This window comes from Dromaius novaehollandiae, chromosome 8, assembly GCF_036370855.1.
Source record: "Dromaius novaehollandiae isolate bDroNov1 chromosome 8, bDroNov1.hap1, whole genome shotgun sequence".
Classification (NCBI taxonomy): Eukaryota; Metazoa; Chordata; class Aves; order Casuariiformes; family Dromaiidae; genus Dromaius; species Dromaius novaehollandiae.
In genome coordinates this window covers 12,512,120-12,583,182 of record NC_088105.1, presented here as the reverse complement: position 1 = coordinate 12,583,182, position 71,063 = coordinate 12,512,120, and the positions used below count along the sequence as shown (strand labels likewise).

At 50.2% G+C, this 71,063-nt stretch overlaps 1 protein-coding gene across 2 annotated transcripts; it reads right to left on the bottom strand.

Moving 5' to 3' along the window:
• Positions 1-14,155: 14,155 nt before the first annotated feature.
• PRRX1 (paired related homeobox 1) lies at positions 14,156-58,432 on the bottom strand. Of its 2 annotated transcripts, XM_064515675.1 has the most exons (5): positions 57,826-58,432; positions 21,182-21,357; positions 20,357-20,538; positions 18,729-18,797; positions 15,082-15,214 (listed from the first exon to the last, which is right to left on the bottom strand). In XM_064515675.1, exons 1-4 carry the CDS (start codon positions 58,064-58,066, stop codon positions 18,746-18,748), a joined length of 651 nt encoding a protein of 216 aa, XP_064371745.1. In that variant the 5' UTR covers positions 58,067-58,432; the 3' UTR covers positions 15,082-15,214; positions 18,729-18,745. The 2 variants fall into 2 exon arrangements, with proteins under 2 accessions (XP_064371744.1, XP_064371745.1); XM_064515674.1 differs by lacking the exon at positions 18,729-18,797 and having other exon boundaries at positions 14,156-15,214; positions 57,826-58,429.
• Positions 58,433-71,063: the final 12,631 nt, after the last annotated feature.

Below are 71,063 nucleotides of genomic sequence, written 5' to 3'. Positions count from 1 at the left end.
CAGTGTTTGTTCAATGACACGTACCTTGAAGACATCCCAGAAAAAACAAGCACAAGCAGAGTCTCTCTGTGTCAAATGAACCGTGACTATTAGAATTCATTAGAATAGTAATTTTTAATTACATAAAATTATATAAAATTGGGGGGATGGGAGGGAGGCTTCAGATTTCCAGCCCTTTTTTGAAAGATTTCAGATCTTTTTTCTGTTTTTTTTTTTTTTTTTGGGGGGGGGGGGGGTAGGCCAGGAAGACAGTGAGGGTTTGTTTTTAATTTTTTAAGACAGTCCCTTCCAACCTCCCCTCTGGAAAGCAAGGAAAAGGTGAATGAAAAACCAGTGGAGAGAGGGTGGCTTTTCAACCATGCTATCACAAACTCTCACCTCCTCCCTTGCAGGACATGAATGTTTGGGGCAAAAGCCGTCCTTGCACCACCAAGGTGTCCCCATTGACCAGAGGGCTTGTCCCAGCTCTTTCCGAGGGGCTCTCCCATCCCTGCTTGGCTCAGGCTCTGTGCTGCCCCTCACATGCAGTGAGTCCCCGCTCTGCTCATGCTCACCCCATCTCTTAGCCAGCACCTACCTGCTCTCCAGCCCTTTCTTTTTCTCCCCACTTTGTCACCCTGCTGGCATTTGACCACCCCAGTAGGATGCTGTTCCAGGTTATAGCGTGAATCCTGGGCCATAATGTGAAGACACACACCTGTGCCCTGCTGCAAGCGCGCCGCCAAGGGACACTGACACCACTGATGGCCTCAGCTCACAGTGGCTCGGCCGCTGTCCTTGGCTGAGGTCCCACTAAGACTTCTCTGGGTGGGATGAGAGCAGGCAGGAGAAAAGACATGCAAAACAAAATTGAGTTTCATTCTTGTGGTCCTGACTCTCATACCTACAGCTGAAAATATCTGAATCTGACTCAAAAAAAATCTCTGAATTGGTGCATTAGTCCAGGCAGCACATGCAACACATGTTTCTCCAACACATGTGTTTGGACATGGATGCCTTCCTGCTACCGTGCAGCACATGCTTCTCCCGGTTGGTTTCAATAAGCTTGCAACAAAATCAGCTTGAGGTTACACATGTGCAGCAATGCTATCTCCTTAAAGCAACAGCTATGGACTCAGGGCCCAACTTTGCAAGCACAGCATGTGTGTGTGTGTGTGTGTGTGTGTGTGTGTGTGTGTGTGTGTGTGTGTGTGTCTCTGCACGCAGATGTGTGCATGGTGCTGGGTGGACACATCCGTGCTCACACCCCTCTTGCTGTGCTGCTCAGCCTCCCGCGCTCAGAGAGGGCAAGGGCCCACGGGACCGAGCATGGCAGGACGGCCCTGCCAGGGCTCCGCTCCAGCAGGAGTGAACATCCTGGCACCACGAGTGGTCCCTGATGTGTTTTTTTAATTAAGAGCATAATAACTTTGCTGACTTCTCCATTCTAATCCTGTTCCACTCTTGGTAACAGCTCTTATTGTAATAAACAGCATCATAGCCCAGACTCAAATGCTAATGACTGTTGATGGGAAATATTTTGTTTCATAACAGTGGCTGCAGCCAGCAGAGCACATGAGAACATTTTTTCAGGAACATGGAAGATGCTATTTTTAACTGTTCCCCCCCATATTTGTGGTGCTTGGAGAAAAGACACACCAGTTTAAACACATTGCAGCAATATGTGCCGTTTAACTCCATCGGCGCCGGGGAGAGTAGGGGTGCAAAAGCCCTGACTCGTTGGCGAGGCAATAGGCTGGCTGTACACATTGTAGGCAGGTGCAGAGAGGCAGAAGTGCTGGTTTCCTTGCTGTCCACCTGTCTACGATGTTATGGAGACCGACACCGTGACTACCACCATCGGGATGCAATATGGAGCACCATGCACCAACGCTCAGGCCAAAATACATCTTCCTTCCCTGGCTTTAGGGCAGTGCCACAACAAGGACCCCAGTGGGACCCAGTCACATCTTCCCAGCACAGCACAGATCCACCAAAAAACCAGATCCATTGAGGCTGGAGTGGGTCCTACGCAAGGCCCCGGGCAGGTCTGAGAGCACCCGGAGGGACCCTGGGCTGCCCCCAGCTACATTGCGAACCCAACAGCACAAGTACAGGCAACAGCGATGCTCAAGCAAATAGGCAGTTGAAATCAGGTTCCTCCATGTCCAACAAAAATACTTTCTTAATAAGCATGGAGCTAAGTGGAGTCACCCAGAGTTATGCTTTCCTTTCAGCAGACATTTCATCTCCGAGCTGTCACTTTCACTGAGGCCATGATTAAAACAATAAACCCTGGAGAAGCCACCCTGCTCCCCGTCAACAGCTGCTCCTCCTCCACTCACCACCATGGCAGCAACTCATTGCAGAGAAGAGGGAGGGAAAATTGAAGACAGATTATTATTATTATTATTTATTATTATTTGAAGTCACCATATTTGGAGAGGGAATGCTCCTGGGTAAAGCAAGGCAGTGGTAACGGTGCCGGCTACCTGCTTGCAGATGGTGGCTGAGGAGAGAGAAGCCGCCCTGTGACTGAAGGGTGCATCACCACCGTGTGTGTGCCAGACGCCTCCAGGACCACTGTCCCCATGTCAGTATGAGGGAACACTTTGCTGAGACAGGGCTGCTCCGAGCTTCTCCGTGGCCTTGCTGGGGAAACATCTCCTGGGTCCGTGGAGATCTCGGTGCCACGTGGCCAAGGAGAGCCCATGTGAGAGGGGGACCAAGCTCCCCATCTTCCCCCAGAAGCAGGGCGAGACCTTCAAAGGACCCATCAGAAATGACTTCCAGCATCAGACCCTTTCCACCTGGCTTCAGAGCGAGACCCAAAGCCCGGGCTTGAGGCTGTTAGGTTCAGACAAACAAGCTGTTGAAACAGTGGCTGCTGGTTGTCAAAGTAGACCAGGAATTTTTACCCTAATCTTCCAGAAATTAAACACACAGTATTCTTAGCAGACTCCAAAGCTTTCATCCATAGCATGTACAAAAGTGATTCACTAACCACGGTTTATAAGGGCAGCATGAAAGGCGAAGAGAAAAAGAGAGCAGGCAGGGAATGCGAGAATCATCTGTAAGCGCACTGGTTTATTGGTGCCCCTGAAGGAGGAGATCACCGGTCATCCCTGGTTCTCCATCATTTTGCTTATAGCTTTGTTGGAACGGGTGGGAGGACACAAAGACGGTAGCTTCATCTCCATGAGCTGTTAACAAAAAATACTGCAAATGCCACTATGCGGGAAGCTAGCACCCGTAAAAAATCCTCATTTCACCAAATAGGGTCAAAATAAGCACAGAATCAGTCTCGCGTGACAGGCAAGTCATTGCACTGGAAGGATTCCCACTGTTTTCTCCTCAAAACCTTGGATGTTTAGATTACATGAGGGGAACCCCACACGAACAGATAGCTTGCAAAGAGAAAGTTTCAGATACCAGGAATTGCCAAAATAACCAGTAAGTGCGTAGCCTTAACTCCCATCCCCGCTCCCTGCAATGCTGAGTGGCCTGTTCTCACAAGTTTCTCCCCCTCCTGCCCTATGCCTCAAAGCCTTAAAGAAGCCAGGTGATGGGTTGCGAGCAGGCACACAGGTTGTCCTCTGAATTTGCAGTGCAGTTTTTGTCTGTATATGCAATTATTGCAAAGAGGAGGGGCAAGATCCAGCTGCCTGGACTGACTGCACATCTGGAAGAGACACCTAGAACTAGCCTGTGAGCAATATGCTAGAGAAAGTAGTCTATGCCCTGCCAAGATCAGGCTACAGAGTGTCCTGCTCAGACATTCTACAATGCCTGTCTCTGTGGCCACTGTAAAAATGCAACAGTTTTCTTGGGATTTTGTTTTTCAAAAGCTCAACATGTTCCCTTTCAATAAGGCTGGAAAATCTACTGTGTCAGCGCTCCTGCCATGCCTTTGCATATTTGCATTTCCATTGCAGTGTTTTTAGAGATTTCTACTCCTCAGCTTTGGGATGAAGTCAAAAATGTGAACTCTTGGAAACTACCACAGGAAAAGATACTCCGTTTTTCAACTAGTTTTAGATAGGGCCTTTGGCCATGGCAATAAGGCTTCTGCCAGCCAGGAGAGCTGCATCCCTGCCTTCCAGACAAGGTCCTAACATGGCCCACATCTTCCTCCTCCACCCTGCCCAGGGAGATACTAGAGCCCCATCTCCCTAAGGATGGGCCAAAGCTTTCCACAGGCAGCTGCTTCGGGAGGTAATGGGAAAGGTGATGGCAGGCAACAGCAAGTGAGGGACACAGCAAAGCCCTCTGGCTCCTCGTTCCTTTTCCATCAAGCCCTGCAGAGCTGGAGGAGCGGTGAGCTTGGCTATCTCCCCTTGCCTTGGCAGCTGTCCTCCAAGATAGCTGCACTCCCCAGGGGTCCCGTATCTGCCCAGCCTTGCACTATGTTGCTAAAGAAAGGGAGGAAATGATGTGGCTGTCTTGGAAGAAGCTCAGTTTCTAACACATAGGGAAAGACCAGCCTCAGCTCCGCCACGTTTAACCCACATGTCAGCTGAAGACTCCCGAGGACACCTCCTCCAGAAACTGCTCCTGCCTGCAGCCACTGGTGCTGTTTCGTGTGGGGTGCAGTCTCGCTGTTGAGCACCTGGGGTTGGGGTCCCCTCCTTGGTGCCTCCTTGCAACTCTTTTTGCTGCGGTGTAGACCCATGCTGTCCCTTACAGGCTCTGCCCCATGCCCTTGCTACAGCTCAGCACGAGGTAACTGCAGCCCAAAATCTTAAGTTACAACCTTTACAGATCACCATCATAAATCCCAGGCAACTGCCAGAGCCTCAGGCTTGTAACAGGCTGAAGATAGCAACATTTAATGCACACAGCAAAATGTCAGTGGTATGAACTCAGCGCCCAGTGTTTGAATAGCTGTGGAGAAAGAATTATTAAACAACAGATCTATATTTGCTTATATGGTTTCAACATGTGATTGAACACGCATATGTGACCACATGCCTTTCCGGTCTGCGCTGAGCAACACTTCCTGGCTGGAACCCCTCTCACCTGCCTCGAGCTTGTTTGCAAGCCTCGTCTGAGCCCCTGCTCCTTAGGAAAGCAACAGCTCAGCCCATCTGTCTTCACGCCTCTCCCAGGACAGGAGGAAGCACACTCCCAAAGTGACTTTTCTTTCCCCATTGGCTACAGAGGGGCTTTTATCCAGCTACATTACACCAGATTAATCTCACTTAATCACTTTAGCGTGGGCATGGCATACATGTGTACCAGGACTCTGCCATGGAGCTGCTCCTCAGGCCCTACAAACAGGTAATAACGTCAGCACAGTGGGACAGGGGAACTGGTACCTTCTCTCTGGGCTTTTTTTAATCCTAGTTCTGGAGGGACCAGGCTTGATGGTGGTACAAGGTTTGCAGCCTGTGCATTCATCCCCTGCAGCCTCAGCCCCAGTGGAGAGGCATGGGCACCTTGAGCAAGGAGATGCTGGGCAGCTGCATCCCCCCGCGCAGCACGCAGCCCTGGCCCTGCCGGAGGGAAAGCCACAGCGCTAGCCCAGCTGCAGTGTTAGGTCCCAGAGGACCCACTCGTGGCAGTGTCTGCCCTGGGCTTTACCGGGAGCACCCACCTTCCCAGTCCCACCATGATCCCAGGGAGACGAAGCCATGGGAAACTCAGGCTTCCCATGCTCATCTCCAGCAAAGCTCTCCGTCTCTGACGCTAATTAGGGCTGGCCAGGGATAAAAGCTGCTCTCCTCCGCGTGCGGTGGCTCCGGGCTGTCCGGACCGAGCTGGCTGCCGGCCCGCGGTACAACGCGGGAGCGTGGTGCTTTGTGGCGTCCCGACATGTGTTTATAGCGTGCCTAATTTTAGCACCTCCCATTCACAGGGCCGGCTCCACCCGGCCCTGAGCTGAAACCACCTCTGGGCTGGAAAACAGCAGCTGTGAGACAACATCTGGCATCACTCTGACGGCAAAGGCAGGAAGCGGAGGAAAACAGTGTCTGTTCAAAGCTGCTGAGGGACTTGAGCTAGACAGAGAGCAGAATTTGGCCAAGACACTGGAAAGAGTAACTCTAATCTTAAAAAAATTATTAAAAAAAGAAGGATGAGACATAAGATGCTGGTTGTCATTTGTCATCCTTCAGCCTGTTGTTAACTCCCCCTGTGCCTCTCCCTGCCATGATGTGGGGATGTTGGTGCCCCCAGCAACATGGCAGAGGGCACAGGCACAGCATACAGCCCTGGCCAGCCCCAAAACGTGCCTGCTGACCTTCCCTCCGTCCTGGAGACCTTGCCTATAGACCTGACAGCTTCTGAAAGGCCTCAGGTGTGCATTGCAAGCCCTACCTGCCTGGTCATATGAAACACAGATGTCCCAGACTTGGGAGAAGAGCTGGGATTTCCGCCCTCCCCCCCCCCCCCCCCCCCAGTTCTTCTGGATTTTGTTGTTTCATGTGATTTTAATCACATTTGCTGAACACAAAAATCTCACACACAGAATAAACCAGTTGAGTCCCACCTGGCTGAAAAGCAGAAAAAAAATGAGTATAAAAAAAGTGAGGTGTACTTGGCCACTGAGGGGCTAACACATGCCTGAGGGCAGAAGAAGACCATCTATAATGAAGAAAGGATCTCAGCAAACCAAAGGGATTCCCCCACTGGGGCCAGTGTGCAGCTAACCTAAGCCTCAGAGTGCCCTGATGGAGCCAGGAGAGCGGGGTCTGGTGAGGGGTCCCAAAGCAGGCCACCAGCAAGTGGCTTTCTGGGGGTGCTGAAGGAAGCAGTAAAGATTTTGGTGCTTGCTGCAGGCTGAAAAGGAGGGGACCCCCACGTGCTGTGGGACGCCCACAGGCTCGCTGCACTGGTTCAGCACCTCTCTTGCATCTCTAACGTTAGACCTCTGGCTTCACTTCGTGCATGTTGGGATTCACGTGTACGGTGCTTCATTTCACCGCGGCCCTTGGTGCCCGGCTCCCGCATGTGGCACAGGGGAGGCTCTTGACCTCTGTTTCTATAGGGAACACCTAGAATCTGCCATTTGGACATCTTGCATCCAAAACATCCCCCTTTTATACAGAGTCACTTTCTGAAAAGAAACTAGCAGTAAAAGCCAGCTCCCAAAAAGCCAAGTGCTGCGAGAACTAGGCTGCACAGAGACATAACCAAACACCTGGGCACCAGCTCCCTGCTCACCGGCTCTCTCATTAAGGCGACAGGAGCAGGGAAAGGCCAAGGTGGGAAGGATTCAGGACAGGGAAGTACCAGCTGGCAAATCTACAGGCATGGAAAGACCCAGGGGGCTTTCTGCAAGCAGGTTGACATGGGCGAGTGGCAACACTTCACTGATGATCTGTGATGACTTCAGAACCAAAGCTATGATTTAAGAGCAATGTAGATATTACCATGGATGAGTGCTGGACTACAGGGGTTAAGTCACTCAAGCCCCTTTGAAAACCATTGCCCAAAAGCCAAAGATCTTCTATGGAGTCTGCAAAATAAGAAAGTGTATTTGGGATTATTGAGGATAATACATGCCCTTTTTGTGAAAAAACTGCTAGCAAGAGAAAGCAAAAATCCAAGGAAGCAGAAACATGCTGCCTCCAGTGCCAGTGTGCCCCAGGTATACAGATCTGGCTGATATGGCCACATGCTCCTAACTTCTCCTTTTCCTCCCCAGAGCTGTGATCACTCAACCACACGAGGGCTGAGCAGCCTCCTGGACAGCACGCCTGCCTGGCATACTCGGCAAGTGCTTTCCAACAACAGGAGAGCTCTACGGCTACATGGCTTCCCTTCATCTCTGATGTTTGAAGCATCTTCAACTTTCCCACCAGCATGGAGCAAAAGGAGGGCAGGGCTTCAGGCCAGCCTGCAGGTTCGATGAAACCACAGCCTCAGCGCCAGCTCCAACCCTCTGCTAGGGCCAGAAAGGTTGCGTTCCCACTTCTCACAGCTTTTTCTGCCTCTCCCCCCTCCCAGCCCCCAGCTGGGGCCAAGAGCTGCAGTGCCAGGGCTGCTCGTTTCACACTCCAGCCCACTCTGCACATGTGCCAAAATGCTACGCCCATCCTGCACACCCAGACCCAGCTTCAGCCAGGCCTGCTGCCCACCTCACACATGCAAGCAGGGGTTTGGGCGGTGCAGATTTTCCAGTGGGTCAGGAAACCCTCACCTTGAGTTTAAGGGTGTCTTGGGGCAGAGGCTTCTCCCCACATAAAATAAAGGTGACTCCCAGCACCTCCCTACACTGAGAAACACCTGGCCACCTCAGATGGGGTTTGGTGGGGAATTTTTGTAAGCACCTATAGCAGCTGGGCACAGTCTCTTCTGCTTTTGCAAGCCCTGGCCTCATCTCTCAGCCATGAGCAACTTCTCTCCACCTCACCTTCTCTACCAGGGTGAAGAAAACCCTCCCCAGGAGCAGCCAGAAAGTCGCTCCAGGACAGGGATCCTGGCAGACAGCTGCAGGGATTAGCTGCACCACTTCGAAATGTTCTTGGAAGCAGCAAGCAGTGCAGCAGAGAAACCCGAGAGGGTGAAAGGCTCCTCACAGTACATCTGGTGGGCCCTGAGAGCCACGGACCCCTCCAGCAGGCTGCAAAGTGCAAGCTCCAAGCCATGCCAAAGCACCAGGAAAGATGAGATCCAGGCACATGTGTTGCTGAGACAGGCTGTGCTGGGCATGGTTAACACAGTGCTAGCATGAGTTCAGCTTCCTGCTTTCTAGTAAAGCCTGCCCAGATGAGCACAGGTGCTGGTTCTGGCTCTAGGTCCTGGTCAGAGCTAGACTCTGTGAGGGACCTGGCCAGGCTCTGGAGATGGGGGGCTCCCAGGGTGCACCCAGCACAGCACCCTTCAGGGCTGGCTGACTGCCCCTCTCCTTCAGCATTATCACTGCTGTTGGGTTCACACACAGAAAAGGAAACCAGCCCTGGGACAGTGTCAAGGACCATTGCCCTAACAGCAAGTTGCTTTTTCAGTATTTCCATGACTGGTGGATTCTCACTGGATGGTGCTTTCATAATCAAGAAGCCTCATGTTATAGCTCCCATGTCCACATGTTTGTTATTAAGCCTTTCCAGCTGAAAAGTAATCCCATGCCTGTTACAGTCAGAGCAAGAGAGCTGGATCTGTTCCTCACGATCCTGAGGAGAGGTTATGCTGAGAGATAAGGAGCATATTCACGGTCAGTTAGTGGTAAGCAGGAGATATGCCTTTCCTATAGTGACAAAGCCCAAGTGAATTAGGTACCCCATTCCCACAAAGCAAAGAAAGAAAGAATTAACTATAGTTGCATAAAGTGAGATATCCAGCAGCAAAACCTAGCAGCAGTGTGTGGGGATGGTACCATGTGACACAGCTTTTTGGCCGTGACAACAGTAGGAAACACACATTTGCCAGGCAGCTTGTGACAGTGAAAAGCAGTCCTGCATCTCCTCTTCCAGAGGACATCTCCACATCCAAATGCCAAGGCTGTTTCCAGTCAAAGTAGGGTCCCACCTGCAGAACTGCCTTTCCCTACTCCCTGGTGACATTTCTACAGTCTCAACCATTTGGTCCTGCTGGTCAATCCAAGCCAAACTGGGAACTAGAGCTCAAAGTGGCAGTGACTCCTGGTGTAAGCCACAGTATCGTGGGCTGGCAGACATCAGGCGAGGTGCAGTGAAGAGATGGAGCACCGCGATGACAGACACCTGCCCAGAGGCTTCCCGTGCTCAGACAAGCACGATGAGAGTTTGGGTGTATTTCTGAGACTTCTTTCAACTCAGTCCAAACCACTCTGGTCTCAACATCAACTTGCAAATTGTAGGATTTGCAATTCTACTTCTTTTGGCAACCAGGAAATAATAAGCAAGAGCTGACTGTTATTATTTCAGCTTCAGAGGAGTGGATAACCAGCTCTCACAAGGAATGCGGGCTTGGCTCACAGCAGGACACTACTGAGTGCCTTGCGGAGGCATCTACCATTGCTTAACAGGTCTCTCCAGGGGTCAGGCAGCTGAACTTTAATGGCCCCTTGCAGTCAGTCCAGTTAATCCCAATACATACTGCTTACAGACAGCCAAGAGCTAGCAAAGAAACAGGAGACCAATGCAGACACACTCAGGATTCCCAACATTTGGCTCAAACCTGAAAGAATCACTTCAAGGTCACTAAGGAAAGTCACCAAAGCCATCCAGACCCACAGCCACACAGCTGGGCCCCAGCACTGCCTCTCACTCACCCACACCATTCACTCCTGTCCAGATCAGGCTCTTCATATATCCACTCACCCACGTAACAGGGCACACCACAGGGCTCAGCCCTCCCCTGGTTCAGTGAGCAGAGCTGGTAAAACTGCAAAACACCAGGGGCATAAGACTCCCTAAATTTCTCCACTGGACAGTAACTTGCAGCAGACACCTGGTCTCCAAAGCATAACTCACCATCTCCAGCCCAGTCTGCTCCAGCTTGGTTTCCCCCTTGGAGAAAACCCTTTCTCCCAGGCTCTCTCCACCCATTTCTGCTTTTATAGGCTGCTGCACTAATTCATCATCATTAGCCTTTCAGCCCCTTCAGGTGATCTCTGGTGATCTCCCTTGCTTTGCTGTGGAACCTCTTCCCTCCTGAGCCCATGCCTTTTGCCCCCACCTAGGTGATGGGACCCAACGCTTTTCTGTTCCTAATTTGTGGCTTTCCTTCCCTCTGGCAAACCCCTGCTGTTCAGCCCTCTCCCACAGCCCACGTCACGATCCCCAACCTCATTTCTCCCTCTTCTCTCTGCAGGGAAAGTCCCCGCACTCCTCCTGCCTCCATGGTCTCTCACCAGTCCTGTGCAGCGGAGGAACTAGAGGCAAAGCCACAGGAGGTCCTGTCCCTTCCTGAAAAACACCTCTTTTAGGAGAAATCTTTGTTGATACTTCCCACCTTGCGCTCTTTTTGAACCTGTTTCCAGTAGCCCTCAACCTGTCTGTGCCAGCCCCGGTTCCCACATGCCACCCAGCGCTCTGGGATCCTCCCAGCCCCAGCCAGTGTCGTAGGGGCAACGTCAGGGCAGCAACACATGACGCATATGTGGCAGCTTATAGAAAGGATTGGGGACACTTTTCCCCCTTTTATTGAAAATGATCATCTCTATTCTAGTGCAAACACTGTACATTTTACATCACAAAGCAAGAGATAATTTACAGGATACACTTCCATCTGGGAATCCCTCCCATGGCTTCACGCCTCGAGCTCCCCCAGCCTCATTACTCATCCATCTTTGTCATGCTCAAAAATCCCACTTAGAGTGATTCAGCCACCTTCTTTCTGCGTCAAGGAAGAGGGGCTGACAAATCAGTGTTCGTGCAGAGCGGGCGAGAGAAATATGCCTCAGGACTATTTTCTCCCCTGAACGGTACCCAAACTTTGTGATAACTACAGTTACCATGGCAACTTCCTAGGAGCTGTGATTTAAAATCTATTAAAACCCTGGAGAACTCTATGCTTTCAGGATAAGGCCCTTAATTCCCACATATATTTACACGGTTCAATAAAATACAGATTAAACATACATGATCATAATATTTTGCTTTGGCTTGATAGACAACTAGACATTGCCTGTTGGCTGAGGTCATGAGCAGTTAAGAAACAAACAACAAAACCCATCCATTGATTGATCTGGACTCTGTTTAGCAAATACATGCAAACAAGGCCATATTGACTGGGATGCTCTGGTTTACATCTGGATGTCATTGGGTTAGCCACCTCAAAGGTGATGGAAAAGTCTCATCTGGACTGGCGAAAGCCCAATCAGCTGTGACAGCACCCCCAAAATCAAGCAGCCCAACCCAAGGACCACACAAGACCTGACCACAACTGGAAGCGCAAAAGCTTACACAGCCTTCCCATGGGAGTTGCTCCATGCAAGTCAGTGCAGTTCCTCACACAAGTAAACTGAGGTGGGTGAACAAGTGTTTTGCGCTGACATTTATGTGAGCCCCTCCATGTAAACATCATAGCATGGGGCTAGAGATGGATATGTCCATCCACAGATGGATAGGGGGTACCAGGAGTTTCTAATTTCATGCTCTCTGAACAATCTCCCTGCCAACTTTAGAAATGGGTGCCCTTACACAGACATCCAAGAAGGCGGCTCAAGGTGATTTTTCTGCCTGAGGAAAAGGTGAGCAAAGACTAGGGAAATGCCACAAGCCACCAAAATGCCGAAAGAGTCAGCTGAAACTTCAGAGGTGGACATTCATGTAGCTTTAGGCCAGCGATACTCCCACTTCCACCATGGGCCCCACCTTTCTGCGAAAGGGCAGAGGTATGGAAATCTGCAGGACCTTTGGGAAGTTGTCTGGGCCATCTCCCTGTCCCAAAACCATCCTAACTCGCCCAAGTGACAAAAAAACACTTGTGCAAGAGAGTGGTCTACAGAGACACCTTCCCCTGGGCCATAAGGACAACTCCCACCCAGGCTGGGCTGCTAGTCCTCTGCACCCAGCAGCCAGGGCAGTGCAGCCTGGCACAGGGCGGCACGTGCAGGCTGCTGTTGCTGCTTGAGGTTGGCAAATCACAGATGAGGGTAGCAAGGCACAGAGAGGAGAGACTGTCAGGCCAAGGCACTGAATGAGCCAGAGGCAAGACAACCTCTGAGTCCCAACACCCAACGCTCCACTCACCAACCCAACAAAATACATGCCCACACTGGCAGTGTCTGTACCGGCCCTTTTCCCTACATTTCTCTGCACGGAAAATTTGGTCCTGTGCGTTTGATAAAACACAAGTTAGGATCCTGCAGAAGTCATGCACTTGATTAAACATTACATTGCACTGGATTCTTTTTCTTTCTGATCTTGCAGGACACATTCTTCAATAGTTTCTCTTTTTGTGTAGGCACAGAAACCAAGGGTGAATTTCTAAGTGAAGGCTGAGATTTCCAATGTCATCACTTAGCTTCATGAGCTGGAGACGCACTAATCAAGACAGAAACATTTTGGTTTAGAAATGCTAATGCCTTTGGACTACAGAAGGAAAGGCAAAAAAAGGGGGAGGTGTCAAAACAGAACATTACAGACTTCTCAACATGCAATTCTTGTTCACTCCCAGCTGTTTTTTTGTTTGCAAACGTAATTTGCAAGTTTCAGCTTTTTGCCCTGATCACAATCCTTTTTTTCTTCAAAAATATCCATGGCACAGAGGAAAAAGAATCCACCAGCAACATGTGCAATCACCAGCACTAGCGCAACTTACACCAGTTTGGGATTTGGGGCTTTTTTTCAAGTGCTAGCACAAATTCTTTGGCTGGATTTCCAGTCATATTTTGCAAGTTTAATTTTTGCCTTCACTTTAAAGAGATTTATTTCTCATTTCCTGCGACATGCTATTTTAGACCATCAAAGCCCACTGTCAGACTTCTCCTACATATGCCTAATATGTCTGCGGCAAACACCAAGACAGAGACCTGTCAGACACTGTGCAGAAATGTTCCTAATGACTGAGCTTCATTCCCCTTCCCTTACCACCCAGCCTGGGCCATGGAGTAGCAGTATTATCTTCAGTGGGACTATTCTAGGCCAAAGTCCTGCTATATTTGGGCAGATCTCTTGTACGAGCACTACTTGGCATAAATATGCCCCCAAACCGAAAGAGTCAGGCACCACCAGCAACATGAAAAATCATAATTTCCTCAGGATGCTTGCACGGAAGAAACCCTTTTGGGTTGCATCTCACCTACTCTTCATAGAGAGAAGGATACTAGGTCCATGGGGTCCAGTTCTTCAGACCCCAGAGGGGGAGTGCGAAACAACTAGGGAAAGCAAAGGAGGGAAGTTAAGGCGACGAGACAAGTCTCACTAGGCATTATAATGGGAGCCAGGCAGGAGAGAAGGTCTTTGCGTGGGATGCGCCATACTAAGAAATACCCTTTCTCAGAGGGGGTAGCAGAGACTTTCCACGGGGACATCCTTGTGTGTTCCCAAGAGGTACATGGATCTAGCTGGCTGGCAGGTGAGACCCTTGCCTTATTCCATGAAGATGCAAATGCCCAGGGGGAAAATCTGCAAAGGAGCGTGGCTCCCTCCACCTCCACTTTAGGGTTTTCCCATGGGAAGACAAGAGCTGGCCATTTCAAGTACTGTCCAAAGGTGCTGGGAACAGCTCTGGTAAGAGTAAGAGGGCCTGAAGGTGGCATTTCAATGCATGGCTCCAGAAACCTGGATGCAGCACAAACATCCCAAACATTTTCAATGGATTTTATTTTGTTTAATAAAAAACATCAACCAAGCTTGCATGTATATCTTATATATATAAATATATACAGTATATATAAAACAAATGCATCTGGACAACACCTTTCCCTGTGGCACAAACTGTAAGGCATAGAAAGGAGTGTCCTAACAGTCCTATTCTTGGCACTACAGAGCAAACCCCCCACTGCACCCCCCCACGCACACTCACACACGCACGTTAGCTTTTCTCTCTTCTTTGGCTTTTCAAGGTGGCAAGGCCGGGAATACTCAAGAAAGCAATGAAGCGCTGCGAAGCCCATGGAGGTCTTCCTCACATATCAGACTGGTCCAGGCAACCTGGAAAGGACTATCCCTTCATGCTGCCCTGATGGGCTTATCGGAGTCTGACAATAACAACTCTGCCTCCATGGCACAAGGGACGCGGGGGGGATGATGGGTCGTGTGGATACATCGGAAAGCGGTGATGGAAGAGTTTCTTCTTCGAGGGTGAGCTGGGGCAGGGGGAGGAAGGAGCAAGCTTTGCATCTCAGCATGATGTAGGGAGGGAGGTGACCGCGGGCTGAAATTGGCAGCGGTTTCTTTTTGCAGTCCCATACAAAAACGGAAAACAACAAGGGTGAGACTGTCCTTAACTGAAGAAGCTCGTAGTATATTGAGCAGAAGCAATAAACCTGACAATAACAAGAAAAAAAATGGTGGCATTATCCCAAAAGGAAGGAGGAACCTTGTCACTCACGAGCGGTTCGGTTTGCTCCCGCTTTGGTCCCAATGTTCAGTTCTGGGTTGGGGGTTGGCTTTTTTCTTCTTTTTTTGTTTTTTTTTTCTTTTTCTTTCAGCACAAACAAATTGCGAAGCAGGACGGGTGCTGTTGTATTTTCTCCTTCTGCGAGGCAGCTGCCTCCAGTCATTAATTGACTGTGGGCACTTGATTCCTCTGTAAACTATATTCCTTTGCCTTCAGTCTCAGGTTGGCAATACTGTTGGCCATGTTCATGCCCTGCGCAGGGCTGGCGTTGGTACACGTGGCGGAGTAGGTGGCCATGGCGCTGCAGGGCAGAGAAAAAGAGAGAAACATCACGTCAGAGGTCAGTGCTTGCGCCGTGGCAGAGAGCAGACTCGCGCCACCGCGGGGCTGGGCAGCCCTCGTGCTTCGGAGCCTGCCTGACGTGTTTCTCACACGAGCAGGGCATTACCGCAACTTTTTATTTAACATCCCAGTACATCTCTCTGCTTCAGCTCACTTACCCGGGTATAGGCAACCTCTAAGTTGGTTTAAATCAATAGGAAAATTTCCATTTCCGATTTTCTAATCCAAAGGGTTTACAATGAGGTCACAGTGCCCAGCCTGCCAAATACAGCATTGTCCTTAAAAGTATTTCTATTGGAAGAAATGTCTTTTTGATGAGGACAGTTTTTATTTTCACTGTTTGTGAAATCATGTCACTTCTGAAACACGTTATTTTAGAGAAACACTCTGGGAAAAAAACACTTTAACAATTGTGAGGCTTCATTGTTTCAGCATTTTGGAATGAAAAGTTCCATGTTCTTCCCTCAAAACTTCAGCTGATCATGTAGAACATGCCTTAAAGGCTGAAGGGAAAAACAAAACATTTTTCCTGCCTTCAAAACATGTCTTTATTTGTGAAAAACATTACTTTTGGCAGTGTAGGATGAGTGAAGATGTCAGAATCCTTTCTTATCCTAACAAAAATTTGCAAATCTGCTTTCCAGCCAGCTAGAACACTTGTTCAACCTGTGTGTCTCAGGCTTCGGTGACAAGTATCCCCTTGCCCACCCAAAAAGCAAAATCTCTCCTATCTTGCCTTTCTTATATGTGGGCCCACAGATCAAAAACAATTTTAAAACACTGAGTGAACTAGAGACATCAGCCAGTGTGTTTAGGAGGAAACCACAAATGGCCTGGACGAAAGCTCAGGTGTGGTGCTAAACTCTTCAAACTGCCTTTCTGGGTGGCTCATGTCTGGGACTCTGGGAAAGGCTCTAGAGAGCTCTCCTCCACCCACAGCACAAGAAATGAGAGAGCTTGCTTCCCCCTGCTCCCCCCGACAGTGCTGACCTCTATGACTGGAAGAGTCTTCACAACAGCAAATCTTCCTTGAGGGATGTGGGCGTTTGCTGCACGCAAAGCTCCAGGCAGTGGGTGTGTTCGCTCGTTCCAAAACGCTAGTGATATCGCTGACTTCATAGGGCTGAACTGCCCTGCCAGCATTTCAAATGCAGTTCGTCACTGCCTGAAGCCTCAGTCTTTCAGGAGATCCAGAGACCGCTATTACTAGCCCCTGTCTTAGGCCATAGGACTCCTATTTTCTCATTTTAAAATCAAGGAAAAGAATTTCTTGAGGCAGAAACTGCCATGTCTCCATCAGCGCTGGTGGAAATACGACAGCCTACACCGATGGAAATGATGGCCTACAGCCTAGCATCAGGAGCTCCCCCAGGAGAGCAAACGTTCAGGACACAGAGACAAGAGTCTCAGACAGGTATTGGAAGGGCATGGAGGATAGGCATTAAAATGCATACATTAAGATACAGATATATCCTTTAAAATACATATTTATCCTTTTCTTCTTCATTCCTTCAGATGAACCCAAGAAATTTCATTCTCTCAGAAAGAAGAAGCCAGCACGCAGCTACAGCAGCCCCCGAGTAGAGACTGCTGCCTGGAAAATGTGGTGCTAAGTGTGCTGCAATGTGTTTCACGATGTGTATTGCTGGTGGCCACCGAGCACCCCTTCCTACCTGCTTCCATAGGGTGCATCTCCCCCACGTTTTGTGGAGGAAGAAGGGAGAAGAGCCTGAAGGATGCTCCAGTCTAGGTAAAATAGGAACTTTTGGCCATGGGTGTACATTGTCCCCATCCCTTTGCTGACGTTCATAAGTGTTGGCTATATTTACAACTACTCCGATATCTCCCTTACTGAGGTTCAGGTTTCCTCCTCATTCTCCCCTTCCCAGAAGGTTTTTTTTTTTTTTTCTTTCTTCCAAAACCCAGGCATTACCACTGCCCAAGTCTGGTATAAAACTACAGGGAGCCTGCTGCTCTTAGCCAGGAAAAGCTGGGGGGAAAATTACTGGTAGACAATGAAAACTCTACTGAACAAAAAATCTACAGAAATGCTGTGTTTTAGCAAGTTATTCCACAAGGAGCAGCGCCCATGCAGGCTGTCTCCAAGCATTGTTATGGCTTGAGGGATTGGCCCAGAGATTCTCCAGTGTCTAATAAGGGTTGAGATTGCCCTGCAGCCCTCTCCACTCTGTTCAGGCACAAAGAGTCTCTTTCTTCTACTCAGCTGCCTATTTTCATGAAACACAGAGGAACATCATGTTTTTGAGACCTAAAATCCTTCTTGCAAATATGGTTTTCAATGGCCCATGGAGTCAGAGGTTGTTAGAGTGGGAAGTGCAGGCTGACAGCATGACTGCGAGCTTTGTTTTCTTAGGAACCTTTACTAAAAAACGTCTAACCAAAACATTTCAACTTCAAAAAAATAATAGTATCTACTTGGCTATCTATGTGGCACAGATCTGCAAATAGCTTTGGTTGACCTGCGGCTGAATGTATTTGGAGAATAAACACACTGATTGAAAACTTTCCCCCCAATCTAACAATAACAGCAATAGCCACGCAGATGTCAGACGTGCCCTCAACCCTATCACAGAGTAACCGTTAATCAGAGGGTTGTGAGGCAGGTCTGAGGAGATGGGGAGGGAGCAGGGGCCCTGCAAACGGTCTGCAGAGTTATTTATCACCAAGTGTCCAACAACCCTACTCAATTCAAAGCCTAAATGACTCAGTGGAAACCTGGCCCGAGTGCCCATTAACATAAATATGATTGCTAGTTTTATTTCTGACCTTGCTACTGAGCTTATCTGCAGCCATGATCAAGCCACTTAAGCACCTGCCTCAGTTTACCTGTGTTTTTAACCTCTTGGCTAGAGCAGTAATACAAGACTAGACCATCATTCCTGCAACTCGGGCTGAAGCCTGGAGAGGCATAATGTGTCCAAGGGTCCTAACCACCCCACGTTGCTGAAACCAGCTGCTCTGCTCCTCTGCCAGTGCCTCTCAACCCCATCGCATGGGCAGTGGGAAGAAGACAGTCCACCCTGGCATATCAGCCAGTGGCAATGGCTTTAAGCTGCGGCAATGGCTTTAAGCTGCAAATGTCTTTGCTGAAAGGTCTTGGCTTAAACCCATTTCCATTAAAGTGCACTTGTGCACATGTGCTGGGCCTTGGGGCACTAGACATACTTGGGTAAAGGGGTGCGTTCCCCCTCGAGAGCCAAGGCTGTGTGTGCCCCTGTGCTCCCTGTTGCTGTCAGCTGTACTGCTCTGAACAGCATGCCAGGACAGGGAAGCCTCTCCACACCAGCAGACAGGCAGAGCCAGGCCTGGCCCCCCACCTCCAGGGGAAAAAATTGTCCCTAAGGCTTTCCCTTCTCTCCTTCTCTCCTCGTTCGCATGTTCCAGCCGCCTTGGGCTTCTTGTTGCCCAGAGCAGCCCCAGACAGCCCTTCCCAGTGTGCCCCTGGAAGTTACCTTTGCAGGGTCTTCTCCTAGAAGCCGTTATGAAGCCCCTCGTGTAAACAACATCTTGGGAGGGACGATCTATTTTTAAAAGTGTGAGAGGTAGAAATAAGCCACAAGCGTTCAGCAGGGATCTGGTACTGTGACCAGAGCAGTCTTAGCGGGGTGGGGAAGGAGTTAGTAGCTGCACTTGTCTCCCCTGAACTCCTCATCACCCCTGCTCCTGCCTAGGACACAACACCAAGGAGCACTTCACAGGGAGAAAGCCTTAGCCCTAAAAGGGGGGCTTTGCTAGACAGCAGTTCTCAGATAAAATCCAAAGGACAAATCTAAGACCAAACTGGTAGTCATCAAAAGCATCCTTTGTAGTATGTGGAGTGGGTGAACTTAGGACTCTCTTTCTTCTGGAGTTACATGTGGAAGAGGATGATCCCACGGAGCTAAAGCAACCAACTACAAGGGAGGCCACATCTTTGCAGACCTCACTGCACAAACAAAGTTTGGAGTGAGAGAAGGGGGCCAAAGTGACTGAGGGAGAGAGGCCCCTGGCCTGGTGCAGCTCCTGGTAGACAGTGGGAAGTTGCCTGTGACTGAGACAGCTGAACAGGAAGAAACCCAGCCAGGGTCTCTGAGGTCCTGACCAACAATGAGGCCACTGTGCTAAAAAATACCCACCAACCTCACTTTTAACTGCCCACAAGTCAGCTGGCTCCCCACAAACCAACACATCCTGTGGATCTGCATCCACACCCAGTGCCTGCTGGTTGTGGATGGGGCAGCTCCTTTGAGCAGACTGAGGTTGCAGTATCTGCATTTCTTACCAAGCAGTCCTTTACCACCACCCCTCAAGCAATGGTGGCCACAGAAGATGGATGTTGAACCCCAGTTTGCCACCCAGGCACACCTGGTCCTCACTGCTGGCCAACCACAGCACAATGGCACAACTTGGTCACACACGTACCTGTGCTCTAGCAAACAGCACAGAGCTGCCTCTCCAGGCCCTCTTCCAGTCACTGCCTGGTGGCCGAGTCTCTCAAGGTACTCTGCCATCACTCCCCCCTCGGATATGTATCTATGAAAATGTTTATTTCTAACTTTAAACTGGATTCATTAGGGAAGAAAGTGCCCTTCTGCTTTCATGTACTTCTACCTAGTCCTAGTCCTCTTTCAATACTTCCTGAACTGCAGAGAGATACCACCACAAAAGCAGCCACAACCTCCTATGGATCCAAGGCCGGGGGAGCCACAATGATGCTGTACCAACCCCACCTTGCAAGCTTGGCAGTGAGCTCGGGTGGGATAGCATGGGAATAAGGTAAGGAAAGACCAGTGGAGTAATCAGATCACTGTACCCTCCAGTTATCCCATGCGAATATAAGCAGCCCATTAGAGCAGTTACAAGCAGATGCATCTCAGAGCCATTCTCAGGCTGCTATATCTTATGCCGGAAAGTCTCCCCTGCCCCAAGCTGGAATGAGGAAGGCACAGACATATCTGAAAGCCTGGGCACAGGGGAGGAACTACAGGTAACCTAGATTGTCGGAGGCATTCCCACAGAGGGTACTGTCAGGTCATCCTGAAAGCAGCAGCCAGACAAGGCCCGGGGAAGCTGGCCAGCCCAAGAGGGGTTATTCACTCACCTGTAAGGCGAGGCAGTACCCCAGGAGAGATAGTCGGTGGGTCTCGGAGCTGGGCGAGGTACTATGGGCTGCTCCACAGCGGTCACGTCCCCTGAGTAGGATTTGAGCAGAGAGGCGTTCTTGCTGGCCAGCATGGCCCTCTCGTTCCGGCGAAACTTTGCTCTCCGGTTCTGGAACCACACCTGGGATGGGGAGCACACAGACCCACCAGCCGTCACAACAGCTCTGCTGTGACACTTGCCCTTTCACCATATCACTTCAGCCCCTCTTGGCAAGATGGGACTCTGCAAAAGCAGGTTGCTATGGCACGTCTGTCATTGAAAACTGTAATGACAAGACAACACATATCTCTGTCCTAACAAAGCCCTTGCACAAGGAACAGACTCAGTGAGGTCCCTGTAGGACTTACGTTAGTGCTCGCTATAAGTAGCAAGGTCTGGGAGTGCTGTACAACTCAGCATGTTCCCCCATCTGCTTTTATACTGTGCCACACCAGGAAGTGCAGGCTTGCAAGCTAAGAGCTGTGAAGCTCGAGACAGTGTACGCAGCCTCAGCCCAGGACACCCAGGCCACAGACAACATCTTGGCCTCCAGGGGACCCCATGAACACATCTGAAAGGGCAGATGTAATGCATGGTGGCAGACCAGGCCAGGCAGCCCTCCTTCTCAAGGCATGTCATGCTTGGGACTGCAGTACAGGGTGGCCCAGAAGCTTGGTCACCCCAGTGTGTCATGCAGACCATGACGACCTCTCTTACCATACTGAAATGGCCTGATGACAGCACCAAGGTGAGGTGTGCTTGGACATAAGCTATGGGGAATTACCTGAACCCTTGCTTCAGTGAGGTTGACTCTGCGTGCAAGGTCTTCCCGTACAAAGGCATCAGGGTAATGTGTCCTCTCAAAAACCCTCTCTAATGCCTGGAGCTGGCTGCTGTTGAAGGTAGTCCTGTTCCTTCTCTGCTTTCTTTTCTTCTTCTCTTCTGAGTTCAGCTGATCATCTAGAAGAGACAATTGCAGAGGTGAAAGGCTGGAAAATTAAAGAGCTCACGACAAGGGGGTGAATGACCTCAATGGTTTTAGGATGGAGCTCGTTGAGTATAGGAAAGGGCTTGCACAATGTCAACACCACACCTTAACCACAAACTACCTCATGCTTTTAGCCAGAGATGCATGAACTGGACACAAGGTCCAACAAGGACCCTGACAGAGCTACAGACAAGGGCTAGCATGCATCTTTTAGCCCCGCTCATCTCTGCAGCTCTTTGATCTATAGATGAAATATAACACCAAAATCCTGGAGCAAGACTTTAAAGCCAACTTTCTTCCTATCAGTGCATACATGTATAAGAATGTACAGCTTTTCTTGACCAGACCTTCCTTCCCTGTCCTCTGTGCTCTGCAGAGTCCATGGTCAAATGGGCCTGCAGAGAAAAATGGTGTGAACATCAAGAAGTACTGGGGCAGACGAACAAAGCTTCCAGTATGCCACTGTCCTCTCTGTTTTCCCATCTCCAGAAGATCCCTGATATGGCTCCCTGGTGTCTCCTCACTTCTGCTCATTCATCCTCTGAGAGTCTCAGGCCTGGCTGACCTTGGCGTGCTCAGTACTTGCTTTTCCCGAGGATTTATGCTGGAATGGATGGGCTGACCCCAGGATAGCACATTTAATTTGATCCACTTGAAATTCACACCTTACCCAAATCTAGGTTCATTTCAGCTGGACTCAGCTACCCATGCATTCATACAGACACCTCATGGTGATCCTCCCTTGTTCAGATCTCCACTTTCTCACCAGATCCCTGTTATCAGCAAAGCTATAGCTTACTCATGCTGCATCTGCACCTTTGATTTGCAAACTAAACATGCCCAGAAGTTGCCCCTACGGGTTTAGCTACCTCAGGGAGGTTTTAAATCTTTTCTGGACCACTTTTTGGGAAGAGCCTTCTGCTACTTCCTTGCCCCCGTTCCTCATTCTACATATACACATCTTTTACACACGCAACAAGCGTATGGGCTTAACATGCTGGGTCTTCAGCCCAGGTTCACTGACAGCACTATTTGCAAGGGATGCTTGACACAAATGAAGAATCACACTCACTGCACATGCCCACAGACCCAATCAACCTCCCCATGCCACCCTTCAGTCAGAGACCTGTCACAGTCTTCACTACACTGCTGTCTGCTCTCTCCAGTCTTCATCAGGAAGTATGGACTGGAGGAACTGGTTTGCCCTTTAACCGCATAATGTTAGTCCCCATGTAACAAGGAGGTAGGAAGTGTGTTGACCCAAGCATTCACTTCCCAGTTCAACAACTTAAGACTTGGGCCAACTCTATCAATGTCTCAGTTTCTTTATCTCTAAAAACAAATGAAAAAGTCCAAAACATATCTCCCATTTCCTACAATGCTAGAAATCTTTCCTGACCGTGAAGAATCATGAACTCTTGTTCTTTGGGCTTTACATTTCCAAGGACTGCACTTACAGGGACACAATACAGCTTTCAGGGGTGACCACGACTCCTGCGCCAGCTCTTACTGACTGCATCAAGGTATGCCGGCCTGTCTGCAGATAGTCAGTGTAAGGAAACAGCTATTACACTAGGCTTGATTATAGCCAAGGTAATGCCATTCTCTGTACGTAACTCCATTTGGCTCAAATGAGAACTGTATTCTCTTATCCTCCCCACATCCACACCAAAAGACATCAGTTCAGGCAGAGGTGAGGAGCCACGAACAAAGAGGAGTCAGACTGGAAATGAAGTGTGAGTGATACTGAGGCAAACAAGAGGCAAGCACAAAAGCCACTTTCACTCGTATGCTCCCAAGCCAAGGACACCGAAATACAGTCAGCTGCATATGAATAGCATTGCCTTTGGGAAGAAAAAGCCCTGTAAGGGAGAGACTGAGCACAAGCACGGTGGGGATTGCAGACTGGAGAACCATCGCGTACACTACAGGAACCCCTTGCCTTGCCTGGCCAGCAAGGTGGTGAACAACAAGCTGTGCATCCCATGAGGGCATGCCTTGGTTTGTGCCTGGCTTGTACTTGGTCTGGCGATAAATCAGTATGTCTGCATGCTTGTAGTCATCATTACTGCCTGAGCCTGAAGTCACTGGAGTAACATCAGTGCCGAGATAACTCTGAAGTGGCTTTCCTGGCTGTGGCGCATACCCGCTCTGCACCATCTCTCCTTTTCTCACTGCTGTTGCACATTCCAGTATAGCAGCAGCGATGGAGCTATTAATGCATGGCATCAGCAGATGCTGACAAGCAGTGAGTGATGGCTCTAGGGGTTTGATCATCTACATGGATCAGCACAGCAAACACTTAAATTACGGTGTAAGACCACGTCCAAAGAAAGCAGAGAGCAAGGCACCGTCCTGTAAGAGCCTTTGCAATGCCATAGCTGCATTAGTAAAACAGTCCTGTTCAGGCTGCAGGACTGGTACGCCGTTGGCTTGAATTCATCCCTTTTTACATGCTCCACTCTCCAGATTTTAGGAAAAATCAGCCACCTTTACACATGTGAAGGAGCAGGAAATTTTCCAGCACAATACTGAAATGGAAAAAAGTTGGTTTCATCGTCATTCCCTTCAGGGCATTTTCTGTCTGAACAGACTAAACACAAACCAACTCTTTAAAGCTATGAGAAGGAAGGCCCCTTGCATGGAAGAAGCTGGGGATGGAAAGAGTTTCCCAGGGGTCCGCGAGCCAGCCTGAGACGCTGCCCCTTCCAGCCCTCTCGGGAGCCTCCTGTCTCCTGCCATTCCCCTGGGAACGGGAATGGGCTTGAGCAAAGCAAGCACCAACATCAGGGCCATGCGCAGGTGCCTGACAACACACACCTACAACAGCCTGTTCGACTGGGGCAGAGAGAAAGGGGGTTGCCAGTTGTCTGAGCCATAATCATTCACTTAGCTGTACATGTATGCAGAGTGTCACCAAAACCATCAAGGCTTTGAATGCTCTTGTAAACCCCAGCCTTCAAAGCGCCTACATATGCCCGGCACAGCCCCAGGCTGGGGGGTCAGTGCGGTCCTGCTGCCTTATGTGCAGGAACAGGAGTTATACCTGGGAGGATCTGAAACGATATACAGATCAATACACATTCAAATATATTATATCTCTCTATACATATTATTTATCTCTATAAAATGTACATGCTAGTGATCATGTATTCATGCTACCTAGTATGCATATTAGACCAGATGACAGTCTCACCACTTAAGAGTCTAACAGCTTCACGCACTATCTACAGTTACAGAATGACCCCTCGACAGTCATTGCTTTTGTCATATAGAAATATGACAGTTCCCCTTATCCTCATGCTCTCGAGAGGCGACATAAGCCACAGAGAAGCTGACAAGGAAATTAAAGTCTACAGTTGTTGTCCTGACCACCTGTTTGCGTTGCTTTTCATAGCCCATCTGGTAATGGTTACTGCACCTGAATGCCTTTGGATCTAGGCCCACCCATTTGGGAACAAAAGGACATTCCTCTTAAATTAAAGTAGGTTTTTCAAATTCCTGCAGTTTACAGTTCCTCCATCCCCTCTCCTTCTCAAACAGCCTGACAATCCCCAACAGATTTCTTTCCAGCCTGGGAATTCCTGGACACAAAAATATGCCCTCAGTTTTCTTGTATGTGAGAGGAAGTGTTTGGGGATTAGTTTTAAAGAGGCACTTTGAATCGTAAAGCTGAAATGGGAAGGGACTTGCAGAGGCAGGATGTGCAAGAAAAACAAACGCGCGAAGGAATTCTGGTGCATTAAAATCAGGCTGCAGGTGAATCTCTCAAGTCATCTTGCTCAGGTTGTACAAAGAGAAGCTGTAAAACAGAGGGATGGGATTTAACTGCTATTTGCGCAGAACTTTTCCACCTGCTGGAGAGTCTGGCGTCACGACAGGGTCCATCTCACGTAAAAGCATAAAACTCCTCTGTGTGCCACTCTTGACTCATCATGAAGACCTTTACGAAAAGGTGATTTTTTGGGCCAGTGATTCCCCCCTAGCTCTGCTGGAGAGTTCTGATGTAGTTGTGCTGCTGTGCACCACACAGCAAAGCAAACAGCGAGGAATAAGCCTCAGGGCATGATCAGTCCTTTGAATAGCAGAAATGTCGCAAGATCAGCTCCCATAAATGTCAATGTCAACATAGGTCTTTGTCCTCCTTCGAGTTATCCATTTGATGTTATTTTCTGATCTAAATCCTGCCACGTGGACCAAGCTCTTCTCAAGGACAAACAAATAAATAAAAGCCTTCGGGATCTCTTGGGAATCCCCTCCAGGCCTCTGAAGCATCAGTTCCCATCTGCAGCAAGACACAGGGCTGGAAGGAGCATGAGCCTGAGGCCGTCTGGCCACTGCTCAGTTCCTGTGCGATGGTTAAACATGAGGAACTGCAAACACAGAGCTTTGGGGAGCGAGAAGAAAGGCCAAGACCTGTAAAACGCTAGAGAACAAGAGTCCTTCTTGCCAAGCACGTTAACACAAGTTGCTTGGTTTCCTCCCAGAGTAAAGTGAGACACCAGTGATTCACAGCTCACCTCATAATTGCCGGACCCAAAAATAGAAGGGCCAAGAAGCGGAAAGTTGCAGGCAATCGCTGCATTCCAGTGACTCATGTTCAGGTCACCGTTGGCTAAATCACCTCCGCCATCGGCTGGCATGGAGCAAGGACGTGAGTCACCCCCTTTACAGGACGTAGCTGGCTGGAGACAGCCCGAGAAAGGGGGGCAGGGATTTTGAGATCTCTTTTCATGGCACATCTGGGACAGCACAACACAGTTCGGTCCAAATGTCTACAGGAGTCACTTGGGTAGCAAAAGCAAAATAGCTGTATTAGCCCAGAGCTCAGCTGGGTTGATCAGCCCTACTGAAAGTCTTGCATTTTGCCAAGAATACATGCCATGTGTTGATTAAAAATAACTACTAACAAGGGAATGTAACCACCTAAATCCTGCGTGCCTGCAAATGTCACCTTGGCCACAGCAGTCATGGGCAGCCTTCAGTATGTCAGCATGGTATTTTTTCTGCCATTATTTCTTTATCAGGAAACAGCACTGAACACTGAAAAATGGTATTTCTAAATAAGGTTGACAGCACTAGTGACTGGAGTCAGCAGAAATCGAGAGAAAAGGAAAATATCTCTAAAACATTTAGATGGTTCAGAAGTCTTTCATTGACACTGTTTTTAATCAGAAATATTTTATTATAAACACTATTCTTAAAAGCTGTGCTGCTTGCAAACACTTTCCCCCAAGAGAGATCTTAACGCATGTCCTCCTTCCAGGAATCCTGCACTGGAAAATCTGGGAATTTCATTTCAAAATCTCAACATTGCATGCTTGATTTGAGGATCGTGTTTCCTGTTTCCACATTGGTGTGTTTCCCGCATTATTTCTATATTCACTCATGACATGCAAGTTCTGGTGTCATACCCAAAAGCGCTTCTAGGACACACCAGAGCCTTTTTAATTGTTCCTGGATGATACAGCTTGAAGTGTCCTGCCTTTTGTTTTTCTTGCTCGTCATGTCTCCTCTCGCAGTGGGGCAGATCAGCACTTGTGGACAAGCTGATCCAGGTTCCTTATTATATAGCAGCTGTCCCAGGGTCCGTGACTAGTACGGGGATATCACTGGATGGCTCCCGTTGGGATGCCGCATTGAAAACATAATGCGTTATAAAACAAAACAGACTTCAGAGCTTAAAAGCTTTAAATGCCTGCATATAAGTTACAAGATCAATATTTTTTCCACCAAAATCTGTAACCACAACATATTTTGGATTTCCAGTTTGCAGGAATGTTTGTACATAGTTGCTTTCATTCCAAATCAGAACAAAAACAGATTTCCAGATGGAATTTACATTGTGTGGGCAGTTTTGAAAAGTTTTGACCAGTTCTATTAAACATGGGTCCAAAACCAGCTATTGTAGCACATTAATCAGATCTGAATTGAAAGTAAGCAATTGAATTTAATTAAGTGAGGGAAAGAGATATTCAACCACAATATCACATACGGTTACGGCAGGAAAGATTTGTCACATCAGTTATATAAGCTGAAAACTGGAAAAGAATTCCAGGAACAAAATAAGGAATCACATCTAATCACAGCCCTCAAAATAAGAAGGTACTGCTAAGGTTTGAATCTCAAGGCAGAAAGAAAAGCAAAACAAATCTGTTTCACAGACAAAAAAATCTACCAACTAAAAACTTTTAAATTAAAAAACTCTGCAAACCAAAAAAAAAAAGCCCACTGCTCCCCTCAGAAATGCTTCAGAGTGGGGAGAAAGAAGGGAAAAGGGAGAAGAGAGGGGAGAAGAAAATTCTTTTCTTTGGTTTAAGGCTAAATTTTAAGGAGTTTAAATATAAATATTTCCAAAAGTCTCCTCTCCCAAGCAGCCACCCGGACAATTATAGCTCTTTGCAGGCTCCTGGTCCACAGTTTTACTCGCGCCTTGCTTTGCTTTCGATTTGTTATATCCCTCCAAAATACTGCAGCTCTTTAGGTGTAAGTGCAGTGTGGCCAACGTAAACCAGCAAAACCCGAAACTTTTAATCAAAGCCAATTCGCCAGTTTTGGATGGGCCCCACAAGCGACTTTCTTTCCGCGCCGGAGGCGGGAGACGAGCCGGTCGTGCCGGAGAGCCAGGGCTCTCTCCTCCTGCACCACCGCTCACCCCGCGACGCGGGAGGCAGCAGCAGCCTCCTCCAAAGGCGAGAAGCAACGTCCGGAGCACCGAGACCAGCCTGAGCGGAGGCTGCCAACGTAACCCCAAAAGGGACCGTCTCAACCTGGAAACCCACCTTCCCACCTGAAAACCTTTCTCTAAATAAGGCACGTGGGACAGTCGCCAACCAAAGCCTCTCACTTTGGCAAAGAAGGGAAAATAATCCTCTCATTGCCATTATCCCGCGGCTTGTTTTTCGTGTCTGTCAGGGCTGGACGGCCAGGGTGATCACTGCTTTTGCTGCTTCCTTCCCAAGTATCACTTGGAAGGACACCTTCCCCCCGGTCAGCATGAGCCCTTCTCCCAGCAACCCCACCACCGAAAAAGCCTTTGCCAGATGTGAGCACGGAAAGACGAGCGGCAAGGCGACCCACGCAGACAAGGTTTTCTGCTCAGACCTACCTGAAGCATCTCCCTAAATGCTCCCAGCAGAGCACAAACTCCATTTTATACACATTCACATGCACAAATGTATTTTCAAACGGAAATAAGGTTTAGCTTCAGGGTGCAAAAACCCTACACGGCGACGTTATAATTACCCTAAACCAAGCATCACAAATGCAGGAAATACGGAGCAAAGATTATACTTGAAAGAAATCCAAACACATTAAGGTATGAAATGCTGATTAAGTCACATACTCGAACTCACCCTAACGAGTGGTGATACCAAGCCTAGTTATGCAGTTGCAGTAACAGCAGTTTGGTGTTTATGATTACAGGTCAGATTAAATAAATTTTGGAACTATCATATTTCTCCCATCACGTAACACCGGCTGAGCCATCTTCTAACCTTTTGGTGTTTGCTTGACTTTTCTGCACCATCTGGGCACAAGACTTCAATTTATTTCAATTATATGGAAAATTCAGGTATCTGAAGCTCCGTTTTTGTTCAGATCACTAGGAACACAGGGGGGAAAAAAAAGCCAATTTTTTTAAACACCTTTATTTTTAGTTATCTCATAAACTAATCAGGTTTACCTTTACTTTTTCCACACGCTCAAAAAACATTTTATGCATGGAGTGTGGGACTTCAGAAAGGAGATACTGAATTTTTCATACAAAAACTGAGATTTAATATTAAATAGAAAAGCGTATGTCTTTTCAGATTTACCCGCGGGATTACAGCAGCTCCTCTCCGAAGTGTCTGCAATGTGGAACCTATCAGGGTAAATTTTAGCTGACCGCATACAAACAATTACATATCATTACCGAGTTGTGAATAGCTTTTGCATGGATAGCGTGTCTAGGAGCTCCTCTTGAACGCCGCTCCGCCTGCCAGACCGGAGGAGTTCGCTGAAGCCTGTTATAACCTTGGCTTCCCCAGCACTAACTGTGAAACCTCGCCGCCTTCCCCCGAGCCCGGCGGTCACGCAGACCTGCCCGGTGCAAGCGAGGGGGCCCCTGAGGGCATTTCCAGGTGGATTTCAAGGCACGGTCTGCGGGATCGCAGCCTGGAGGTCATTGCCTTCCTAGGGCAGAGCGTTCAGATGCTCCTGAGCCCCTAAAAACAAGTTTTCAGATGTGTCGACACCCCTTGCCTGGCGCTGCAGGGCCCTGAGTGCAAAGGCACCCCAGTGCTCCGCGCTGCCTTGTTGGGGGTCCCTCACCCCAAGGACCGACGCAGGGCTGGGGCCAGGTCCTGCTCCGCTCCCCAGCGGTGCTGCGCGACGCGCAGACAGGCAGCTCTGCACGAGCTCCTCCCTAGCCGCTACGAGACATATCCCATGGCAGATAAAAGACAAAACTCTTTCTTGGCACAGTTTCAGCTGCGGCGCTCTACCCCTCTTTTGGTGGGAACCAGCAGTGCACATGGGCCGTTGTAACGGCTAAGACGTGTCTTCCTCAATCACGCTAACTCTCCTGCATGCTGGAGCTGGTAGGAATCATGACATTGGACCAAAAAAGTAATTCTGATCCAATGAAAAGCCAGAGATTCTCCCTGGAAATACATGACATTAAGTGTTAATTACTGGGAAAACAACAACATTTGCGGGGGCAAAAGTATACATCCTTCTGCAGAAGTTGGTAGAAAGCCATAGAAAGTCTCCCCAGATCCCACAGACAAATCTGAGTTCTGTTGTAACAACACGGCTTTTATATTCGCTAGGGTTTTCCTTCTGGGCATCCTACGGCTCAGAAGGCACATGGCTTAGTCCTGCTTTTCTAACAAGCCTTTCTGCTGGGTCTTGGGGTCAGAGCGTTCCCATAATACAGTAAGTGCTGTATGGATCTCATAAGCTCCAAGGCACAGTATGTTATGTGTTTGGAATTCCTTGTATGCTTTTATACTTTGTTTTACATATTGTAATTTTTATATGCATTACCACATTGATCCTTGGAAAATTAATTTAAAAAAAAAACACATAATCAAAAGCAAACACATATTTTAAAAGCCTGCCAGCGGCAAATCATGTTCTGTGAGACTGCACTTTGTAACTGACAGAGACCAAACCACCACCCCATGGCTGCGAGCCAGCGGGGTGGATTTACCCGGCAAGGGAGCAGGCAGGAGCCAACAGCGCTGCAGCCTCCCGCACTTCCCTCGTTAGCGTAGCCCAACACCGCTAAGGCATTGGACATGTGACAGAGGGCCAGCGATGTTATCACAGAGCTCCTCTAGCTAATCCGCCCACAGTTCCTCTCGCAGGACCCAAAATTATCATATCCAGAATGGGTCTGGGCCTCTTAGCCCGGCACTTCTCCCTGTCAAAGGCAGGCCGTCGGTGCTGGAGCGACCACGAGAGCAGGGGGTGCAGCAAAGGCACCCACGAAGCCCAGACCCTCCTCCGGGAGCTGGAGAACCTCAGGCTTCAGAGCCCCTTACTCATTTCTCAGTAGGAGCTGGGATCTGTGTGTTAGGCACCGTTGAACATCTGTAAAGTCACGCCTTTGCAAGATCTCTGGTATGATTTCTAACGCCCACATCTTCTTCCCATCAGTTCCCCTTCCCATGCCATGTTTCCTGATGTTTCATCTTAGGAATGGCATTCATGTAGCTGAGATCAAACTTGCTAACCTCCACCCTGTTCCATCAGTATTTTCCTGTTTCTGAAGCTGCCTCTCTACTCTCTTGGCCCTTCCCTGCTCTAGTTCTTTCCAGCTAACTTCTTTCTTCTCTCCTCTGAAGCACCCTTTCTTGTCCTTTCTGCAAAGGCTTGAAAAGCCAAAGCTGTGTATTACTGCTCCTTTTAACCCTACTGTGCACATGCTGAATATCCAAACTTGCAGAACTGTTTGAGAGTATTCTTACTTCTTGAGAGAGTCAAAAACGCCCTTAGCTTGACTAGGCATTGAGGACTTCTCACACAGGAGCAGACCAGTGTACCAGCTAGGCCAATATCCCTACTCCATCTGGATACTACCGCTGCCTCAAAGAAAGTGGCAATGAATTATAATGACAGTTAGGTAAGGACAGGTATATTTTCTTCATTCATATTCTGCTGCAGTGAGTTCCCTAGGCTTACATATTATGCAAAAAGGCACCCAGTATTATTTCCACCTTCTTCCCTGTTGGATTTACTTAGTGTACCTAAAGATGACCCACAGACCTATAGCTGGACACGAATTACAAACGTTTGGCACCTACACCTCAGGTTTCACGGGACAACACGCCCCTTGATGCCAAGCTGTTGGAAAAATACATCAGCAACAAAATACAGAATGTATTAGAGACACTCCCTCATCGTGGGGACAAAGTGTGGGGAGGATCTGGATCCCTTCCATAGGGGGAAGTCTTTGGGAGAGAGCTAAAATAAGCTGGTATCGGGTGCTTAGGCCATGGGTTAATGGGATACAGTGGAGGCAGGATCACAGCACTGACAATACTCTAGTTACTCCAGCCCGAGGGGGCTCGGTTCTTCCAAGGTCTCTCCAGCCCTCAGAGAGGTCCCTGATGCCAAAGCAGGCTGAAACCGCTTCAGACCCCATTCTCTTCGAGGCCACGCGTTCAGCACTGCTGAGCCCCCCGTTAATGTTTGCTAGAAGGATGCATTGGCTAGCTGGCATGAAGCTGGGACATCGCAGTCCTCCCTTCTAACCACTGAAAACACACCTAAACTCTGTGCAACACTCCCTTTGAAAAAGTGTCTCTTGTAACTAAAAATAACAAAAAAAGAAAAAAATCCATACAGACATCAGCTGTGGATAATGCGGAAGATTAGAGACGTTTTTGCACAAAGCAGATATGTGTAAAAAAAATGGTCTTGCCAAGGCAGGAAAGGGCTTCTTTTGGGGGAATTTTTTCAGTCCATACATATGTTGCAAACGAACCACTTGGCATTTCGGACTTTTCAAATGGCTTATTTCCAAATACTGTGGCAGCCGCAAGAGTCTGCGAATGTTACCCAGAAACCTCCCGCCCGCACCGGGAAAGATTGACTCAAGCTGACCTGACTCATGAATGTCTTTGCTTGTTTAGGTCCCTGCAGAGGCCCACTGTGCTGCTGAGAAGTGTCATTATTGAATAGCCCTATCCCAGCTGGATCTGGAAATTCACTTTGACGTGTTTTTTGTACGCGGGACCTGTGTGAACACACAGACAATGACCTGTGTGATGCACATGCCAGCTGGCCCTGCTGGTAAACAGAAACATGACTCTCAATAGATATTTCATCTGTTTACAGCTGAAATGGGGAGGCCTTGAAGATTCATGGCCCGGCAGATTCCAGCTCACCTCACATGACAGTACTTGCTATGGTTGCTGCTGAAGTCTAGGATTGACTGTGCTAGAAAAGTAGGGTGTCAACTGCTTGCTATGAGAGAAGGGAAAACACAAACAAAAGCAAGAATATTGAAACCAGCTCACCAAAGGCTGCGTTTCCCTTTCATTAGCATCCAAGAACAAATGTATTTTGACCAAACTGAGCCACCGCTGCCACCACCCCTACCAAGTAACGCACAAATCAGACTGGAGGCTCTCGCAGAGCTTCACTTAGAAATCCAGATCTTAACCACTAATGCATTTTATGGGTCCCTCTTGATCACAACTGGAAAAATGATGGCATACGAGATCCAGAAATAACAGAACTTGAGCCTGGCTGTTAGCATCCAGGCCACCTGTCTCTTCCAAGAGCCGAGCATCCAGACAGGGAACGCATTCCAGGGGTGTGGGATAAAGGGCCTTTATATCCCGCATGGCTACGAGAGCTGAAGGGATTAGAGCGCTTAGAGCCATTTCGAAACATAACTCCATTTTTTCTCTCCTGGTCTGGGAGAGTCAAGTCAGCGCCCAAAGGTGAGGGGACAAGGAGGAGGGAGAAGGCGGCTGCTGCGTTCTGCTGGGAGCCTTTTGTGCAACGTAGCAACACTTGGCAAAACGAGACAACGAATAAGACAAATTGAGTGTTCATGTGTGCAGGCGCAGCGACCAGGCAGCTCCGCGGGCTCAAGTGCAATTCTCTGGCCTTCTAGTGATGCAAAGAGAAATCGGACTCTGACCCACCTCCATCCGTAGCCCCTTCTGTACGGCGAATGCATTTCACATTAGCTAATAAATTGCTACATCTTATGTTTCTTAGCCTTCTGGAATGGTGAATATTTTGGAATGTATTTTGAATGGTTCCCTGCCAAAGTCGAACAATCATCTAGAGATTTTAAATCAAACGGATGAAAAATGGAAACCTCTGTATTTCCACAAAGTTCACTGCAGTTTGAAAAGAACAATTCCCAGTAGAGCAGGCAGAATAATTGTTGTCAGAACTCCTGCGAATTGGGTCAGATGAGTGATATGTTGGAATTGACACTCCCTAATACTGAGTAATAATCTTTGCCTCCAGGTGATGAATATATTATCAGATATTTGCCTATTGCTGCCCTTAATCAGGCTGAAATGTCAGATACTCTACCTGGAGGACAAGATGATTTAGGGGATCTGAAAGGAGACACAGGATATCTCAGCCATAAAGCACTGCTTCCAGTCTGGAGCAGGGCTAGCAGATGGATGTTGCCTTTCTAGCACAATTTCGCAGAACTTAAGCCTTCTTAAAGGCTCTAAAAATGAATCATGTCTGGTGCCTTCACATATGCAGAAGTATGTTGAACCAATGAATGATTTAGCAGCTCCCCCAAAGTGACACAGTCAGAGAAACACAACTACCCACCCATGCTGTGCCCTATCTCCCTGCTCCAACCCTGGTATCCTACCAGCTGTAGGAGCACAAGTCATTTCACGCAGACGGTCGGTCGTCACACAATAACGGCTGGGCAAGCTCAGCACAAACCCTAAGCTTGGATGCAAAGTCTCCATCAATAAAGGAGACCATTAAGTGGTCCTCTCTCATCGGAGCAGCCAAAGATGGAGTGGGTCCAAGAAATAAGCCTCTCTCTCCCCCATGGAGATGGGCTGTCTAGACACGTTGGCAAAGCGGTGCTGCTGAGTTTGCAGTGCTGCATCCTTCTAGTATAATGCCTGTTAAAGCAAATTCCTGTCCCTCAGCCTGTTAGGATGGGCATTTTTTCAGTCTTTCTCGTGTCAGTCATGTCCGGAAATGCCAATTACTTTTAATGAGAAATTTTTAAGATTTTTTTCCCCAAGAGAACATCTTACAATTTTTTGATCGACCCTCTGGCAAAATCAACATTTCCTTGTTATTTCATTATGTCTATTTTTACTAACAATTAAAGTGAATGAAATAAGTCTAGTAAAAAGTATTTTTGAGCCAAAAATCTGTTGATATTTGAATATGAATTGCAATGTGATCTTGGAAAAATGTTATCCAAATAATAAAAAACAATTGAACAAAACCACTAGGATCCAGGTCATGTTTTTCATTGGGAAAAAAATGGTATTTCCAGATAAATAGAAAGATGTCACCCTGATCATGTCCAGTCTCAGGGCCCCATTCAACACAATATTTAAGTGCAGATTTAAAACCATCCCACTCCAGTCCCTCTCCAAATGACTCCAATGACTCTCTAATGACTCCTGAGGAACTGCAGAACGAGGGCTTTTGCTCCAGATCAAGGTCTCCTGAAATCAGTAAGGGACCTTTCACAAGATTCAAGTTCATGGGGGTCATTAGATTATATTTATGCAGAAGATTTCTCCATCACTAGAGGTCCTTAAAATGAGGTAGAGGAACATCTGTTAGGAATGGCGTAGGTTGAACAGCATGTGCAAATTTGATCTTTCCCTGGGGAAAAGCTGGATTGACTAGATGACTTCACGAGGCCTCTGCCAGAGTCATTTCCCTGGAGCCTACACCATGCTCCCAGCTCTCAGTGAAGCCGTATTCATCGGAAAAGCTTTGGGAGATGGCAACAAAAGCAGCACAAACCCAAAGCTGGGGACAGCCGACAGAGGAGCAGGTTGGGCTTCAGCAGTCAGGGAAAGTCTCTGGCTCCAGCTTTCTAACTCTGAGCAAGCCAGTCTGGGCCTCGGGGCCTCCATTTCCTTCCTTGCTTTGCCTGTCCCGCCTGTTTGCAGGTCCCACTCTTTGAGGAAGGAGTATGCCAATCGATTTGTCCATAACATGTCTAGTAGCCCCATACTTACCAGGGCGCTAACAGAAAGCAAAACACATCAGGAGCGGGATGCATTTACGTTACAGTCATGCCAGTCACGCTGCTCAGCTTTGCAACTCAGAGAATAAATTAACATCAAGTGATTAGAGCACTGTAAGTATGTTGTATGAAGGTAACACAGCAACTATTGCACTTCAGCTACTCTCACGAACACCAGGTGGTACATTCATGGGTATCGCACAACACATTTCCTGGCCGTTACCTGTGTTAACGATGAGTCTCCACATTGATGCTGGCTCTGCTCTTAATCCTTTGCCGAGACGCTGTGGATTTTGCTTCACAAATGACGGCAGGTTAGCGTATTTTAGGTCAGTGATGCTCTAAGGAAAGGTGTGAGGGCACCCGTCATGGCTGCTGCACACCCACGACCCCACTGCGGTGAGGTTTCCCCCAAGACAAGGTAGGAGGTAGCTTAGCGGCCCCGGCTCGTCCCCTCGGCGCCAGCCCCAGCAGCAGCCGTGCAGCGCGGGCTCCCAGCGGCACTGCTCGCACAGGGCCCCACAGAGCGGTGCCGTGCCGGTGCAGCGGGTTCCCGCAGCCTCCGAGAGTTATTAACCCATCGCCCTGGGGCTGGATGTTGGGTTCAATTTAGACAAAAGCGGCTATGGGATCAGCTTGCTGTTCTCTCCACCGACTGCCTCCCTCGAGGGGACTTCTGAATTTGCCCCATCCCTGGGCAAGAAAGCTCAGCTGCTCCCGTCTGCTCACAAAAACCTCGGGGTCTTCAACTTCCCTGAGGAAGTCTCTGCTGAGCCCCTCCATCGAGGGAGTAAAAGCAGCAGCGAGGCATGCAGGTGGAAACCCACCCTTGCCACGGGCTGCGGCCCCTCTACGTAACGGAGCCGACCAGACAACGCGGCAGCCTCCTCCTGCCAATCCCAGGTCGCATCCGCGCTCTGAAAGCGCCAGCAGAAATGCCAAGCCGCGGTTCCCAGGCCCGCGAAGCCAGCCAAGAAGCCGGGGCAGCACCCGCTCCCAGGCCACGGCCCCCTGCCAGCGCCAGCCTGCATCCCCGCCGGCACGTCCTCCGACCGGCGCCACATCCCAGCCCGCTCGCACCAGCTCTCCGGGCTCCCTCGTCACCGAAACTGCATTCAGCTAGAAATGTCGAGATCCTAGCTCCGAAATCCAAGGTCCCAGATGCGTGACAACAGCTGCGTGCGTACCTGCAGCCTTCAGAGACTGGGTTTTCTCGGGAGGGCCAGCTGGGAGCCCCTGCGCATGAGAGAGAGCACGGAGCGGTGCTGCGGGGGGTAACACAATCCCCACGCCGCTCCCGGAACATGCAAACCGCGACGCAAAGACTATTGCTCTGCAGCTTGGTGTAACAAAGATCAGAGCATCCCAAGAGCCCCAAATCCATCTAGGAGAGCACTCCTAACGCCGAACTGTCTGATCCTGAAATAGGTCCTCTTTTTCTTTTAAACACAGCTCGTTAAATGTTTGCTGGAAAAACAGAAAAGCATTTTCCACAGAGAAGAGGACATCCAAGAAAAGCCCTTTTGGACATAAGTTGGCAAGAGCCGCACAAGCATTTATCTTCGGCATAGAATGTGCTCTGTCAGGAGGGCTGTAACTAACAATACGCTGAAAAACATGCCACAGACTTCCACTGTATTTTATTTGGCACGAAGGGGTTATTCCTCAGCACAAAGTATTTGCAACTGGCATCGGTTAAACGAGAAATTACAACCTTCAAAAGATCTATTTATCGTCGGCTGCAGAGAGTACGGAATTTGCCATCGGCTTCAGTGACAACAGATTATGCCCCATAAGCACTGCAAACGCGCTCGGCTACGGCGCTCGGTGCGAGCTGCCAGTCCGGCAGGGGCATGCGGGAGCCGGTGTTTCCTGCCCCTTCCCAGGAGAGCGCTGCCTGGTTTTGGACCGGTGACACCCTCCCACCAGCCCTTGGGTCACGTGCCCGGCCGGTTGAGCCACTGGGCTCGACACGCCGCGCGGCTGATTCCTGTAACGGCCTGGCAGAGATCAGCAGCCCCACAGACCCGGGTCGCCACTGGCTCCAGACAGGCTGCGAAGCAGCTCGGAGCGACGCGGCAGCATTTGTGTGGCTCTGGTTGGAGCTAAATAGCCCAAGGTCGTTACTGCTAATGGGGAATAAAGCAGCAGCAGCCCGTTCTGCTGGGCTGGATGCTCAGCGGATACAAACTGAACTCAACAGCACAGACAGGTCACCCCGGCCGAGTCCTTTCCACAGCGCAAATGGCATTTTTCTGGCTTCAGCCTAGGAGGGGAACGAAAGAGCAGATCCACCGAGCCGTTCGCCCCTGCAGCAGCCAGTGCCTGCCCCCGGTGAGGCCCGGGCGCTAGCGAGGCTTAACGTGCTCCATGCCCAAATGCCGCGGGGTGTGGGCAGTAAAGGGCACGCAGAGGAGTGGGGGTTATCTGGCACTGTGCCTTGCTAGGCCCCCGTGTCCCTATGTGGCAATTTGGGGAGGACGTGACAGAGCCAGAAGCTCCATCACCTTCAGCTGCACCAAAGGGAGATGACCAGGAGGTCCCTGTCCTGCGGGGTCACTGCCACCTCTCAGAGAAGAGGAAAGCTCTGCCAGCAAACTCCCCAGGCCCTCCAACCTCTTCTCACTCCTGGATGCCGAGTGCTCCAGAAAGGGAAGCCTCAGGGTCAGGAAACCTCGCTGGTGTTTGCTCAGGACAAACGCTGTGGCGGCGCAGGAGCGCGTGGGGGTGTGCTCTTGGGAGAGCACATACACGCAGGGAAGCAAGACTGCCACCGAGCCGTCTGCACCAGGCCAGAGAGATCTCTAACTTTATCAAAATCTAGAAAAAGCCACGAAGATCCTTGGACCAAAAATAATTGCTCTGCGCCAGCTCTCAGAGCAAGCCCCGGAGAGGTCAGTCTCAGCGAAGCTTTCTTGCCGCAAACCCAGCGCCCGTTTACTGCGCTGTAAAACGCTCTCATCTGCTCGCTCTGCAAGAACTTTACTGCTTCCTTCCCCCAGTCCGAGCCAGAGCCACGCAGCTACAGCAAACCGACAAAGATGGAGTTTTATTGAGCAAAGACCTCTAATTTACTTTGCCACGGCAGGATATTTAACCATTCACAGGACTTTTGCAGCAGCAACAAAAACAAAAGGCGGGAAACGAGACGTTTTGCACGTAAATGCAATCTGTTGCAGGGAGCTTGCCCCACATTAGCATGTACTGCTCCAGCATTTGAAAAATCTAGATGTTTACAAAAAAATCTGGATTTTTGCACGATATCTGCAGCCTTTGAATTAACCTCCACTCCTACAGACTTTCCTTTCAGGCTTAACTTCAAGCCCAGGAGTTGTCACTTGACTTGAAATTAAGAATGTGTCTCTCTCCACGGGGTGGGGGGCGGGAGAGGGATCGTCTTTCCTCGGGTCTCTAGATGTGCCATGGAGCAGACACAGCCGCAACGCAACCACCCTGAACGTTGGTGTTGGCGAGCCTCAAGTCAGGCCCTCCCAGAATCGCGTGATTGCCTTGATAAGAGACCGTTAGGGCTCAAAACAGACCGTGCTTTCTCTCAGTGCCCCCTCTGCTTTTTTAACCTCGAAGCTGGCTCTCATCCTTCTGCTTTTTACATACAGCCAGAGATGTACTTTTTTCCCCTTGCATTCACATGACCCCAGGATATGGGGCTAAAAGAAAAGAACTTAAGGCTCATGATATTCCAAGGAGTCAGAGCAATGCTGAGACCGAACTTTGGTGCTGCTGCGCGGGCACAGCATGTTCACGTGGTAAGTGACAGTCCTTCCCATAAAGGCTTCGGGCACTCTGTTAGGGAGCCAGGCAAAAGTTGGATCCTGGTAATAGCGGTCTATATTTAGCCAGTTGGCCAATTTTTAAAAGCTGAAGATTGATAGCTAAAGCCATCTATACAGCCCTTTGATACACATGCTACTTATAGTTAAGTGCCTAACTACAGGCTGAAATGCCCACGTTGAGGCAACCACACTGGAAAATACTGGCCATTTCCTGCTCCAGAAGTCAGACAGTATTTTTGACAGGGCAGACTCTGAAGTCCTCTTGTAGCCTTTCGTTGCAAAAAAAGGCCATTTAAACTTACTCTCCCTTACCCCAAACGGAGGGAGACTCACAGGGAGATCAGGCCAGCCTCAAACAATCGTATCACAATCATGTTTTATTCCCCAGAAACCGATGAGAAGTGTATCAAATCGCATGTCATCTGCTGCTGCTGGCTTGCTGCTGAACGAGGGCCTGGTGAATTCACAAGAGGGACAGGTATCACTCCCAGCTTAGACACTGGTTTTACTTTGCAGAGTTTAAGTGCCCCTACTGAAGAGGGATGCTTTCCTGAATCAAAAGCGAGTGGAAAACAAGCCACAGTCCTCACATAAATTAAACCCAAGAAATATTTTGAGCAAATCTGTTCCCAGCATTAAAAGGATTGTAGGAGCTGGAGATGAAAAGCTCCTATTAAGCTGGAGAATTCATCTTCTCATCCCTGATGAAGGATGCATGGGTTACTAAAACAAATATTACATTTCATTCTGGCTAACAGTGCTCTGATCTTGTGCTACACGAACAAGGGAGGCCAAAGAGCTCCCAGTGACTATCATTTACACACAGATGACTTCCAGTCCCGTCGCACGCCGAGACAGGGCTGTTACATGACATGCAGGCTTCTCCTCAAAACCTTTTCTGTTGCTCGGGCATTTGTTTTACACAGATTCTGGCATTTTTATTGGATCTGTCACCCTGGCACAGGGGTATAAAATACTAAAACTCCTCACCCTTGGGCACAGGCTCTATCTTTCCCTGGTCACCTGCCAGCCTATGACCAAAATCCCCTAAGCAGAGCAGTAGCCTGCGGGCACCTGGGGAGCTGCTCCTCAGGGCACCGTGTGGTGCGCGCAGAAAGGGGAAGGGGCCCCGGGGAGCCCGGAGCCGCAGTTTGCCTTCGCCAAATCACTCGGGCTCTCTTTACCCCGGCGGAAGAGCAATGCTGCTCCCTCTCCCACAGTACTGGCTGGAACGGGCCAGACTGCCCCAAAATAACATCGAATCCCTTCAGCGTCCCTGGCGGCTTGAGGGAAACCTCTCCCACCTGCCTCCTTTCCAGCTGATGCATTTGGATAACTTCTTGCGCTGTTCTTCACTTCCGCCAGCACCTCCGTTCACGCGGGCTCCCGCAGGGAGATCTGCCGGCTCCTGCCCTGTTCACAGGGCTCCTCCGCTCACTGCTTCGGCAGCCTCACAGCAGAGAAACGCCTGAACTGCAGGCTGCCCACCGTCCCCGAGCACCGGGCCAGCCCGGCTGAGTCCCTTCAGCACAACTGATTTCATCTCTTGTGTCTCACGTCCCCAGAAGCTGCTCCTGAAATGGCCAGTTAATTCCCTCCCTCCCAACAGCCACACGAAGGAAGGGCTCTGCGCCCTCCTGGCTCAGCCATACCCCTTCCTCGGTCCTTCGTCCGAGCACGGACACCGCGATACTCAGCCACAATGCACTTCCATGTGGCCACGTCAAGCAAAAGACAGCCTTCCTCATTCAAAGTCATCCCCTGTTCTTGGGGAGGGCTGGCAGCTTACAGCTCATGGGTGTCAGCTTTTAGGTACAGCCTATCTAAAAGCCTGCTCCTTTCATTCCCAGTATTCACATGGAAAAAGCTTTGCTTCTCTCAAACCAGAGAAAATGAGCCTGGGAAATTTCAAGGCTTGAAAACGGAGCACTTTAGAAACTTACTGCCACTAGTTACCGAAGGGGTAACATCTCCTCACGTTCGCTAGAGCGGAGAGTAGCGCTCCTGCCCCAAATTGCGTTTGCACTACTTCTCTCTAAAGAGATGCTTCTCTTTATCTATTAGGTTTCCTGCTTTGGGACTTGCCTTTAAACTGGAGATGGAAAAAAAGAAAAAGGCAGGAAAGAGTCTGAAAACTCCATCAAAGACCTCTTCCCCTCTCCCAGCCCTCCCTCCCCTCCCACTCTGCCCCGGCTTTGCGCGCAAGGCAGACGGCGTCTTGCTCGGAGAACGGCTTGCCACGTTGGAGCAAAGCAAGCCGAAAACAGGCCTCGGCCTTTTGAAACGGCCACAATAGAGAGGGCCTCTTCTCCCTGGAGACGCATCACGCGGGACTGGCCTCAACCACTGCAAAAATAAAGCCAGCGTGCAACACGTTGCAGAAAAGCAGCGGGGACAGCGGAGCACCCACGGGCCAGTGCTTGCACCAGGCTCCCGGGGGGCCGAGCACACACAGAAAGGAGGAGACGGAGTCATCGCACGGGCTGTTCTGGGCACCGAGCCCCTCTGAGACGCCTTCCAGAGAGGCGGCCTAGCTTCCCCCGCTGCTTTCAGCTGGGTTTCCTGAGAAATTGCTTACCATGCAACACACTTCGCCTCTGATCCCCCCGACGGGTTTTGAGCTGTTGGCCAATTTCAACAGCAATTTGACAGAGGAACAGGAACTGCAAAGATAACTCAGCTGCTACAGTTTTCACGAATACCTGGTGGGCCACTAAAAGGAAAGACACCTTATTAACGCCCCCAGTCAGAGACCAAGCAGCAGGCGAGCCCAAACTCATACAAGACACCCGAAAATCCAAACTGGAGCGTGTCTCTGCTCTGATGAAATGAAGGGAAGCTTCAGTAGAGCTCAGCCCTTATTACTCCCAGGAGGGCCCAACCTAAAGGAGCTGCATAGTCTACAGCTGCCTTCCTCCCATCACACTCCCTGGCCTTCCTTGGCCGGGCTGGAGCTGGCCGTGTAGCTGGAATAGCCCGGGGCTCAGGCTGAGCCACTAACGTCCCAAATTTTGGTATTCACAAGGGCTAGCCAGTCAGCAAACCCCCACACCAGCTAGCTTCAAACCTCCCCGAGCACTGATGGCTGCAGGCAGGAGGGACTCGCCGAGCAGCTCCCCGCTCACCCGTCATGCAGCAGATGGGGAACCGGTCGCTGTGGCCAACTGGTCAGAGGCTCCCCTGCAACGCCCCAAGCCGAGGCTGCTGCGGGCAGCCGACTGAGATGGCTCCCAGCCTGAGCCCAATAACCTGCCAATAAACCTTCGCCCGCAAACACAGGCTGGACCCCAGGGTTTAACAACCACCGACGGACCCATCCGCCACGCAGCAGCCAACCCTGTTTCACACGCGCTGCTGCTTCCAGTCTCATCAGCTCACGAGGACCAGTGCTGACGTTTCCTCCCGTGCAAAGTGAAAATGTACAGCCTTGCTTTACAGCACCGACGGCGTCTCCCACACCCCCAGCACCGGGAGAGCCCAGGTGGCCTTGTGCAGGTTCAGCGACGAAGCCAGGCCTTGTCCTGATCTGCCCCGTTTCAGCCAACTGGTAGCTTTTGGCTAAGTCATCACTATTAATGCTATAGCAAGCACTGCGATGTCCAGCTGGCATCACCTGGCTCCTAGCGCCGCGGCAGCACAAGCATCCGGGCTGTGCCGAGGAGCTCACGGTCTGCCAAGATCAGACCAGGGAAAGCAGGAGAAGAGGAGAGGAGGCCTTGTCACCTGGGTGCAAAGAAGGGGATCTAACCCACGGGCACACAGCACAGTGCTCTGGCCACTCATACTCCGTGCCTGCAACACGGGAGCTTCCCGGGGAAATCCATATTTTGATTCGGATAACTGTTAGGCCTGTAGCCCAGATGTTCGTGCGGGAAGGACGGGGACAGGGGGCTGCCGGCTCCTCCAGTGCAGCCTGCGCGTGGCAGCCACAGCAGCCCCGTCCACACCTGGCACTGCCCCGGGGTTTCGCTCCCTTTTCCAGCTGCCACTAGACATTTTTGTAGTCTGAAACCAGTAGATGGCACCAGAATAACGGAAAAGTCCCTCCAGTTCTGCCCTCTGGATTTCCCCAAATATTTCTGTGGCTTCACCCCTTCGCCAAGCCCCCTCTCATGGCCCTTCTTTCCCGGCGGGCATCTTTCACCAGCGCCGGTACTGAGATTTTTTTCCTCCCTCGGTTGCAGGCAAAGTATGCTCACAGCCCCCACTATGGTGTTAGATCCACATGTTTTTTTTTTTAAAAAAAAATACAGAACAAAAATCAGCTTCTGCACATGACTGCTGCACGGGGAACGGAGACCTGGGAGCAAGCAATCGTTTTTAACTCTCTACTATAAAAGCCTGTTTGGAGCCAACCTGTAACGTAACTTCTACAAGTTTTTGCAAACTAAGTTAGAAAGGAGAAAAAAAAAAGCCCTAGTCAAATAAAACAGTTTCTTTCAACTTTCAGGTTTTTAAAAATCTTTTTTTGAATATAGATGCTGCTTTTACTTGAAAAACAGAATCAAAATATTTAACCAAGGCATCTACTTTCTTCATATTGTTTTAATTTGGGGGAAGTCCGCCCTCCAGAAACTTGCTACCTGCTGCAACCGAAACAGATCCGCATTTTAGCGCGGAAGCAGTTTGTCCGTGCCGTGCCTGGCTACGCTTTTGGGCATGAAGGTGCCCTTCGGCAGCTGCAACTGCCGAGATGGCTACAGCAAAGTCCCACGCTTGTTTCTGAACAGCTTCTCCTGCCAGCGAACGATGACAGCCCCAATCCCCGCTGGTTTAGGAGCGCCTCGCTCAGCAGAGCCGCTGGGTGAGCTCGCGAGATGCTCTCCTTGCCCAGCGGCAGGATTCCCGCTCCTGGCACAGCTGGGAAGCACGAGACAACGTACCTGAGCACTGCGCATACCCGAGCACTGCGCGGCGGCACCTAACGCCTCGGAGCCACGGCCACGGCTCTGCCCGGCTGGCGCCAGAGCCTGGCGGAGGCTTAACGTGCTCACGGAGGCGCCAGGATTTTTTCCAAAGCTTGAATCTTGTGCTGAGACAAGTGGGAACAAATTTGGAGACCTTCTGACTTTGCATACCTGGGCTGAGTGTTGAGTATGGTTCAGTTCAGCAAGGTTTTAAGAGGAGTTTGATTACTCTGATCTTTTTTCCCCGTTTTCGTTATTAATCACACACAAACAAAGCGCAATTTCTCCAAACAAAATCATCATTCACCAAACCTTTTCTGGGCTTTTCTTTTTTTAAGGCTCTTCTAGAGATGAAGCGCATTTGGAAACCTCCATGCCTCCATCATCCTCAGCCTACAGTCTCACAGTGTCTACGAGCACATGGCTGTGAGCACTGAGCTCCAGTGGCCCAAAATTACTAGCCTGGTGGAGCGGAGGAAGGCTCCCATTCCCGGAAGGCTTGACAGCGAAGCGAAGGGCCGGTCACGAGGCGTCCGTGCTACAAGACGCTCGCAGAAGAGCTGCCTTTTTACGACTGTTCAGCCGTTCCTAGTAGCAGCGGGCTCCTCCCCTGGTTGGTGACAAGTGAACACAAAATGGAGTGCAGATGCAGCCGGCGAGAGGTGGCTCCGACCGCCGCCTCGGCAGCCCCACAAACCCTTTTGCGACGTTTGCCTGGCATCAGGCTTCGGCAGCTGCCTCCGACCTTCGCAGGGACCTCACCCCACCAATTCGGAGACCCTCCATCCTGAGACGATGCCGCATGTGCTTATTCCCCTCCCCACCATTGATTAGATTTGCAGCTCTCCCTGTTTTCCTCATTTTACCCAAAGCCGACAGCGGTGCGATTACAAGACCCGCTGTTCACGCAGACTCTCCAACCGGGCCAGAAATAGCAGAAATCTCATGCAAACAGCCCGTTTCCTTCAGAGCCTCAGTAAATTCAAAAGAGGTCCTGAAATACCAGATCAAGTTGAGCTGTTTCCGTGTCTGATGTTCGCCCTTCCTAGCTCTGCCGAGGTTTTCCTATCTCTGCTGTCCTTAACAGCGGGATTTTGGAAAGGGGATTGTCCTATAAATGAGCGTGGCAGCTGGTTCACATAAGGGCCTGAGTTATGATCAGAGATGAGGACATTGCTTTTCTTTTTTGTTTCTTGCTATGTTTTGGTTGAAACCTGTGAACAGATTTGCACTGAGTGGATCTGCCTTCTACATCTGGTCTTGTGATCCAATTTCCTGGCAGGAATAATCCCTGACACTGAACTGCACAGGAATGCTGCAGCACATCCATCCGTCCCGCGGCCAGAGCCCAGCTTCTCATTTTGCTAGTTTCTGTGCGAGACCGAGCCATAGCATTTCACCCAGTTACCCCACCAGTGAGACCAATTACTCATGTTTGACAAAAGCAGCTCTTCCAAAAGAGCTTCCAGACATTCACAGATGGAGAAGCCAACACTTTCCTTCATAGTTATTTCTAGTGATTACATCGCATCTCACAGTTAAAAAATGTGTGTTTTCTACCTCCTTTGAATGAACGTCTGGCTTTTGCTTCCAGCCACTGGCTCTTGTTTTACCTTTCTCTGATGGATTAAAGAGAAAAAAAAAAGAAAAGGAGCTTTCCTAGAGAGTCATGGAAACCAAGATTCATATTCATCATCACAAGTGCCTGGAATGATGCTCAGCATTGCACAGCCCAAGAGGGATGGCAATACATCACACGAACGAAACTGCTTCTGCTCTGAATGGGGAGTGGAGAGCAAAACCTTTACGAGGAAGCCTCCAAAGAGGCTGAGCAGAGAGGGGAGCCTGGCATCACTGCTGGGGGGGAAATTGCGGTTCAGTGCCCAGCTCTGCACAGCACGTTCTGACCCCGTGTGAAAGCGAGGCCTCTTGGCCCATTCGCACACAACCTCCTGCAGACGCAGACCGTCCCTGGCCAGCCGACTGCACAGCATTTGCGTGGCCAGCTCCCTGGGCAACACTCAAAGGCAACGCACAAACTCTGCAGGGAACCTGCCCGGACTGATGAGGGGCCATTTTCTTGCTAAATGCATACAATTTTGTCTTTTGAAACACACCTGCCATTTCTAGCCCACAACGCCCAACCCAAAAGGCACATTTAGGGAATCTGTTTGCTGTCTCATTGCCCAGCAGCAGGTCTCCCCCAGTGAATTTGTCCCTTCCCCTTCCATGCATTTTCCCTCACCCTGTTGCATCCCTCTTGCCCCATCGGCACCTCAGTTGAACACGGTGCAGCAGCCTTCTTGGCAAGCAAGGAAAAAGGAGGCAGCACCATGATGCTGGCCAGGGCAGACAAAACACAGGGCTAAGGACACAGGTGGTTTCCTGCTAGTCATGCAACCACTGAAACTTGGGGGAGGATGTCCCAGAAACCCCTTCAACTACCTGACCCAAGGCAGGATCAGCTCTGTGCTGTTATTCCTGCAGATGTTTGTCTCCATCAGATCTGTGCTGGGGGTCTCCACAGTATCCTCCCACCGTCTCTTCCAGGCCTTCCCCATCCTCTCTAGAACTGGGAGGATTTCTCCCCCGACTCACCAAAATCTCCCTTGCCGCAACAGAGGTACATGGGTCTGGAGATCATTTTATACTTTCCTCTTTTTAGCAGCCTTCTATGTATCTGAAGACTGCTCTCCCACCATCTTTTCTTGAGCTTAAGCAACTCTTCTTTCTTCCTAAAACTGCGGCTCCTGAAGCTCCCCTTATTGCTGTTGTTCTCCCCGGACTCTTTTTCCACTTAGTTCACATCTTTCCTGACAGGCAGTGTGCGCAAATGGAGCCCACCTGGAGCCCCCCTCCGAGGCCGAGTACAATGGAAGGACACTTCACAAATGAAGGAGAACTACAGGAGATACTAGGGGGTGAAAAACATCTGCCTCTACTCATAAAGATGCAGCTTTCTGCATGGAGCAGGAGAGTTGGTTCAAGGCCAGGGAAGCAGATTTGCAAAGGGCACTGAGCCACAGAGCTCCAGAGTAGGCTGCTGATGCCAAATTCATCCCCCTTCATACAGATGGCAGGTTGACAGTAGCGGTTCCCGCAATTCTCTCCCTACAGGGCATCACGCAGAAACACAGGGGTGCTTGGGCTGTGAGTTGGGGAAAGACACATCTGCTCTGCTGGGCCAGCAGAGGAGGGAGAGCAACCGCTTCCATGGTGAGCCCAGATCCCCAGCTGGGAACCACTAGTGTCAATGAGATGGATCCGTCTCGTTGGGCGTCTGTGGCTGGACCTCATGGAGCACGTCCCATGGAAGACAGGCTCCCCAACGATGGGAGGACTTGGCCGATGGCCGGTCACACACACAGCAGAAGTGCACCATTCAGAGGAGGGGTTACCACCAAAATAGGTCATTAGCGAGCAACGCGGGGTTCTTCATTCTTCTCCGGTCCCCTCATTTTCCTAAGGGGCATGCCGCAGAAAACGCAGTGGGGGGGGGGGGCAAGGGAAAGAAAATCACGGCTCTCTTCCAAAAAACAGTCTTTGTTTGTTTGATCATTTTTTTAAATGATCGAGTAACTTGTGAATACATTTTCTGATGATTCCCACATCCTCCCAGCTGGAGAATGGTTCATGAACAGACTCCAAATTCTGTAAATGAGCTTGTTAGTCATAAGTCTTCAAACAGGCTTGATAAACAACTTTCAGCCTGCAGGATATTCATCAACCATTCTGTCTGCCCGGTCTCCCGACACTAATTTATTACTTACAATGAGAGATCCCTCTCCTAAATCACAGGTGATTGTTTCTTTTCACTGATTAACTGATTTTGTTCTTTAAATGAGAAACAATGAAAAACAAATCACAAACAAGCAATGCGTACCAAGCACTTATTCCTGAGCAATTTTCCTGGTTTTCACGAGACACATCAGCAGTTGTCCAAACGAAACAAACTGTAAGCAGAGATCTTTTTGGCCAAACCTGCAGGACCAGGAAATAGCCAAGAAAAAGACTGATCCTACCAAGCAGCTATTGGGAATTTTAGTGCCTGCCACTGAACACCCCAGGGAACCTCCAGCTGATCAGAACTGGCTACTCCTGCATCCTTTGGGTGTGTGGAGAACCCAAACATCTCAAGATGTTCAGAAAACCCAAGTCTGCATTCAAAAAGCTACTACTGAAAACCGCAGTGTGAACCATCCATGGGGTGGAACAAACACGACTGCCCCACAGGGCATAGGACAAGCTTAGATATACCTGAGCAGAAGGTAAGTACTCCGCAGGACTAACTTGCTGTAAATTGCTCCATTCACTTCCGCTCTTTCTTAATGGAAGGGGATCTCCTTAATGCTCATCAGTTAACCAACACAGAAGGTGGGCGATTCCAGAGGTGGAGGCAGATGAAATAACAATTAGCTGGGGGCAACAAGGAGAGTAGAAAATCTTCCCGAATCGTTATTAATGCCAAGCTGTCACACACCACATAGCCAGTAGATTCCAAAGCCTCTTACGAATGAGTCAGGATTATTACCCCAATTATATGCGTAGGGAAACTGAGGCACAGCGAAGTGACGTGACTTGGCCAAGTAATTGCAGCAAGGCAGTCGTATAGCCGAAAAAAAGACCTCAGGACTCTGCGGCCAGGCTTTTTCTCACTTGCTGCAAAGTCAGCAACACATTTGCCCTGACAACCTCAGAGAGCCTATGGGCTGGACAAGGCTGTGCCTCCAGCTCATGTTTGGAGACAGCCTTCCCAGTGCCAAATCAGAGCAAACACACTCGGGACAGAGACAAAGCTTTCACCAACTTTCCCCAACATCATCAGCATGGGAATCGTTTGTTCCAAGTAGAAACTTGGCACTGGATTTATAAACCCCCTGTCCATGCCTTTTATCCAGAAAGAAACGAGACTCCCTCGTGGGCTGTGTGGACGCAGAATGATAACAGGTATAAAGTGTTACTGGTTTTTCCAGCCACAGGGGGGAAGAGTTCTATAAAACTCTGAAGGAAACCACCCCAGATTTCATGGTGACAGGAACCTCCTGAAGTGCAACCAAGCAAGGGCAACCCTTTCTGTAACACCCAGCCCAGAGCATTAGCACTCTCTTTTCACTGTTATGGCTTAGGCACCTTTCCCTATTTAAGTCCAGTCTGTTCCTATATAGCCCCAATTCCATCAAGCTGATGCTGAGAATGGCTCTTTAAACACTACAAGCATGATTTTCCAAACATGGATTGTATTAGCCATGCTTCCAAAAAAGTGGACAACTCCCAGGAGCGTTGAGCAGGTCTTCATGGCTTGTCTGGCACACGAGCTGCAGCTCAGCCCAGCTCACCAGCCATTAATTCAGCAACCACAAACACAATGAAAACAAGAGGGAACAGTGGACTAGCACAGGTCCCCACGGGTACTCAACCTAGCCAGGCCCAGCATCCACACTGGTTACAAGACAGGATTAGAAGCAACTTGGACACTGCCTTCTTCTCCAGCCACCCACCCTGTTCCAACACTTCCCAGGCACCTGAGCAAGTTTTATCTCCCCATGCTGTTCCCAGGGAGGGCAGTTCCGCTTGAGTTCTGCATGCTATTTTTCTCTCCAAATCTGCACATTCATTCAGCATCTGCCACTGGCAGTTTTGTCTGCTCCCAGATGCACAGGGCCAAGGAGAAGTTTGGTGATACTTTGGTCAAGGAGAAGTTCATGTGCTGGAGGGCTCAGAGAAGGAGGCGATGTCTCCAGGCTCCTAGTGAATTCCAGCTCTTGGTTCAAACGCGATTTTGCTGCCTGAGCAGCTCATCAAGACACAAGAAAGGTCCTAGCCAGATAACGAGCGACTCTTTGGATGTCTGCCCTGCCCAGCAGTCTCACTGACTGGCTGGAGTTTCTCCTGTAGGAAAATTTCTCAAGCCAGAAATGGGAAAAATAGGAATTGGATGTTGCAGTAGGATGTAGTGACTTGTTAACAGCACAGCTGGCTCCCCTCACCTCTCTTCTAGCCTTACTGGACAGGCTTTCAGGAACATAAGGCACCAGGAGGTCCCAGGCTGCCACTCCAAGCTAAATGTTCACTTAATATGGGCACAACAAATCCAGACTGTCTGGAACAGTGCTTTAATCACTGGTGTAAGCTTTTTCTCAGCCTCTGGAGGTCACAGAGGAGCCCAGAAAGACATCTAGGCTGAAATGGATGCTCATTGGCATGCTCATTAGGCCTCTCTTACCAGCTTTGGCTGTCACATCCGTGCAGAGGGAAGGCTTTCCATTGCTGGAGGTGGCCTTCAGCCCTAAACTTCAGCACTGCTGCTCAGTTCTCTTCTCAGCTAGCATCCTTTCTAGAGAATTTTTTCTTGAAATCATGCTGCCATACTCCCAGCAGACATGTAGTGCATCTCTACCAAGCTCTTTTCATAGCTCACAGGATCTTCCAAGGCTACATGGCAGAGGACAGCTGGATCCAGCAGAAATAACGCAGGCAGGGAAATGGCAGGTTAGGTACGTATCATGTATTTACAAATTGATGCATGAATAACAAATGTGAGGAGGGCCAGCAAATATAGGTCTAAAAACTACAGGACAGCACTGGCGGACCTTCAAACACCTGGCTCTAAAGGTGCTCCAATTATAACATAGGCAGACAAAACAAATCCCTGCAGAACTGAGCCATCTGGCTGGCTGGCATTGGCGTCTAAGCATGTGTGAGCTTTGACCGACACAATTCCTACCGCAGAGGCGTTCAGAAAGGCTTTTCTCTATGGTGACTCTCCATTGGCGAGTAAGAGTTGAATTTATGCTGCATTTTCCCCTCAGGTGAGACACTGCTAGCATCTTTCTCCACACTCCATGGTTCTGCCATAGAACCTGCCGGGATTTCACATCACAGACATCTGGTTTCCCATCAGAGTAGGCTGGACCCAGCCAATGGGTTTAGAAACTATTTCCCATGCACAGCCATCATGCAACAGGCTTTTCCTGGGGGAACCAGACTGAAAACCTGCACTGTCCTCTACCACCCAAGCACAGCTTGAAACCTTTTTGTTTCCTGAGCTGCATGGACAGTCCAAACAGAAAGTCAGATCAGAGCCTTGGATAACTACAGTTATACATGCACTTCTGTGGCCACGTACGATAGAGAGACATGCTGCCTGCCATAGGCCGTGTCTCTGCAGTGCAGGCTGGTTCACAGAGGAAGGCCCAGTCTCTCTCCTCTACACCCATCCTTTTCAACACCCAGTTTGTCCTCGAGTGCTGGCAGAGAACAGTGCTGAATTGATCACCTTCTTCTCCTGCAGTTGTCATGGTTTTCACTGGCAACGGCAGCTCTTCCAGCCAGGCTGCACGGATCCTCACATTGCATCTCCATAATCCACCCCCAAATCCAAGCCTCCTTTAGGAAAGGCAAGTAGGGTGGGGAAGCAGAAACGCAGTGATTCATCCTCCCCAGAAACAGAGGCTCAAGTCTGGAATATTGTGACACTTGGTAAATACTCGTGATGTACTTCATTATGCAACAGAGGCCCAGCAGGAGCACTGCTCCCTCAGGGCTACTTAATATGGGTTTCAAAAACGATTAAATATATCATAAACAACTTGCAACCAGGAATAAACACCTATAATCCCATCAAGCCATTCTCGCGATGCCAAGAACTATGGGAGCAAACTCAAAGTTGCTGTTGGGGGTGGGAAAGGGGGGGGGGGGAATCCTCAAAGTAATTATGACTCTAATGCTGCATCTGTCTTGTCAATGAATTCAAATTTAAAGTTCAGCTCCTCCTTTTAGCCCCTCCTGGTTATATTCTGTCTCTGCTCTTGCTTTTTCTTTCCAGGCATCATATATTTGGATGCATGTTGCACCTCTACTGAAAGGCAAAGGAATCATGCCCCTGAATGCAGACAGCAAAACTGTTTCACGCCTGTAACAGAAATATTCCACTGCCTTGAAAAAAAGTATTTGCATGACTCAAGGCTGCTGGTCAAGTCTTTAAATGCTAATACTCATCAATTGGCATACGCATAAGCAGCCCATTGAATTGCATGCAATGACTCTTGTGAGTAAGGATTGCACAAATTAGCCCTGAGATAATATTTTCCCATGCGATCACTGTTTTATACATCATCAAAAAGATGGAAAATAGACTGCCTAGTAGTGGAAACTTGGTGCAGATGACAGAAAGCTGATGTTCATTAAAAGCGTTCTAGCAATTTAGACCAAACCTTTAAGCTTTATGAGAGATTTCAAAATCTAATTTTCATGGAAATGTTTTCATTATATTAAGGGAGGCAAAAAAAAAAAAAAAAAGCAAAAATCTTCAGCAAAATCTTTTTCAAATTAAAAAGTTGGAAGCTTTGTGCGGATAGACTGAAAACACAAATACCATCAGCAAATTATGAGACCATGAGAACCAGGAAGCAAAACTGATTGTGATCAAAAAAGTGAAACTCGCAAACAAATAGAAGTCTAGTTTCGCCCATCAAAAGGAGAGCGGCATGGCTAGCGCTCAGAAATTGAGTCAGCTCCCTTCTTCAAATTCACATGACACTTTTTTTCTTTTTTAATAATAGGAAGTTGCCCTTTTTTTTTTGCTTTTTGCTATCTCGAGACTCCAGGTTTGTGGCCAAGTCACATTCCCATCTTCTGTCTGTATCCAGAAGATCCAGAAAGTTATGGGAAAAACACAGATGTTTTTCACTTCAAGTTGTAGGATTCAGGGATGTAAGAGGGAAAAAAAAATAAAGAAACAGCATAAGTAAGATACTCGATAGAATAATCACGTACCAGCTAACCTAAGAGTGAAATTAAAATATACACCTAAGCAACATAAACGGAAAGAAATTTCAACTTCTTTTCCTTATTAGTTATCTGGTCCCTGTTATTCAACATTTGTTCTCGCGAAAAAACACCACTGCTGCAAGTATTCTCTAGGAATATGCTGTAGTACTGGGATGAGTAAAGACTACTCATGCAAGAAAAAGAAAGCTGTTGTGTTTATCAACCAGATAGCTCAAACGAGTGCCTTAAAAATATATTGCTCTGATCCCGTTTTTCCACATCAGTTGCTAGAGGGGAAGGACCTGGTTCCGAAACGCCTGTCCTGGCAGCAGCTTGTGAGGATGCTCACGGCTGCCGGCGGGGGCTGAAGGCACCGGCCGGTTTGCCTTGCTCACCCGGTGTGCGACCCGTGGACGTAAACAGCCAAGTCCTGCCTGCAGACTCTCCGCTTGCGCATCAGCTATGCGGACAAGGAAGGACTAAAACATGAGATGCTGCTAGATTTAATCAAGCTACACTCCCAAAGTGCTTTTTTCCTCCCCTTTCTATTCTTTGCCCATCCCAGGTCTACAGCGTCTGCATCTTCTGGGGACAGCAGCTGTGTTTTACTAACAAAAGAGCCACTTAGTGCTTCAAGATAAAGCAAACGTTTGCAAAGGAAACACCCGCAGTCCCGAACACCGAAGAAACCTTTAAAGTCTTCCTCTCGCGCTCGCTGTCCGCGCGCCTCGGCAGTCCCCGAACGGCTCCCGCTATGTCAGAGCAGCCCACCAGGCTTCCCCAGTTCTTTTGGGGAAGCCAAACGTTTGGGTTTTTTCTGGGGGGTGGACGGGTGTCGCACCACTGCAGGCAGCCTCAGGATCTCACCAAAACAGGAGAAACAACCCAACATTTACAAAGGCCCTGTTATTCCTGCAGCAACCTCGCTTGCTCTAATTAGCAAGAGGTAATTAGCAGCATAAAGAACAGCCATGCAGGAGCAGACCAAAGGTCCTTCAGCTCAGGACCCTGTCTCTGACCACCAGCAGTGACGGATACAGAGGGAGCAGGTATAACCAGGGCAGGAACGGAGCAATCTCTGCCCCAGTTCATCCTTCCAGACTCGTGGCTCCCTGAGCTGGAGGTTGCCTCCACACGGCAGCAGTGAAAAGCCATCTCCAGGCCACTGTCCTCCCTGAATTTGTCTTGTCCCTTTTGAAACCATTTCTATTTCTGACCTCTGCAGCATCCTGCGGCAACGAGATCCATCACCAAATGAGACGCTGAATGAGAAACCCTTCCTCTGCTCTCGCTCGCTGCCCGAGAAGAGCGGGTTGAAGCCAGAACAGATGCTCTGCCTAAACCAGTCTGAAGAGAGGAAAGAAACTCTCCTTTTCCTGGCTGACCCAAATCCCTGCTGCCCCAGGAATAAGCAGCAGCACCGAGAGGTCGCGATGCGCCTGCTGAGGCGGAACAAGTCGCAGGGAGCTCCAGAACGCCTGGGCCCCAGCTTTAACCGTGAACCAGCCCTGACAGTCTGACCTAACCTGCCTGCCTGGGGGAGAACTGCAGCCTGCAAACTGCTGCCTCTTTTATACAGAAGAGGTATTAAAGGAGGGTAATAATTCCAATATGGGGGCTCACATGCGTACTACATTGAAGTGGGTTTATTCATTCCTCACAACACAAGTCCAACCATAGTAATTTTTCTTTGGTCGCTCACACTTTCTCTGCAGCATTTTATGAGCCATCACAGTAACCCTCAAACAAACAAAACAACAAAAGCAGGGGTCAAAAATGTCAACTTAAAAAAAAAAAAAGACTAATAGTTTTCCACTTCTAGATTTGGAGAATTAATTCCACTCAGAACCATGAGCTCTGGGAACCGACATGCCACCGACAGGTTTCTGCTGCCGCCGAAGGGCATGTGTGCAGTGGGAGAGGATTGCCTCTGGCGGGAAGGTCGGGGGGTCCCTGCTCAGCAGCGGGGACCTGCATTTTCACCCCAGCTTTAGCAGGAGTCAGTGAAAACCCTGCTACGAAAGCAAATGTTTGTTAATGTTATCAGGTGTTTTTGCATGGAAGAGGAACTCAGCTTGCAAAGTCCTTCTGGCTAAGCGGCAGAGCCTGGGAAGCCTGCTGTAAATTGTAGCCACTTTTAGGATATGGTTTTCAGAGCTACAATTTGAATTGAATTCAATGAGAGTGACAGGTTCTCAGCACCACTGAAAAAATCAGTCCCTTAATACGCTGACAGTTCTCTCAGAAAATATTACAATCGTAGCTACTCCCAGGGCTGTTGTTTTTTCTTTTTAATAGAAGAAACATTTTCCCTTGAACCTCTTTCAAATGAATTAATGGTAACACATTTCTTCCAATGTGAAGTGCCCGCATAAAATCTTTTGTCATTTCTGTGTCAAAGTTTTCCTGCAATTTTGCATTATACAAATCGCTCCCAATACTCTGGCTTTTTGCTTCAATTTGGGGCAGAAATCAGTGACAGGCTAGCTGACTTTCTTCCAGGTTGGAGGAACATTTTCAGTACTCTGAGACATTCCGCAATTTCTTCAAACGGCTCCTACCTTCCCTCCCTCAGTAACATGGAGAATAACCAAGCCCTGTGTTAGCTTTTTCCACTGAACCAGCTCTCATTTCTCACCGAAAAAAAGCTCCTACCTCTGTAGCACTGCTTAGCTCCAGCACAGCCTTTTCCTGCGTGGATGGCGAAACACCTTACCAAATACACGCAATAGGTGGGGAAACTGAGGCACAGAGACAAATGGGATCTGCTAAACACATCACTGAAAGAGCCAGAAAGCCCAGATGACAGCTCTGCCAATAAACCAGGGAGGATTTATCCCCTGTGTTTATTTTTTGCTTACTTTAGAATACTTTTAAAACTTTCTAATTCACTGCAGCGGCATTAAAACTTTTACAGCATTCAGAGAACATCTGATTCATTTTAAGCTGTAGTGTGGTCCCTGCTCAGCAACACCGGCTGGGAAACACACCTGTGGACCAAGATTTCAGCCTGTTCCATGCTCCGAGAGTAAGGTGGGCATCGGGGAAATACAGCCCCTCTTTTCCAGGCTGACCAAGGCAGACTTGGCTAGCACTGGAGCGCTCAGCGGTTGGCAAGGGGCAGTATCAGGAGTAAAGTAGGTCCAAATAAAAAAAAGTATATATATATATATATATATATATATATATATATGATAAATGAAATTAAGGGGGGGAAAAAAGTTGTCCAACTATCTTGTTGGGTAGCACCTCGGGGGCTTTTCGGGTGCAGTGTCGCAGTGCATGGAGCCAAAACACGGGCAAGCGGCGATCGCAGCCTCCTCCCCGAAAAATATACGGTTTTAAGGCCAGAAATCGCAGCTTCTCGGGTGCTGGGAAGGGATTTTTTTTTCAAGCGCTTTCCAAAGAGCGGCCGATGCGCCCGGCGCTCCCGGGGCAAGCGGCGGGGCCCGGCGGGAGCTTCCCCGCCACTCGCCAGGCACCGCCGGGCTCCGGCTCCCACGGCCCGTCCGGCGCCGGCTGCAGGAGAAACCGCTCGTTGGAGCGACTCCCCCTTTCCAGCTCTGGGAGCCCCACACGGCGAGGAGCCGCCGCGGAGAAAGAGGCGCCGCGTCGCCGCCGGCGCCCCCGGGCCCGGGACCGCGGCGGCCGCCTCCGCCCGCCGCCCAAAGCGGACCGGGGCCGCCGGGGCGGGGACGGCGAGGGAAACCCGACCCTGGCGAGGGACATCTCCCCGCCGCCCGGCTCCCGGTTGTTGCGTACCGGCTCCTTCCCGCACGGCTGACATTTGCAGCGACTCTGCGGAATTGCCGCGGCGGCTGCCGGCGAAAGGCGAAAAACAAAAAGCAAACGAAAATTGCAGTTTTCGTTTGCTTTTCGTTTTTTTCGCCTTTCGCCGGCAGCCGCGCCGCCCCCATGACAGCCCCCCGGCCCGGGGCGGCTCGCCGAAGCCCCTCCGAAGCAAGCGCGTCTCCAGCCGCGGCCTGCGCCCGCCCCGCGGCAGCTGCGACGGGAGAGGCGGCGGGCGCGCTGGTGCGGGGCTGCAACCAGCCCTCACGGCCGGAGGTGTTTTTACCGAAAGAAGACGGAGGACGAGGGGAATCGGTGGGGGAGAGCAGGGCAGGGGCCGGCCGGCCGCCTCCGCACCCTCTCCCCTCACCCTCGGCGGCTCGTCCCTCTTCAGCGCGGCGCTTGGAGAAGAGCAAGCGGCGTCCGCAAAACCCCGCGCTACTGCTCGCTGCCCTCCAGCCCCGGCTCTGCTCGCCCCGGGCTGCCTGTTCACGGGTACCTGTGCCCCGGTCTGCGCCCCGCCCGGCCCCGGCGCTGCAAAGCGCCCGCCGAGCACCTTCGGGGCGGGCGGCTCCGCTCCGCGCCCGCACCCTCGGGCCGCCCGCGGGCGCCGAGCCGCGGCGCTCCGGGCAGCTCCGCGGGCAATCGCCCGCCAGCCCGGCCGGCGCCGGTAAGGGCAGGAGGGGCACGGGGCTCCCCGGCGTCCTCCGGGCCGCCGCGCCGGCCGCGGCTCCGACGGGCCGGGCGGGCGGCTCAGGCTGCGGGCCCGATCCCGCCCGCCGCCCGGCTCCTTGGGCGGCGCGTCCCGCTGCGGGCGCCGCGCCCAGCGCGCACGGGACGGGGCGAAGGGAGACCGCCCGCTCCCCCGGGCGCAGCCGCCGCGGGGAGGGCGCCGGCCCGGCAGCGGCCCCCGACAGCCCCGGCGCACGTGGAGCCGCCGCCCCCGCGCCCGCCCCGGGGCGCCCCCGCACTTACTGTCCTGCTGCGGGGTGTCGCTGCCGCTGGTCAGCCCGGGCGACTCCAACAAGCTGCGGCCGGGCTCGCCGCCGCCCTCGTCCGCCTGCGCGGCCACCATGTCGCCCGCCTCCTCCAGGTCCAGCAGGTGACTCACGGAGAAGTTCTTCTTGCCTTGTAAATTGTCCAGGCCGGCGGGGCCGTCGAGGCGGGCGGGCAGCAGCGCCTGCCTCTCCATGGCGTGGGCATAGCCGGAGGCCATGGTGCCGAGCGGGGCTTTTCTGCCCTCGCCCCCCCGGCGCCGGCGCCCCCGCTCCCCCAGCCGCCGGTCCCCTTCGAGGGGGAAGCGCGCGGACCGCGGGGGACGGACGGGACGGACCCGACGGCGGCGGGAAGCGAAGCGAAGCCCGACGGGGAGCGCGCAGGCCGGGCTTAAAACATGCCGCAGGGCAGAGGCGGCGCGGCCGGCTCGGGGCGCCGGGGCGGCGGCGCGGGGCGCGCGGGGAGCTGCCGCCGGCCGGAGGCGCGTCGCGGCTGTGGGGCCGCCGGGGCGGGCGCGCCCCGTCCCTCCGCCCCCGCTGCCGGCGGCTCCCTGCCTCCGCCCCTGCGCTGCCCTCCCCTCCCCTCCCCTCCCCTCCGGCCGCACTTCAAACGGCGGGGGCGGCCCCGGCCGCGCCGGGCACCCGCGGGAGGGCGGCCGCGGGGCCCCGCCGGGACGTGGCACCGGCGCGGCGCCCCCCCCCCCCCCCCCCAGCCGGGGCCCGCGGCGCCCCGCAGCGAGGACGGGGCAGCCCCCGGGGAGGGCGCGGCGGCCCCCGTCCCCGCCGGTGGGGCACCGGGGGGAGGCTGTGCCCCCCGCCCCACACGCGCCTGCGGCGGGCTTCGCGCGGCCCCGGAGAGCAGCAGAAAGAGGGAAGCCGCGAAAATGAGAAGTGCAAAAGTGACCGAGAGAAACAGAAGAGAAAGCGCGAACAGGGGAGAGAAAATAAAGAGGGGAAAAAAGAAGGGAAAGAAAAAAGTGCAACAGAGAGCTACAACAGAAAAGGCAGACAAGCCAGACTGCAAGGAGTGAGAGCAGAAGCAAAATAGCAGAAGAGAAAGAGAAGAAAGGCTAAAAAGAGAAACAACAGAGAACAGAGAAAGACAGGAGGAGGGGGGCAGAGGATGCACTCTGAGCTCCCCAGGCCACCAAGCAAAGGGGTCCCAGGCCCCAGCAGTTTGGCCTGGCCTGGCTGGTCCCCGCAGGCAGGGGGACAGGAGGGCACGCCAGGGCCCTCGGCGGCTGCGGCAGGGCGCCCTGGACGCAGCCCCGCATCGCGGAGCTGGGCTGGCGGAGCTGCGCGCAGTCCCGCTAGGCCAGGGAAGGCCTGTGCGTCCCCGCGGCTGGAGCCTGGGCTCCGAGCTGCCACAGCCAGCCCAGAATTTCCATCCCCCCTGATCTGGGGAGAGAACATTTGATGCCATCAAAGGGCTCCAGATTGAAAACAGATGTGCTTCTCCAAGCCTCTCCATGCATTTAATTAAGGCGCAGGCATGGAGGAGACATTTTCATCATTAGTTTGCTTTCAGCCCCCCGCCCCCCCAGACCCGCTTTACCCTTTGCAGTCTCAAACACCCAGACAAGCGTGCCAGGGCTGCGGGGCTCTGCTGCCCCGGGCAGGGGGCAAGCAGGTCTGGCTGGCGTTGGGGTGGCAACAGCAGGCGCTGGGGTGAGGCCGTGCGCACACAGAAGTGCGTGGGTGTACGTGCACCCAAAACGCCGTGTGCATCTATGCGTGCAACAGCGTGTGCGTGCCTCGCTGCACACTGGCATGCCCCTTTCTCCGTGCGCCTGCGTCTGAGGGAACACGCGTGTGTGACGCCTTCCTGCGCGTGGGATAGGGAAGGAGCTGGCTCTCCACGTGGGCGTGCTGGGCTGCATCAGGCTAGCTCTGGTGGGCGTCTGCTCAGGTCCCAGCATGCCCACGAGAGCAAGGGTCTCCAGGTCTAGGTGCAGCACGGTGCGTGCGCACACCTTCCCTTGCTCGGAAGAACGGTTATCCTGGGAGCTGCGCAGCACAGAAATGCCCTTTTCCTTTGCCTCAGCCTTTCCCTGGGATTTGGCTGCGTTCCTTCTTGATGAACCTAGTTTTACCCTCTCCCTCTCCCTTCTCCGCTCCTTCAAATGGATGTCACAACTGACCTGGCTTTTGTGCCTGGGTGCTAGGGAGTCCCAGACATACACATCCCCTTTTCACCTGGGGGGGTGGGGAATGGGATGGGGAGGGGAGTCTCCTCTTACAGTCCCACACAAGCCTCTGCCATGGGGGGTGACAGCAGAAGCCCCAGGAACCAGAACAAGGGTGCCAGGAAGAAACCTCTCTCTGCTGCCTTTCCCAGCACCAGCTCCCCATGGGTTCAGAGTGTGTCAGTGCAGTCATCCCCCCTGAATTTGGGTCAAGGTCCAGGCCTCAGAGGACCAGGAGAGGGCTGGCAACAAACCCTTCCCAGATGACCAGCAGCAGGCAGCCTGCACTCCAAGGCTGAGGGATTGCAAATAGAGTCACTGAAAAGCAAAAGAGCAGCCTCTTCCACCCCCCGTAGGGTAAAAATCTCCTCTTCTCCTCCATCCAGCCTGAATGGGCTCCACAGGCATCTTCCCAAATCCCTGAAGTATTTGCCCAGAGATTTATAACAGCAGCATGCAAAGAAAACTTGTGTCTCTTTCTCTCTCCCTCTAATCCAATCTCATTCACAGCAGAGCCCTTTGCTACCTCCACTGTGCAATATCCCCATCAGTCTCCCTGGTAGGAAGTATTTTCCCTTAAATCTCCACATGTCCCCAGACCTAAGGGCATCCTTTAGACAGCCCTCCCTCCCAGCCTCAGGGGCTGCAAATTCAACCCAAGACCAGCAAGTGCTCTGGAAAGATGGGGGCAGAGAAACAGAGCAGAGGAACACATTTAGCATGTTGGTGCTGTGGGTCACCACATCAACACATGTGCATCTGCTGCAAAGGCAGAGTCTGTCCTGCAAATCAGTAAAGGGGTCCAGCTCTGAAACAGGCTGCCTTGGCACTACCCCAAGATGAACCCACAAGTGTTCCCCACACATACAGTATCCAGAGGGTGAACAGTAACTGGCCTTAAACACAGGATGATAGACTATTTCAAGAATGTGAATCTAACACCTCACTTCCCAAATGCCTCCTGCAACACAACTCGATTTCTGTGGATGGGTGCGGGAACTCTGCCAAGGGACAAGACTTCACACCCACCAGAAGGGATGATTTTCTCCTGCTGTGGGACATGGTCTCCCCAGCCCTAACAATGGTGGGGGTGTGAAGGGAGGGTTTTGGCAGCTACCCAAAGGCTGGTGCTGGTTTGGAGGAACACATTCATGTGTTCTGGCTGCCATGCTGACAGTGAGGTGTCATTACAGGCCTCAGTGTGTCTCAGTCAGACATTTAGTGCTACTGAGTCACTAATCTTGGCGGTCCTGTACACATACTAGCCCCCCAGGACAAAAGGGACAGATGAACCCACCGGAAACTCTTCCAGCCCTGTTTGTCTAAGAAGATAGAGGGCTGGGAGCAGTAGGAGGCCTCCAGGACAGATAAAGCACCATAGAGTTGTTCATGGCTGTTCTTTAAACCTGCTACGACCAGACAGGCTCTAGACCAAGACTTGTCTGTAGTGTGGAAAGGAGCATGGCAAGAAGTCCCGCAGGCTCCGAGAGTGACGGTGCCCATGCTGCCACCTGCACTAATGAAGATTCTCTCTCACTACCCTATCTGTAGTGCCTTCGAGCTACCGTTTTAAGAGTGATACTGCCCTATTTTGCATACGCTAGTTCAGGCCAAATTTAGTGCAGTGTCCGTGATATGCTGCTCCACAGAAAGCATGTCTTGCCCATGGGAAACTTGAGGAAGACAGAGAGACAGAGGTTGTGCTGGGGATGGAGGCACAGAAGAAATAACACCAAGAGAAGCGGGCAGTGGAACACGCTTTTTTAACAGGGTGTCCTGTTGTACTGGGCACCAGCCAAAGGATGAGGCAACCGGTAAGAGGAGGGAAAGGGACCTTGTCACATGCAGGAAATAGTCACATACCATTTGAGACAGCTTCCACCTGTCCTCTTGGCTAGGGATTGCAAGAAGAAGGTGGAGGATTTAGGACTTGAGGTCTCTCTTTTTATTACCTATTAGAGCAGGTCTTTAAACTTCTATAGCTCTGGCCAGCTAAGCTCTCTATGTATGCCCAGAGTTTGGCACAGCCTGTAACCCGGACAAGACCAGATAGGCAGGAATCGGCTCTGTAGCAACCTCATCCTGTGAGGAATCAAAGCAGACCAAAAAGATCAAGAGCAAAAGAAACGACAGAAGAGAGAAAGATTCAGAAAGAAGAGGAAAGCAAAGGTGTGAAGGACAGGCTCTGAGCTCTCTGTTGAGCAAGTCAAGGGGTCCAAGGGCCCTATATAATTTGAGATTTCAGACTGCAGTTAAAGCAGGAGTGGGTCCATCTTTACAGGACAAGCATGAAACATCCATTCTTTAGCTTTTTCTTTTAGCCTGATTCAAAGTTTTAGAAAAACTTAACCTTTGCCTGTATTCTAACCTTATCAAGTTTACTGAACGCTCAAGGACATTACCTTCTAGTGTTCATCTCGTCCTTCTGCCAGCCACCAGCAAAGACGGCAGAGCAGGAGCGAATATTTGCCACCCATCTCAGATGCTTCAGTTTCTTCCTGTAGAAGTGGCCAGCCGCCAGCCCAAGCACTCATTTTGGAGTCTCCAGGAGTTTCTGTAGGATAAATAGCCACAAGACTGGTAAGAGCTACACTGTGGTCCTCTGTAACAAAGATCTCAACAGGCTTCCCCCTGTTTCAGGCAGGGAAACTGATACAGATGCAACTTGTCCCCAGCAGCAAGCACAGAGCAGAGGTGGCAAGATGCACCAGTTCTCGTGACTTTGAGGCTGGGAAGGCCCCTCTGCCACAAATGGCCCAAGACAGCAAATGCTGGATGCACGTATCATTTCAACACCCCACAGGGCAATGAAGCAGTTAGCTTGATGTTTCCCACCTTTCCACCAGCCTGGTATCCAGCTGAACAGGTAGCTCCCCTGCCCTTTCCCGAACATGCACCTCCCACCCTTCCTTCCCAGCTTGTGCCCGACAGCTGCTCACAATCCCATTCCTCCACCTTCCCAACTGCCTAGAGAATGATTGCCTGCTGCTCACACTCCCAGCAAGGCAGGGACCCCTGAGACAAAAGTCCTGAAATATCCAGGAACTGGACAGGTAAAATGCCCAGCAGCTAAAACTCACACTGCAGAGAGCAGCCAGAGCCTCAGTTTGACCCTTCCTGTCCCAAACATAGTGATCGTTTTGGGCATGTCAGTGAGACTCACCAACCAAGCACCAGCCAGGGCCCTGCCTCAACTCCTGTCTCCTACCCTGTGACCACTTCTGATGCTCAGAGAAGGTGAGATGTACAAAAACACAAACTCTATCATTCCCCTACCCCCCAGTTATATTTCAAGAAGATGAGGAAAAAAGAAAATCTTAGCCTCTGCAGCTCTGAAACATTTGCTTCTGCTTTCTTTTCCCATAGTGAATTACAAGCTCATCTTTAGTGGCAGCGAGAAAGTCTCTATCTTGAGTATTTGTCCTGATTCCTGCAATTTCCTGTGAAACCCAGCACTTAGCAGCTCTTGTGGTTCCCACCTGCACTGATATGGTCTACCTGAGTATGTTATAAGCCCTCAGAAATGTCCCACTCACCTTTGTGTCATGTCCAGACAGGGACTTCTTAGGACCTACAACTATAATCACAGGGACAGTTTTCAGGTACAACAAACAGGAGCTGACCACCTTCCCAAGGGCCTTGCAGTCAACAGGAAACACTCACAGCAGATGAGCCACCAAGGCAGCAGTAATATTCCCACAGCAACTCATGCTCCTCATAGTCAGCGTCACCAGAATGCAAGAAGGACCCAAGCACTGAGTAAGCCAGGCCTTAACCCACTCTGCTCCTCACACTCAGCTCTTCAACACTGACCAAAACATCACATGCCTTTTCCAGCCATGCACCTCTTCATACTATTCCCTTGTTTCAGGTTTTCAGGTGCCCTAAATAACTTCTCTTCTACCTGAGTAAGAAACCAGGGAGAGGAATTTGTGAAGGCTGTGACACACAGGTGTGGATTTTCAGCTTTCAAATATCATTGAGCTCAGGTGAAGTGCTTTGCTTAGTAACATAAACTAGTTTGGATCTCTCTGCCCTACCTTATTTTCATGAAAGTTGTCAGCATTTAATGTTTTGGAGTCCTTTTTCAATCTGTCAAATTCGGTTCAACCTAGCTGTTCAAAACTAGTATTGCAGGAGGGCAGCTGGGAAAGGGAAGAGGTAACAGGCAGTACAATTGCACAAGCTTGCATCCCTAGGAAAACACAGTATATTACTGCTCTGCACTCCTTGGCCTTAACTGTGCAAGGCACTCAGGGCTATTCTGAGACACGCTGGGGGCCTGCCGGTGCTGCTCTCCTGAGGACCTTGGCCGGGTGCCTACAGCTGAGACGGGTGAATCAAAGAAGCCCCATGTTCAGAGGGAAGGAGGGCATGAATGATGCTTACTCCTCTTCCAGGCCCATAGCAACAGCTGCTTTGGAGAGCAGCTCCCTGAGAAAGCTTTCTGAGAGACCTCTGCCCCTCTCTTCCCCAAAGCATCAGCCACAGCTCCCTAGGAGCAGGCTACTGAGGCATCAAATCAGAGCATCTCTCCGCCACTGGCAACTTCTCAGGCTGCATTCATTCCATCCCATTCCATTCCTTCCCATCCCATCACTTCCCCATCCCAGCAATATCCTCACTGCTGGACTCTGGTGCTGATGCTCTGGTGTTGGAGTGCTAACCCAGAACTTTGCAGCCCTCAAAAGTTTTCCTCCCTTCTCCCTGCTGCACCGCATTCCTTGAAATGTCTGGTCTCAAGCTGCTTTGCACTTGCTTCACCCAGGACTGAATTAGAACTATGTGGAGCTGGAGGCAGAGGGCACCTGCAGGAACATGTGTGTGCATATAGGTATATCACCTTACACATGTGTGCAAGCATTTGGGCATGTATGCACACATTTCCAGCCAGCCCTCTCCACCACAAACTCCTGCTACACCCTTGGGCCAGATCTCCCTCTTTTTCCTTCTTCTCTTCCTCACATAGAGGTGCATTATTAGATCTGTGGGGATCAGGTAGTCTATAGTCATTTTAAGCTGTAAATTCAACATCAGGGTTTCCTTTAATCCCAAACATCTTGATATCATCTGGAAATGCCATGAGCGGTATATAATTAGGGTTAGCGTACAGATTAATACCAGCAGCTCCAGGGTGAACAGACCATCAGAGTCTAATCAAAGCCTAAATGGGGCAGCAATTTAAAACTGAGATTTATTATTCCTCTGCATAATATTTTCAACCAATGGCTGCGTTCACATCACACACAATCATTCCTGGAAGTGCTATCACATCTCCAGTCAGGGTGAGGTAGCTTGTTACTGGTTCATGGGGGTGATAAATACTAGGCTTTGGGAATGGTTATTTAGGAATTGCAACATCAACACTGTACAAGATTTAGAACCTGAGCCAGAAGAGCACTTAAACACATGCGTAACGCATGGGGCTCCAGCCCCACACAGCTGGTGGGACAAGGCCACGCACTGATATTTTTTGCTGGGTACTGGGTACTGGTGATTGTAATAAGGGAGGTGGCCCCGGGACACCAGCTAGGGGGTTCCCTATTTGCCACCTTCCTCAGCCACATGGGTGGGGGTGAGGAAGGTGTGTGGTACCCAAGGGGGGATAAACCCACTTCACAGCAACAGAGCCATCACGGCAACTACCACCATGCGGTGGGGATGGTGGCACGCTCAGCTGAGGGTTGGGGAGGGAATCCGGGGCCAATCTTCCCCCTGACCAGGGAAGTCTCCCCGAATGATTTAATCTGCACAGCCCCCTCTGGCTGGTCCTTCAGAGTGCCCCCCATCTCGGAGGTTTGGTTTTCAGGGTAGGGGCAGCTGGGCGGTCTATGCAGCATCTGAGTTGGAGTTTTCATCAGCAGGGCCCTTACTTCTTAAAATCTGCTGTGCTCAGGCTGTCTCCTACCCCCCCCCCCCCATTAGGGCTAGAGCACTTCCCTTTCCCTTTCCTCTTCCCCTTCCCTTTCCATTTTCCCTTGTTTTGCCTTCCTCTTTCCCTTTTCCCTCCCCTTTTAGAAAACAAAAGTGGAGGAGCAGGCTGAGAGAGAGGGAAGTTGTTCACCAGTTTGTCTGTATAAGTCCCCATTTTTAGATTTCAAGATAATCAGAGTTTCAACAGCTGCCACTTTAGCCTTCAAAAGAGATGAGAGGCACATTCACCAGTGGGGAAAGGCAAGGGCTAGTTTCCTATTTTCTTTTTCTAAAAGTTCGGGTGACCAAACCATACTTCCTTCCCATGTGGCTACCTGCTCTGCCACTGGCCCCAGAAGCTGGCTCTGGGGCAGCTGCGTGTCAACACTGCCCTGAGATGATGGGCCCAAGGATCAGTGCCCCAGCAGAGGTGGAGCAGCACATAACACACATCACAGCCTCTTGAGACAACATAAGATGGGTTTCATGGGTCCCACCCATGCCTCGTGCCAGAAGAAACTGCAGTAGTATCAGCACAAACCACTTCCATCTGCTGCTTTGTTCCAGCAGCTGGATTATGAGCAGCTGGACTGATGGTGGTGGCGTGAGCTGTGCGGGACCATGGGAGCGAGCAGGGACGGGGCGCAGTCCTGCAGGTGGATGGGGCTCGCCTCCATTACACTGAACCCGTTCTGGTACCTCTCATGGATTTCAGTGGGTTACTTGTCTCAGGAGCCGTGACTGCACCTGGTAATGAAGCAGATTGTGGCCCTTTGAGGTTGCCTGCTCCTCCACCACGGCTCCCTCCATCCACCAGGTACCCCCCGGACAGCTACACAGAACTAGCCGAGTGCAATCAGGGCTGAGCTGTGTGTTCCCAAGGGCTCAGACCCGAGCTGGCTCCAGAGCTCGCTGCCTAAGGAGCCGCAGGTTTGGATAAGCCAGCCATTTAAGCAGGGTTTTATTACCGGGCAGGGTAACAAAAGCACTCAGAGGTCATCCGGGAACTTTAATCAGCACCAAGGGTCACTGGATAGCAGGCCGAGACGGGAGATGAGGGCAGGGCCCAGGGCACGCAAATAAATAAATAGATATATTGAAACCACCTCTGCCTCTCCAAATAATCTCTCTCTCTCCCTCTGCATGCACATTATGGAGATCTGTGCTCTTTACAATCAAACAGCCCTAATTGCGCCAGCAGAAACATCAAGATCTCCTGCAAATTTAGCTAAGATGTTTATCCACAAACTTTTTCTTTTTTCTTTTTTTTAAATTTCTCACTGCTGGAGATGAGAGTCTGCTGGGCTGCTCTTGGGCTGGATATCAGATATCCCTAACCCTGGAGAAAGAAAGCATCCCACCAACTTCTCTCCCCTACCGGAAAAAAAAAAAAGCCTCCCGTAATCAGAGTCTGGGCAGACAAATTGGCACCACTGTTTTCGTCTTTTCTCCCTCCACCCCTCCTTTCTGGAAGAGGACTAACCCTTCGGAGCACAGTCACAACTCACAAATATTTGCGGGTATTATATTGCAAGAGGGAAAAAAATCCAAAGGAAGGTAACTGTTAATAGCTTAGCCCCTCTCCCATGGAAAGCAGCTTTATGCATGTCCATAAATCTCCTTTGTAAGTGGCCATTAAAATTGCGTCTTGTTTAATTTTTTTTTTTTAATCTCGTTTAAACACTTTTTCTCATCTTGCAAACGAATGATGTCATTGGCAGGCCCAGTAATGAAATGAAAAAAAGTCAACTTTCTAATGTTTTGGGGGTTCTCGCAAAAAGCAAACCTTTCAATACTAGCCTGCTAATCCAGCCAAATATTTAAATGTGCACTTAACAACCAACTTGTACTTAAGTGCCTTGCTCCCACGGGGACATCTGTCCACACTCATCTTCATGCACAAATGCTGTGCTTAAAATTAAGCGTGTGTTTAAACTGTTGCAGGATGACACTCTGGGCCTGATTCCTGAGCTATTCATTGCGTGGACAGAACATGGCACAGACCCCACGAGCGCTGTACACGGGTGCCCTGACAGGCTTGCTGCTGGTCCCTGGTCTTCCCTCTTCTTCTACAGTCTTGTGAGCTTTGAGACTGATGTCCTCAGGGTCTCCTGTGTTACCGCTTTCCTTATAACGCAGTCAGGCCTACCTCTTCTGCTCAAGGGACTGCTGCTCCACTGCTGAAGGGACAAGACTTTCTCCAGATGCCAAAAAATAAGATTGTCACTAACCTGCCCTATCCTTTGCTTCACAGACATGCCCTTGACACCAGTGGTCCCAAAATACAATTTAGCTGAAAGACTCCTTGCTGTATACTTGTTGTGTTGTTTGGTTTGGGTGTGTTGAGGCTGGGGGTTTTGGATTGGGTCTTTTTATTTTTGGAAGCCATTTTAATGAAGTGGAAGCAAAACCAAACAGCAGGCTGTACAAATGGGGGAAATAAATGCAAAACTAGAAAATGAATAATTGGCATGGCTTTAATTAAAAAGCAGTTAACTGTTTCGGGGCAAAGAGCATGGGTTTGGGTTGACACCGCCTGAACCCTGGAAGGAGCACATTAAGCTGTTCACCATGCTGCGGGTTAACAAAATGGGAAATAAATACATCCCAGCCACTTGGAAAACTAAACCATCTTTAGGGCTCAGCTGTAAACTTTCTTCAGCAATTTATTAGAGCTCCAGAAAACACTTGTTGAGTAGCCTTGGCCTATAATAAATATCAGTCCTTGTTTGTTTGTTTTTGTAATGGGAACAAAACCACATCTTTTTCTTTCTAAAGTGGATAATTTAATTACATGGCAAGAAACATGTTCATTGTCCAGAATACCCAGAGAAGACTGCCATGAAACTCGCAGTTCAGCAGAGAGAAGCGAGAAGTGGAGCCATCTGATACCCAGAATCATTTGCAGGGAAGGTTTTCTTGTCGGCACATATGCTTCATCTGGAGATGACGGTAGCACTGGGGTTGTGGGTACAAACAGGAGGTAGAGACATGCAAGCCACACCATGCAAGGAGCTGTACATCTGTGTAAGATAGTTCTTACCTCAAAGGATTTAGAGCCTCAGAGGGACGAGGCAGACAGGAATAAAAAGGGAAGAGGCACAAAGCAGGGAAGAGACTTGTCTGGGTCACACCGCAGGTCAGAGGTGGTGAAGAGAACAGAGCTCAAGCCCTCCGTTCTCAGCCTGGTGTGTGTACTCACATATTTGTCATTATTTCCTCTAGAAAACCTCAGGTTTCTCCCCCCGCTGCCAGCCCGGAGCCGGTCGTGTCTGCATGTCAGCCCCGCTCCAGGAACGCCGCTTAGCTGCTTGCTGACACGTCCTGCTTGCCTGGTAGGGGCCTCTTTCGGACCAGTTCCAGTAAAATGGATGTTGTTTGAAGGCAGAAAAACACCTTTGTCCTGCATCTCACATCTGATCTCTTGCACTCCCTCAAACCTAGTTTCAGTCCGAAAATATCAATGTTTCAGTACAGAGGTGGAAATGCTGCAACATTTCTTGCTCTGCAGGCTGTCGCCTCTTCCGCTGGGATTTGTCCTGGCCTTAACAGTAGGAGGCAGACAGTAGTGGGGATCAAAAGTACCTCGGGAGGCGAATATCCTCTGAGACCAAGGAGGGGCTGTCAGTATCAGTCCCTTTCCATGCCCATTTTTGCGGGCCTGGCTTGCAGAAAGGGGAACCTTTTCAAGCCGGTTCTTGGTGGGTTGATTCGCTCACCCTCCCCAGGCAGCCTGGCCCTGGCTTTAATGCTAGGAAAGCCTCTGAGCTGAAATAGGGACTACCCAGACAAGCAGCTCCCCAGCGTGCTTTTCCAGGGACAGCCCAGCAATTATGGTCAGCAATAAAGAAATCTGACGGTTGTCAAAACACAGACCCTCGTTCCTCCAAGCTCTTCTTGAGGGGCACAATTAGCGCGCTGATGTGATTAAAGCCACGTTCAGCCCTGCAACAGGATGGCCAGATGCACCCAGGCAACGCCACCGAAGCCAGCCGCCCAGAACTGAGGTGCTGGTTACCTGATTTGCAGCCAATCAAGTAGAAATCCACCATCCCTGTCCACGTAGCTACACCATGCCGTTAAACAGCCAAACCCTCTTCCCTCACGTGTCTTTGCGGGAGATGAATTCCATATGGCCCAGAGCACACAGGCTAGGGATGGAAGGAGGGACAGGAACAGCGTTGCTTCAGGACGGAAGACAATGGAAATGTTTCCACTGATTCCAACAGGTTCTGAATCAGCGGCTGCAACCAATTTTCCTCCTAAATGGACTTCCATATGTCTAAAAGTCTCGCAAGCGCTGGAATTTGTTACAGAACGAACCTGTACTTTATTACTCTGCTCCCTAACTCCTATAGTTTCTCCCTTTAAATTCCTTGCTCAGCCATTCCTGGGCTTTGGGGTTCACTTCCTAGAAACGTATTCGCTTCTAAAGCGAACGTTTTCCCTGAAACAGAGAAAAGTCTTCTCCTTCTACCCCCAGACGTCATTAAACTCTGCTGAGAACTTGTATCTTTAACTTCATGGGAAAAATAAGTGGCTCTACGTGCAGAGAGAGAGGGGAGGAAATCAGGTTCACCAGACCTGAAACCTTCTCTGCTCTACAGATAGTCTTTGAAATGCAGATATCTGAGGACAAGCCTAGCAAAGCTGATTTTTACTAGAAATTTTCCATTTTTCACTTCTCTAAAAAGAGAAGAGATTTCATTTTGCTCTCTTTCTGACTGGCATCTTTAAACTAAAGATCTTTCTATTATTTCCTTTGTTCATAAAATCTAAATAAAAATAGGCAGAAGTGGACTTCCTTAATTTTCACCAAAACCTGTTTTTAAGGAAAGACAGTCAATTTCCTGCCCACCACATCTGCGCTATGTATTACTTTTAAAGGGATTTACGAACCTACGCACCATTTTCAAAAGCACTTCAGGCACTACAAAGGACATTTGCAGAGCCAGCTCAATGTCTATGTTCCAGTAATATCAGTAAAAGTTAAGCAGTCAAATACCTTTCATCTTGTCCTTAGGTGTCAATGAAAGCCAGGCTTTCTACAAGGTCTTTGAAAATAGGGCTTAACTTAGATCAAACTCCTAAATCCTAACAGAATTTTAGAATTTACTTC

Coding starts and splice junctions, on each gene's coding strand:
- PRRX1 (XM_064515674.1), bottom strand. CDS start 58,066: ATGGCCTCCGGCTATGCCCACGCCATGGAGAGGCAGGCGCTGCTGCCC. Junction 21,358..57,825: donor CGACACCCCGCAGCAGGACA/GTAAGTGCGGGG, acceptor TGTCTCTTCTAG/ATGATCAGCTGAACTCAGAA. Junction 20,539..21,181: donor TCACTGAAGCAAGGGTTCAG/GTAATTCCCCAT, acceptor TCCCCATCCCAG/GTGTGGTTCCAGAACCGGAG.